This window comes from Camellia sinensis, chromosome 15 (assembly GCF_055761805.1).
Source record: "Camellia sinensis isolate YWXY chromosome 15, ASM5576180v1, whole genome shotgun sequence".
NCBI lineage: Eukaryota > Viridiplantae > Streptophyta > Magnoliopsida > Ericales > Theaceae > Camellia > Camellia sinensis.
In genome coordinates, this window is record NC_138975.1 from 935699 (window position 1) to 1007787 (window position 72089).

Consider the following 72089-nt stretch of genomic DNA (forward strand, 5'->3'; position numbering starts at 1 on the left):
TAGATACATGCAACTTAAATGCATTCTAGACACTCTTATGCTCAATGGACACGTGTGTGAGATCATAACTTGTGCTCTGATACCACCTGTCACGCCCCAAACCCGCCCCTAAAAGTTTGGTCCATGACCGGCCCGTACATAGGCCTCAAAACAGAATTTTAGAATAATATTTAATCACATACGGGGCCTTAAGCGGAAGCAATATCAATAAAAGACAACATCCATTGAGCTTGTGCATACATGATGGTTTAATTGGATTAAAGCATTTAAATACACTTCCAAATATACATATACAATCACAGAATTTATATAGATCTCACACACACTTACATAAGACTTAATAATTTATATGACTCCCAACACAAATTAAGGCCTCCACGTGGAGACATACCCCAGGTGACTTGGCAGACAGGCGAACCTCAGTACAACTCTAGTGTCAATCCCCGATAGCCCACCTACAGAAATATACATAAAACATAATGAGTAAAGCTCAGTGAATAATAGCAATGTAAGAAGGTTAATTGAATAAGCAAAACATTGGATAAAATAAATAGACAGATACCAACCATATACAAGTCTTATCCATAACTATATTTCAATACGGTCTCAGGCTCACATATAATATAGACTGGCTTCAAGCCCATGCAGAATACAAAATGGCCATAGGCTCAACAAACTATGCAGAGTGGCCTCAGGCCCCAACAGATTATATAGAACGGCCTCTGGCCTAACAGATTATACAGAACGGCCTCTGGCCTAACAGATTATACAGAATGGCCCCAGGCCCAACATATTATACAGAACGGCCTCAGGCCCAACAGATTATATAGAATGGCCTCAGGCCCAACAGATTATACAGAACGATCCCAGATGTATAAGGATACCATTACACAATAGTGCACATAGACTTCCTCATGGTTTATTACAAGTCGACATAGTTGTCTTGCAAATAATAGAACATTAGTAATAACTATTAACAGAAGGCAAATGTATCACTATAGTACTATTAATAGGGACAAAAGGGACAGAACGACCTTAGGTCCATATCAATGCCATTATTCAATCATATTCATTAATTTAATCAAAGCACAATATCAATGGAATAGGCCATTCACAAGTAACAATACATAAATCATAATCACAAGAAGTAAGTGAAACATATCGTTACACTACTATTACTCACAGTGATAGGTTTCTGACAGCAGTGGGACGATGTCCTCGTCTTGACCTACAAACACAATGCACATAGCAGAATAAGAGAATAAAACCAATCTCTTTTTTTTTTTATTCTTTAATTAATAGCCATGGTGGTTCCAAACTCATTAGTCTTCAATAAGTCATGATCCATGTCTCAGAAGATAAGAGGAATCGATGGGGAAAAGGTTCAGACAAAGGATTGGCACAAAACCGGTAGACAGAAAGTGAGCAACTCTCACTAATTTGGGAATATCTATTTCTGTACTTAGATTTGGGAGTGAGACCACCACCATTGGAAACTAGACTTCTGGGGCTTGATTTTAGGCTCAAGAATCACTCAAACTGGAGTCCGGATGCAAAAGATATGCTTATTCAAAGTTACCGAGTATATGCTAAAACAGGGATGGCCGCTCGTGCGCCAACTTTGGCCGCTCGTGCGGTGACTGGGCCGCTTGAGCGGTGGGTTAGGCAGAATGCAATGCTCTGTTTTTTTTCATGTTCCGCTTGTGCAGAGTCTGTGCAAAATCAGACAGTTCAAAAATTCATCAAAGTGTGAGTTTTCAAACTCAAATTCAAACCAAGATCTCATGTAATCTTTCTTTAAAACATGATAAACCAACATATTTCAAGGGTAATTCAAGCTCAATTGCATCAACTTGTTTTGATTCCAAAATCAAAATATCAACTTTCATGAATTCAAAGTTTTCAACATAAAGTTCATTTTCATGTAAATTGATGGTTGGATTTCCTTACTCAATTGTTTCCATGAAAAAATTTAGAGTCCATCTCATGTCCATTTCTTCATATTAAACTCAAATCAAACAAACTCAAAAGAAATAAGGTCCTATTAACTCTAGGAACCCATACCTCAAAACCCTAGCTTATTAAGGGGTTTAATCTTCATATTTCCTCTTGATTCCATGCAATAGATGAAGTATCTACAAGATTATATTTGAATTTCACATACCTTAGTTCAAATCATTGAATTTCCCCTTTAAATCTCTTCAATCTCCAAGCTTTCCTTCAACACTTCTAAAACTCTCTTCCCCTCACTTTCTCACGTGGCTTCCCCATTTCTTTAGATATTTGGTTCTAAGAGATGAGTTTAACAACTCATAAGGCATCTATTTATATAAATATACACACACACAAGCTTAACACAATAGGCAGAGCCAAACGTGGCCTTACGAATCATACGAAATCAAATTTCAATTAAACTTTTCAAATGACTCTAAAAATTACGCTGATTATACATATGTCCTCTGTTCTGGTTTCTGAAGCTTCTAAGACCTTCAATTTGTAGTACAAAGTTAACCACCCAAACGTGCATTAACGAATCAGACAAATTAGATTTCTGATTAATTTTCTCAAATAGTTCTAAAAATTTCTAATAACATACCCAAGTACTCAATTTTGATTTCTGAACCCGTAAAGGTCAGTAATTTCAATTTTAAAGCCGTAACTCAACAAATAATTCCTCAATTTGAACAGATATCATTAAATTAAAATGCATTAACCCACAAGGACATAAACGTAATTTCGAACACAGGTTTTGGGGTCGTTACACCCCGGTTCTCAAATTTGGGCACTTCGTCCGCATAGCTCTCCAAGGCGGCTTCTTGTCCAGCCAGGAACGCTTTGGAAACCTCGGAGTCGGTTTTTTCCTTCGCCTTCTTTGATTCTTCCAAGTCGGCTTCCAACTTGGCAATCACCTCCTTGGCTAGCTGGAGTGCGTCCTCACTCCCTTTTGCCCTATCCTCAGCAACCAGCCTTAACTGGTCAGAGTTCCTCGCGCTCTCGGCCTTAGAGTCCGCCCTCGCACGTTCCTCCGCTGCTTCCGAATCAGCTCTCTGAGAGGCTTCCATAGCTTTGCCCTTCTCATTTTTAACTTTGGTTTTCAGCAAGGCGATCTGTTCTATAGCGTCATTCTGACAGCGGCCTATTTCGGCTATCCTGCAAACCGTCTGCAAAATAAGAAAATAGAGTTAAATAATATTAAATATATATATATATATAGTTAGGCGGAAGACTGCATATAAAGCACATACCAATAAAGCCGACTGAGCCGCTAACGCGATCGACACCAAATCTAGCTCGGCTCGAAATACGGCTCTGTCAGCTGGTAGGGAGATCGAAGAGGCCATGCTCAAGGCCACAGCTGGGTTTTTTAAAGCCGACGCGTCAAAGGAAATCAGCATGTTCCTTATCTTTGGTTGAACAGTGAACGGAACAACCAAATCTGATTCCACAATGCGCGGCCGTTTGTCGACCTACCCTTCAGCGGACTCGGCTTCTTCCTCGGCGGGGCACTTCTTCCCCCTTTGCTCCTGGTTCGCCTGCTCTACCCACTCCGACACGGTGTAGACACCCCATTTTTGACCGACCTTAAGACTCAGACGTCACCGATTGAGCGCTTGGTGATGTTGCATATCGTGCTCGTTCAGAGGTTTTAGAGTCTCGGCTGCGAGCCTTGCCTCCGGACTTCCGGACTCTTTCATGCTTTGCCTCGGTTTTGCGAACCAGGCTCCCTTTTCTCTGTTTTCTCTTCCCGAAGGGAGAGAGAGGTCTTGTAGATCATCTGTCAGTGACCGTAGGCTACGTTTCGTGGTAGTAGGCCATTTTGCCCGTTTGGAGTCCGATTTCCGATTTTTCAGAGCCGTTGGCCGTGTGCCTCAGTTCGGGACCGCTTAACCACCTCCGTTTGCTCCGATTTTTGGCATGCATCTTATTTGCTCCCTTTTGAGGGACATTGTGGCTCGAGAGACCAACTTCGTGGTCGAACACCACTTCCGGTGCCTAACAGTCAGTTTTCGGGGCCTCGGGTTGCGCGTTTCGGCCCCCAAACCTTCATTTTGCATCGGTTTGGGTTCATTTTTGGCAGGGACCTCTGTTTCATTGTTAAGAAGGTAGTAGAAGGGTGGGAGGCTAGTAATTGTTCTGACAACCAGTTTTATTCCTCCATCGCCCTCCGTCGCCCGTTTTTCTCACTTGAAAGCCAATGTTGACCACCCTAAGGCCACTTTTTCCAGCCCTAAACCACATATTTGTGTTGTACACACCTGGGAGGCCACCAATATCACATGGCCGGCCAGTAATTGTGTGTGACTCTTTTGAACCCCTCTTAAAAATGGCCTTTTCTCTCTCCTGGTTCATACTCTCCTGTTTTTGACCACATGATTGTGTTGTGCACACATGAGAGGCCCCCTTTTTGGCATGGCCGGCCACTAATACTGCTTGACCCTTTTGACCCTTGGCCGACCGGCCATGGGGAAGGCCGACCGGCCACCTAAACCCTAGCAAACCAGTCGACCATGATCCTCTCTCCAGGTACATTACAAATATGTGTTTTGTTTCCCCCCAGATTGTGTATCCGAGGGGGCCAACTTTTGGGAGGAAACTTGAATTCCTTTCCCCCCTTTTTTCCCCCCTCTTTTGCCTATATAATAGCACCTCCAGCTCCCATCTGAAGGGTTACAAAATTTGCTTTGAGGCTCCGACATTGTATCTCTCTCTCTCTACACTCCAACCTTCAAAAGCTCCCAAACCCTACACCATTTCTACACCACCACCTAGCACCATACCACCACCATCCATTCCAACACTTGGAGCTGGTTTTCCAGAGGCAAGGAGCACCTTTTCTCAAGCTAAGAGGCTGTTGAAGTTTGGTCTACAAAGGTGAGCCATACTTTCCCTCCTTTTGAGCTTCTTTTGCATGCTTTCTAAGCCATACTTGCTTCCATTTTTAGGCTCCGACCCTAACTGAAAATAGAATTATTTTGAAGTCTTTTTCATGTTTGTTTTAGGGTCCTTCTATGTTTAAGGTCTTTAGCTACCACTTGCTTCTTTACCTCTCTGGTATGCCTCTTTCTTGTATAGTATTTTAGGCCTATTTATAAACTGTTTTGAGCTTGGTTATAGACTTTAAAGTGGCTTATTTTGAGCCCTTCTTCAACATTGTTGAAGGGCTCTTCACTGTTTGAGACTTCCTTTTGTCACTTGCCTCTTTATCCCTCTTTTGGCCTTATTTTTGCATGTTTTGTTAGCCCCTTGTGCTTGTATTTTTAGGCTCTGGTCCGAACTGTAAATAGCCTTATTTTGACCCCCTCTTCATGTTTTATCAAGGGACTTTTGATTTTTGAAGCTATTTTTTTGCTCTTTGTGTTTAAACCTCTTTTTAGGCCTTATTTTGCATAGTATTTTAAGCTTGCATGTGCACTGTTTTGGGTTTGGTCACTAACTGTAAAACACCTTGTTTTGGGTCCCTCTTCAACTTTGTTGAAGGGACCTCCTCTGTTTGAGGCCAGCAACCATCACTTGCTTCTTTGTCTCCCTTTTGGCCCATTTCTTGCACAATAGTTTAACCATACTTGTGTTTGTTTTCGTGGCTTGTTGTAAACTGTAAAGTGCTTAATTTTGAGCCCCTCTTCAACTTTATTGAAGGGATCTTGGCCATTTAGGGCCAGAAGATGCTACTTGCTTCATTATCTCTCTTTTGGGGCCATTTTTGCATGCTAGCTTAGTCCTATTTGTGTCCATTGTTTGGCCTTGCTTAAAAATGTAAATATTCTTGTTTTGGGACTGTCTTGATTCTTTATTCACACTTCATGTTTGAATAATGCATGCTTTGCATAGCCATAGGTCATTCCATGTACCTAATTTCATGTTTCGGGTCTCATTCCATGCATCGGGTGCCATGTTTCCATGTTTAGGGATCGTTTTGCATCACATTTTAGTGCTGAAACTTGCATGTTTGTATGCCATATTTCGTGCCTTGCCATGCCTTGTTAGAGTGGCATTTGTGCCTTAGGATCAGTCCTCGGTTTGCGTACATGCGTGCACGCATCTCGAGTGTCTCATTTTCATCTCATGGCCTCCTATGTGAGTGCGGCTGAGGTCCACTCATGTTGGTGTAAGCCCATATTGCATTGTGTATGCCATTTCATTTCATAGCATTGTGTATGCTAGGCCGTATGTTAGCGCATTGTGTATGCCATGTTATCTCGTGCATCGTGTATGCCATTTCCTAGCATTGTGCATGATAGGTTGTATCTTAGTTGCATTTTATGCATGTCATGCATATTGCATCGTGTTGGGGATAGGAGTTAGCCCGAGCACGAGAAACAAGGGACGTTTCGTACTTTGAGTGACGGAACGTGTCTCAATTCCCAGTCGCCGACACTCCGGATTATCCATGATGAAGTCTAGGTTTTGTTGTGTTTTCATGTGCATTCACTCCCTATTGAGTTGTGCAATTCGACTCCTCGGCCATCATGCATCGATATGCTTGATTGGTGGCACGAGGATCGAGGACTACACTCCCCGAAGAGTAGTCATGCATACATATGTGAAAATACTTTGCCATGTCCCTTTGTTGCTCTCTGTTGCAGTAAATTAGAAATCGACAGCCTTCCGGAGCTTGGCACGCATTCCAAGAACAATTGCAAACAGAGGCAAACCGGGGCATCGCGAGGGATTCTCCGCACAAGATAACCCGAGCATGCATCATTCATTATCCGGCGCAGAGTTGAGGCAGTCCCTGGCTTGCATGCCAATTTATCGCTTTCCTAGATTAATTTGTTAATTAATTAGGATTCTGTATTTATTCGGGACTGTATTATTTATTCATTTGGGACTGTATTATTTATTCGGACCCTCTGCGCGAGGGCACAACTGTAATTAGTGTGCGTGTGTGTGATGTATGTCTTCCAACCCCACGTCTTTCTCCCTTTTATTTACCTGCTTATGATGGTTAGATTAGGGCATGTTTCAATTAGCATACAGTATGATAGCATGTTTGCATTCATTCATCTGTTTTGCATGCACCGGGCTCGGCGCATCATACTAACTGCATTGTATTTTCAATTCCAAGTTGAATACATGTTAGCTGTAGCATTTCATATGCCATGTCTAGAATAGCCGAGCCTGCTATAGTTGCACTTTTGCATGTGTTGCATTAGGCATTTCTATATAATTAGGATCATGCATGGATTTCTAATTAGTTTCTGTTTTGGCTTGGAGTACTCGGTAAGTTTTATGCTTTAGCATCCTTGCATGTGTGTGAATGACTGCCATGATAGCATGCTTACCATGAGGCTAATTGCTTATGTGATACAACTGCCTGAATGCCTGTGGGTGAAGGTTGGGTTATTTGAATTGGAACAATTCATCAAATGTGTGTTTTAAAGCCCACTAGATAGTGGCAAAATCATGTTTTCTAAGCCCACCCGAGGGTGGCAAATCCACGTCTTAGCCTACTTACGGGTAGCACCATCAAACCATTTTCAAAATAAACAAACATGAAATGTTTTGTTCAAATTCAGACGATCCAGTCTATACTTGTATGCTGTGCGCATCACATAGTAAATCTAGGCTAAAAAATCGGAATAAGAACACAATGTTTTCAAAACTTGATATCATGGTTAGTAGAAGCCGATCTTTGATCGGGCGAGCAGGGGTGCTCACGAAGTGACCTTCCCCAATCGTACCCAAGTTCCCGAGCCGAGGCAACTTTGGTGATGACGGACACGTGGCCTTAGGCAACGAGTCAGGGTTTCCTAAATTTCCCAAAATAAAATATTTAGGTGGCGACTCTGTATCTGGCAAAGCAGTCCATGTTTGGCACTTCTTTCAAAATCTTTTTTCTCAAAACGATTTGCCGGATTTGGACTCTTTGGTTCAGATTACGAACCGTGACAATTTTAGAGTCCTGAACTGTAGTGAGCCCAATATCGAACGGAACGGGGGACTCGTTCCTCCCGGGGGCGTTCGGGGACGTCTACAGTTTTTGGCGACTCTGCTGGGGAGTTAGAGAACTTGACTCGAACTCATGATATCTGGTTTTGACTACACTTATTGTCACGCCCCCAAACCGCCCCTAGTAGTTTGGAGCCGTGATGGCCAGTAATCCGTAATTACCGAAGGCCAACTTACAAGAATCACACACAATCAGAGTATTTAATATGGGGCTTACAAGAGCGGAAGCAAAATACACGTATAAAACTGAGTAGTCCATGAGAGCCGTGCATATGTCCAATGGAATGTCATACATCAAGCATCTTTACAAGTCTTACAATTTAGATACAACAAGAATGAGATACCAAAATACACCCTGACCAAAAGGCTTCTCAAGCCGACGTATGTCAAAACAAACAAAAGAAAACATAAGCCGAGAAGCATAATCTTCAAGACGACGCAAAACACAAATCCAAAACATGTCGGCTATGCGCCCAAAACACATCGGCAATCATGTCTAGGCCTCAATGCCTTCTTGTTCATCACCTACATATATATAGAGAGGGTGAGCTTGGATACTCAGTGAATGATACTAGAAATAAAGGTTTTGCATGATTGATATCCGAGATTTCTTTCAAACAATACATAGCATACTTTACAATCAAGAGAAAAGTCAAGTTCATTTGCCGGCTTTCAAGTTCCTTGGATGTTAATAACATCTACTTATTTCAAGGGGTGATGACGTATCAAGACAAGAGTGCAGTTGCATTATAGTCCCCTGCAACTAAGGACTTTCAAGACAAGCTGTGCTGCGAAAGTTTATAGTCCTCTAGCACTAAGGACTGTCAAGACAAGCTGTGCTGCGAAAGTTTAGAGTCCTCTAGCACTAAGGACTGTCAAGACAAGCTGTGCTGCGAAAGTTTAGAGTCCTCTAGCACTAAGGACTGTCAAGACAAGAGTGCAGTTGCATTATAGTCCCCTGCAACTAAGGACTTTCAAGACGAGTCATCAAAACAAGATAGCATTTGATATACAAAATAGGGATAGTCATTCATGCTAGATCAAGTACTTTTCAAAACAAGGCAAGACGAGATTTATGAAAGCAAGTGTAACATAGCTTTATTAAAAATACCACTCACATAGTTTCTTCACACGTCGGGGTCGAGACAAGCCCAAGTCCTACAACACATGGCAAAGCCTATTGAATGCGCTTTCAAACAAGTCTCTCATGTACACAAATGTTTTCGGAAAACATGCTGGGCACCAACCAGGTCTAGGCCGAGGTTCCACACCTCCTTGCCGAGGTGTGTTCCCGAGGGCCACATGCAAGGAAAAGAGGTCGGGAAACTCTGGGTTTCCCTCTGCTGATGAACATGGAGAACATGAGTGTGAAAACATGAAAAAATACGAATGTTTAATCATAATCTGCCATCACAAATCTGGGATTTTCGTGCTATGAGTTTGAAAACATGGACCTGGGTACCCGTAGTTGAAAATCATGCAAGAACAAACACAAAACTTGAGTCTAGGCGAAAAGCTTTCGGATCAAAACAAGACTTTCTTGAAGAACACATGAATGTCATTTTCTCTTTCTAGAATCGAGCTTCAAAACGATGCATGGCTTACAAATCATTTTCAATCATGCAATGCAATAACATAAACATAAAGAACATCATGAGCAGATCGAGAATCTAACCTTAGAACACGGATCTAACGGTTCGATCTCTAGGAATCGAGCTTGAAGATCTACTTCTCTCTCAAGAACTCTTCTCCCTCTTCTAGAGCTTCTCTCTCTCTACAAGGCAAGTTTATGATACCAAATGATAGTTTTCTATACCCGGTTCTGGGGTTAACCCTCTGCTGAGACACGTGGCGGCGACTGGTTGGGTTCATCCTGAAAAGGTGGCTGACAGGCCAGACAAAGCATGGTGGAAGGGTGTTCAACAAGCAAAGCGGTATGGGCTTTCTGACAGACCATGACATCGGCTAACAACAAGGCATATCTAACACGCTACACGGAATGGCACTCCGGCAAGGGATGTCGTCGGCTAACAAAAGGACTTCGGCAACTAAGGCGACAATGACCTCGGCTAGGAAGGACAACACTTGACTAAGCTGTGCCACATCTTGGCCTAGATGCGCCACACCTCGGCCTAGGTCGTACCACTCCAGGGCGAGATCGCTTGGGTGCAAGGTAACATCTCGGCTAATGTGGTCAAGGCAAGGACTGAGGTCGACAAGGGGTTCCAAGATACTATTACTAGACTAAGGATGACCTCGGCTAGGAATAACATCGGCTAGTATAACTCCGGCAAGGCGTGACCTAAGTTTCACATCAAAGAAGGGACAAGACAAGCATACTACACTTAGACAAATCACAAGGCTTCAAGACAAGGCATGGATCACATTAACTCAAACGAAACAAATCGCAACACACACATGCAAACTTAACAAATCATAATCACACAGATGCTCATGAACATGATGAGAACATGAAATGTGGGTCACTACACTTATGTGTTTCTTTGCATTGCATTTGCATTGGTGCGCCTAGGACACCGTGTTTGCCATCTGCTATTCCTGAACGATTTTCCGGAGGCTTGTCTTGTCAAGGCATGACCATAAGGCTGACCGGTTGTGCGCTCTGCCAGTATGGGAACACAAACCCCAGTTTTACCGAGGCACCCTTTTGACCATTCGACCTAGTGCATATTCGGAATCCATAGTGACCATTCCAAGCTAGGACAGGTTGCTTACCCGATTTAGGTTGTTTGAAACCGTTGCGTGCGTAGTGAAACCCTAGCTCCTGACAAAATAGGACAGGGAAACCCTACCCCAACATAGGGGTGCTTTGGCTCTCACTTATCTGTTATGTGCTGTAAGAGTGCGTCTCTACAGGGGAAATGCATGTATCAGTTTATGAGTTTGGGCACCAGGCCTGCGGGCATCAGTCAGTGTTTGAGAATCAGTTATCTGCGGGTATCAGAGATTCAGTTTTCAAGGACAGTGATTCAGGGATAATGATCAGTGATTGAGGACAGTGTGTGTTCAGCTTATCGACCATGTGTTGTTATGCCCAGTTGTGTGTTGTGTATTTACTTTAAGCTGTTATGTTGTCCGTTTATCTGTTTATTTATTTCCTTATTGCCAGTTGTGTGTTGTGTATTTACTTTAAGCTGTTATGTTGTCTGTTTATTTGTTTATTTATTTCTTTATTGCTTTATTTACCTTTTTACTAGGGCAGCTTTAGCACAATTGCTTCTGACCCAGTAGATATTCCCCAAGCACTTTGGATAAGAGGTCGTCGGCTCAATCGATCCGAGGATCTGGTTGACGGACAGCCAATGTTTCATTCTCTACCCCCAGTTGTTAGAAGAAAGCCAAGAAGATGCAGTGTGTCTGAGCAGAGGTTACCAGAACAGTGGTTTACCCTAGCAGTGAACAATTGGGCTGAGGTTTTAGTTTTTGCCATAGAAATACACATACCAGTCAGTCAGCAGGATCAGCAGAGTGTAGCTGGAATGGAGGAAATGATGCGTCAGCTCCAAGAGAGCATGAAGAAAATGCAGGAGGACGGTGTTCGCCAAGTGGAATTCTCTAAGCAACAGGCCGCAATCATGGCCCAACAGGCGGAGATAATTACCCGGCTCCAGCAACAAGCCGGAGCATCAACCTCACATCCAGTTCCTTCCCCGCCAGGGATCCCGTCACCAGAGCAGACACCAACTGTCCAGAATGTCCTGCCAAACACCCAGAACACCTTACCCAATGTCCAGAACATCCAAGAGGACACAGACCTTCCAACGGGGCCAGCTCCACCCCCGCTTCCGCCTCAACTGTCCAAGACCCATACACCCAACCACCCGGACTGTCCCTTCGAGTTCGAAATAGACCATACAGCTCTGAAACTGAGCAAGCTCGAGAAGCTTTTCAAGAAATCACAAGGAGTAAAGGCTATTCCGGATATCGAGGACGGATATACCGATGTGGCCGTAACGTTGCCAGATAGATTCAAGATCCCGCAGATTGATCGTTTCGACGGATCCAGGGATCCTATGGTCCACCTTCGGTTATTCTCAGATATACTGCGGCCAATGGGCCTAACCCGGCCACAAAAACTTTCGCTGTTCGACCGAACCCTGTCGAGTGTTGCCGCTATTTGGTACGCGAAGTTGGAAGATAAGGTGAAAAGAAGCTGGGATAAAATGGCCAAGGCCTTTGTCGCACAGTACTCGTACAATACCCAGATCGAGATTACAACTCGTGATCTCGAAACAACAAGGTAGGAGCCCAAAGAGATTTTCTCAGATTTCGTAACTCGGTGGAGGGCGAAGGCATCGATGATGACTTTGAGGCCCACTGATAAGGACCAAATCAGGATGATTGTGCGCAACCTCCAACCAAAATTGATGCAGAAGATGATTGTACTCCCCTTCCCCACCTTTTCGGATCTACATGAGATGGGGGTACAAATCGAGGATGTGATGAAACAAGGTCTGATTGACTAGGACAGGGAGCAACCCCGGAGAACATTTAACCGCAACAACAATGCAGGCCTGAGTGGTGCTGCAACCGCAAGAGCTTCGGAGGTCAGCATGGTCGTCACCATTCCCCCTCCCCTTCCAAGGCCCAAGGCAGCCACACCCTTCTCTAGTGCATCCGGAAGTAATACCCAAACCACTAAATACCAGCCCAGAGGCCAAAGAACCTTCACCCCACTGTACATGCCTTTGTCTAAGGCTCTGAGGGTTTTAATCAGAAAGGGGCACCTAAAACCCCTAGAGCCGAGGCCATTACCAAATCCACTTCCACCCTCTCATAACCCAGCCAAGTACTGTGCATATCACCAGCAGCACGATCATGATACTGACCAATGTTTCAGGCTGCGTCACGAGATTCAAGACCTCGTTGACAAAAATGTGATTCTACCTCCAGAGAAACCTAATGTCACAACCAATCCACTCCCTACACACAACCAATCTCCACCTCCCAAAAGAGTCAATCTTATCCAGACTGGGGTCGTGTCTTACGATCCTAGCATCTATATTACTCCTACCCATCTACCTAAGCCGGAGGTGCTCCTTCCCGACTGTACTGACTTCTTGTGCATATTGGACATCTCTACAACCCAACCTGAGCCAGTGGTGGTGACTGTGGAAGACAGCGCAACAGAGGTTGCAGAGGAGGATGGAATAGTTGAGACAGAGTTTGAACAATCTGGAAACTTTGCTGGGGAAACCTACGACCCAAGTGAGTACATCCTGTCAGTGGGCCAATCTAAGCTAAGTGTAGGGCTGCCAGAAAAAGCAGAAATATGTGTGATTCATGGGGACAGATTTGAACAAGGAACGGACAATCTGACGGCTGTAGAAGAGGTCCTTGCCAACCTCCAGTTCTTCAGTGACCAAGAATCAGGGGATGCAGCAGTCAACTAGTTAGATGATCAACCAGATGTTATAGAATTTCAACCAGAACAAGGCCAAGCAGGGGCGAGAGTACCAGTGATGGCTGGAAGGGCCGAAAGTCAGAGTGCATTGCCGGAGAGCGCCAGTACAAAGAATTTCGCTCAGGACAGAAGCATTGTGAATGCAGGGAAAGTTGAACAACAAACTGCACTAACGCAGGTAGAACAACAGGGTTCTAAGAGAACCAAGAAAGCCAAAATCCATGAGGGGATCGGAAGTGCTGTGGGCACAAGAATAGAGGATGCTGTGAGCATGCAGGCTGAAAGTGCCGTGAGTACGAACATGCCCGAGCCAGACAGGTGCCTTTTGAATGCCAACGGAATGTGGTGGGAAGACGATGACTTATGTCTTGCCCACACAGACGAAGACTGGGGAAGCAATCAACCAGACGACACCTGGTACCTCGATGAGGTTGATCACATGACAAGAAGCGGGCGGTACTTCAAGCCCCCGCACCTGGACCAGCCAGAGACATCTGGGAAGGATAAAGAAGCTGAGAAACAGAAGGAGAAACAGATCGAAGAGGAAGCTGTACTGAAACAGCTGAAAAAGATACAAGCAGACATCTCCATCTGGGGACTGCTTATGGCGTCATGAGTACACAGACAGGTTGTCTTATCTACCATGGACAAGGCCAAACTCTCTATAGATACTACACCAGAACAGCTGGTTGGGCTGGTTTTTCTGGGAGGAGGTGCCCCGGCATTAACCTTTTCAGACAAAGAACTACCACCTGAGGGCACAAATCACAACAAACCCCTCTACGTTTCCGTGGAATGTAGAGACAAGTGGATACCGGGGGTACTTGTTGATACCGGGTCCGCCATCAATGTCTGCCCAACCAGAACAGCGTATGCAATCGGGTTTAAGCCCGCGGACTTCGTGCCAATTGCTCAAGTGATCAGAGCATATGATAATACTAGCAGGGAAGTGATGGGGACTGTCAAAATTCAGACCTAGGTTGGTCCCGAACAACACAACATTGAATTCCATGTCTTGGACATTCCCGTAACCTTCAATCTACTCTTGGGGCGGCCGTGGTTGCACCAAGTAAAGGCAGTCTCTTCCACTTTACATCAGATGTTGAAGTACCCTCACGGGAAGGGGGTGGCTATTGTCTTCGGGAATTCATCAATCCATCCGCCGCCGGAAGTGTCCACACCAGTCTTGGAAATCGAGCATGGCACTGAGGATGTGTTCTTATCAGGGTTCACTTTGGCTGAGGCTCGAGTGGTGCAGAATATTATGGCTGTGAATGAAGGGGTGTACGTCAGTGCTCAATCCGTCTACCTCATGAACAAGTTACAACACATCCCCGGGATGGGATTAGGAAGGAGCGGCCGGAAGGGCGTCGCAGCATTGGCCGAAGTGCCGCACAACCCTCATACCTTTGGCTTGGGTTATATGCTCACCAAAGAGGACTGGGTAAGGAAGGGTAAAGAGATGGCTGGGAGAGCTAGAGCAAAGAAGGCGGGGAAGCCTTTTGAGTTGATGCATAGGCCCATTCAGGGTACCCTAAACGGACGCTTCGTCCGGGAGGGGGAGGACTTTCCGTTTTGCGGCTTCCCAGAGCCGTGGCTGAACGCGGAGAGGAAGCGCGTGCCTGGTTTCGAGATCTTCTTCGACCTGCAACTACCCGGGGATGATATTGCCAAAGAGCAGACAGACCCATCAGCTGAGATTGGGCAGTGTAAGGCAGTGGATTCCGAAGGCACCGAACTTGAGATGGGGGTAGCGCTGGCATGTCTACTTTCAGATCCTTCGATCGACCAAAAGTGCTTGGGGGATAACTTCTCGGTTTTCATGATTGGGGATGAAACGGCTGCGGGCCTTCCAGTGACTATTTTGAATGCATCTATCGCACCCTCTCTCACTTGGCAGTACGAGGATGGGTTTTTGTCCAGCAGCGCCGGGTCAGGTAGTGAGCCGGAATCTGATTCCACCGAATCTTGTGAGTCGGAATCAGGTTCCAGCTCGACTGAGTCTAAGTCTGGTAATCCTGGGGATGATAACCAAGATGCCACAGTTATGTCCAGGTCGTCTTTTCCTTTCTCGTTTGAGTCTGTTGTAACTGAGAATTCGGACGATTTGGATGTGCTTAATGAGAATCAAGTAACTGTGGTTTCTGAATACTTTTTTGTGCCCTTAATTTATTGCATAAACTCAGACTTTCAAAATTTTGATAAAAACAACGAGGAAGAAATTCCTCCGGTTTTGTAACATTTAATTGAGCAGGAGCAGGAGAGATTTGTCAAACCCTTAACGGATGAAATCATTACTGTGAATATTGGTACTGAGGAGGACCTGCGGCTGGTCCAGATTGGGTCTACGTTGTCTTCAGAGGAACGCGAGCGCTTAGTCGCTTTATTAAAAGATTTCAAAGATGTTTTCGCATGGTCCTACGAAGACATGCCTGGGATCGATCCTGAGATTGTACAGCACCGGATCCTCCTTGACCCCGAGGCCCGACCTGTCAAACAGAAACTCAGAAGGATCCGCCCGGACTGGGCTCTCAAGATTAAAGAAGAGGTCACCAAGCAAATCGATGCAGGCTTCCTGCTGGTATCCGAATACCCGACTTGGTTGGCCAACATCGTTCCAGTGCCGAAGAAGGATGGCAGGATCCGGGTGTGCGTGGATTTCAGGGATTTAAATAGAGCTAGTCCGAAGGACGACTTTCCCTTGCCGCATATTGATGAGTTGGTGGATTTCATAGCGGGACATGCTTTGCTTTCGGTCATGGATGGCTTCTCAGGGTACAATCAGATAGTAATGGCACCTGAAGATCGGGAAAAGACTGCATTCACCACCCCGTGGGGGACATACTGCTACAGAGTAATGCCGTTTGGGTTGAAGAATGCCGGAGCTACTTATCAATGGGCCGCAACCACAATATTGCACGACATGATCCACAAAGAGGTTGAGGTGTACGTGGACGACATGATTGTCAAGTCCAAAGAAAGAGAGGGCCACTACACCGCCTTGCAAAAGTTCTTCCAAAGGATCAGGGAATTCCGGTTGCGGCTGAATCCTCAGAAGTGTACGTTCGGTGTTACAGCGGGAAAAATGCTGGGATATCTGAATACCCAAAGGGGCATCGAGGTCGACCCTTCAAAATCAAGGCCATCTTAGAAATGCCACCACCAAGGACTGAAAAGGAGATGCGAGGCTTTCTGGGTAAAGTGTAATTCATAAGACGGTTTATCTCGAAATTAACCTTGACTTGTGAACCACTTTTTGGTCTCCTGAAGAAAGGTAAGAAATTCCAATGGGACGGCTGGTGCCAAGCTGCTTTCGAACAGATCAAGGAGTATTTACAGAACCCGTCCGTGTTGTCACCGCCAGAGCCGGGGAAACCGTTGATATTACACCTTTCAGTGACCGAGACCACAATGGGCTGTATGCTCGCGCAAGAGTCAGAGGACAAGGTGGAGAGAGCCATCTACTATCTGAGCAAGAAGATGCTAGAGTATGAGACTCGCTACACGCCATTGGAGAAGGCTTGCTTAGCTTTGGTATGGGCTACCAGGAAGTTGCGACACTACCTGTTAGCTCACTCCGTAATGTTGGTTTCACGACTCGATCCCATCAAATATCTTTTCGAGAAACCGGCTCTTACAGGTAGGCTAGCTCATTGGTTGTTGTTGCTCTCCGAATTCGATCTGAAATATGTAACATGCAAGTCAGTCAAGGGGAGAGCAGTAGCAGAGTTCTTAGACAATCATCCAGTGGAAGGGGGCGAAGCAGTCGAGTACTCATTCCCAGATGAGGCCATTTTGCACATCGACGACGAATATTGGACGATGTACTTTGACGGAGCGTCAAATCAATACGGGTATGGGATAGGAGTGTTGCTGATAGCACCCAACAATTCCCGTATCCCTCTAGCCTTCAAACTCCGGTTCAAAGTCTCGAACAACGAAGCAGAATATGAGGCATGCATTGCCGGTCTAGAAGCAGCCCTGAAATTAGGAGCAAGACGATTGGACGTCATCGGGGATTCAAACCTTGTTGTGTCTCAAGCAAAAGGAGACTGGAAAGTCAAAGAAGAAAAGATGGTGATGTATCACCAGACCTTGGACTTGTTAATTCCTAGGTTCGAGAAGCTAAACTTTGCTCATCTTCCAAGAGAGAACAACAGGTTCGCAGATTCTTTAACAACTCTATCTTCCATGATAGACATCCCGTTTGGAATCCGGATGCGTCCAGTCGTCATTGACCAGAAATTTGCGCCAGCCTATGAGTCGATCGCTGCTATAGATGAGGTTCAAGATGAAAACCCCTGGTATTATGACATTTGGAATTTCTTAGAGAAGGAAGCATACCCACTAGGGGTAAATGCCAAGGATAAAAGGGCAATCAGAAGAATGGTCGTTCAGTTCATCATCTGTGGGGGTAAGCTGTATAAGAGAGGTCATCTAGAAATGCATAAGCTGTGTGTTGAAGCCGAGGAATCGAAGCGCCAGATGGAAGCCATCCATGGAGGAGAATGCGGTGCACATATGAACAGAGTAATGCTAGCACGGAAGATCCTCAGACAGGGTTACTACTGGTCCACCATGGAGGAAGATTGTATCGGTTTTGTCCGGCGATGCCACAAATGTTAGATTCACGCAAATCGCATGAATATCCCGCCCTCGAAGCTGTACAACATGACTTCGCCATAGCCGTTTTCAGTTTGGGGAATTGATGTGATCGGGGCTGTCACTCAAAAAGGGTCGAATGGGCATGAGTTCATCCTGGTCGCGATAGATTATTTCACGAAGTGGGTTGAGGCCCAGTCTTATGCGGTGTTGAAGGCGTCACACGTTGCAAAGTTTATCAGAAATAACATCATCTGCCGCTACGGGGTTCCAAACGAGGTCATTTCAGATAATGGTTCCCACTTTAAGAAGGAAGTGATTGACTTCTTGGAAAAATACAATGTGGTTTTCCATAAGTCATCCACATACCGGCCGCAAACCAACAGAGCGGTCGAGGCCGCCAACAAGAATATCAAACACATACTGCAGAAGATGGTGGAAACCTACCGGGATTGGCCAGATAAGCTACCCTTTGCTCTGTGGGGCTACCGGACGTCAATCAGAACTTCTACCAGAGCGACTCCGTATTCATTGGTTTATGGGATGGAGGCCGTTCTACCTATCGAGATTGAGGTTCCGTCATTGCGAGTATTGGCTGAGTGTCAAATAGCCGAAGCAGATTGGCAGCAGAGCAGGTTTGAGGAACTCATGCTTTTTGATGAGAGGAGACTGAAAGCACTGTACCATGTTCAAGGTTATCAGCGCAGAATTGCCCGGGCTTTCAACAAGAAAGTTAAGTCCAGGAATCTAAAGGAAGGAGATTTGGTGCTCAAGGACAACCGAGCTCTCATCCACGACCCAAGGGGCAAGTTCAGACCTAATTGGACTGGTCCCTATATCATCAAAGCTATCTGGTCCGATGGAGCTGTGGTTCTGATGGACCTAGATGGCCTGGAATTTTCCCAACAGATCAACATGGACAAGTTGAAGAAATATTACCCCTGAGAGGCTCGCTAGGCCGAAAATCCGAAAGGGCGACCTAGGCAAAATTTAGAGCACAAAAAAATTGGAAAATATAAAAGCTGAGCTCGCAAGGTTGAAAACCCGCAAAGGGCGACCTTGGCAAAAGTTAGAGCGTAAAAGGAGAGTGAAAATACTCGAGTGCACCTAAGCCTGAACTATGTAAGGCTTGATTCCCATCTTTAGGATACGTAGGCAACTTCATCCTGAAGTTCAGCCATAAACTTTTCTCTGATCAACTTTGTCCATTTTGACCATCTCAGTCATCTTTATCCATCAGCATTTATCGCAATCTCCGGTGCAGTGCTATTCAGACTAGGGGCAACTTTCCGTTGCCACGCGGTGTTGCGGTACTATTCAGACTAGGGGCAACTTTCCAGTTGCTAGGATCCGGGGTTATGCATCTCAGTGACAGATCTTAGGCGTGTCTAGTTCTGATCCATATCGAAAATGGTTTTGAAAAGTTTTAATAAAAGTTGACTTTGTTCAAATTAATCCCTTTACAACTAAGACCATTTTGGGACCAAAGCGGAAAATTTTCAGTACCACAACCTTCAATTTCATTGATTTCAAAACAGAGTTCTCCTACTCTTGCATACAATCGAAGTTGCTTTTTATTACATTCATAAAGAAAACTTGAAAGTACTAATAAAGCAATAAATCCGGGGCATAGTCAAGTCGAGTATCCCTGCGCCCCTTCCCAGAGCTAGTCGAAGCCTCTGATGCCATGCTGGGCCCGATCTGTGCCTCCTTATTGAGCCAATCCAAGCACTCGTCAGACAAAGTGCAACTGAAAGTGGGAGCAGGGGCCAGGAGCTCTCTAGTCCTCCATGCTGTGGCATATCGGGCAAGCTGTGCACCTCTGACCGAGAAAGCAGCCGGGTACTCAATCCCCTCCGGCGGGCAAATCTGATCATGACCGAACTGGCACAGGAACCGGAACGGAAAGTAGAACACATAGTGGGTCAGACCAATCAACTGGATCCCGATCAGCCGGGACATGCTATAGCTCATTGCCGGGAGATTGAGCCAAGAACAACGCCAAGCAATGCGACCTGCAGACAAATTGCACATCCAGTCAAACCACCACCCTTCATCAGGGGCATCGACTAGGCGCTGTCGAAAGAAATAGCCTCGAGCTGAGTAGGCTGGGCAAGAGTCCACAACCCGCAATTTGTCCATCAACCATACCTGGGGAGGGATGAAAAATGAGAGAATAAAGAATAGAGAGATGTACGGTGAGAGAAAAGTGAGAAAAGGGTTTTTGTGAGAAAAATCGAGCCTGAGGGCCGAGTGATGTGAGCAAATACATATGTAAGATTGGGTGGGAAACATTACCTGCAGCAGCAGTGAACTCCCAGCAAATCTAGTCGTCTCCCGGCAATAGATAGCATCCAAGCCCATCAGTGTCTCGGCCAAGGTCATGGCGATGCAGCTCTTTCCTTCTTTCAAGCCTTGAGCAACTTCAATCAGACGAATGCTAAATCCGCCAAAGCCCGGGGAAAGCAGAAAGTGAGACAGGAGGCACAAGCAAAGGACGTGTTGCCGGAAACCTTGCCAATAATGGTTGCCGCGGTCACCAGCGTCAGAAAAGCGATGAATCAAACCGAGGATATCCAGTTCCCCATTACAGATCAGAGACCGAGCGTCATGCGCAGTGAGCCCATACATCCGCCCTAAAGCTTGGGCGTGGCCAAAGCGGAACTGGGGCAAGATCTCTTCATGACATTCAGATTCCATCAAAACTTGAAAATCTTCAAAAGTTGGACATACCTCTTACCCGCCAAAGCTAAAGACATGCGTCGCCGGGTTCCAAAACCTCGCCGCGGCATGGAGGAAAGGAAGGTGCAGCGGAGTGCGACTCAGCGCGAACAGTGCATTCAAGCCGAAACCCCAGAAGTTCAACTTTTCCGAACCATCTAGAGAAGCGATCCAAGCTGTGAGATTTTCAACAAGAAACGCCTCCATTTTTGTGCAAAACTAAGATGAATTGAATGAACCACGGAGCTAAGGCTTTTAAAGAAGAAAAGACACTATTCAGGGGACAAGTATCAGAAATTTGATGGTTGCTGAGCTGAGTGGCCGGCCGGCCACCTTTTCTGGCAGGCCGGCCATTTCTTTTTTCAAAACCTGGCCGGTGGCCTCCCCCTTGCAATAAATCTGGCCGCCCGGCTCCCAAAAGTAGCCGGCCATGCTCCAATGTGTGTCTTTAGCCCTGTTTTAGCCTCCAACAGAAAGTTTCAAGAATTTCCATGCAACGGGTGTGTCGAAGGCCTCTATTTCCCTCTGTTTCGGATGCGTTCCATTGCCCAGATCGTCCGAAGTACACTTTGTTTTGTTAAGTTTTGTTTATTGAGTTGTTGTTTTGTTTATCGAGTTGTCGTTTTGCTTATCGAGTTGTTTGTCGAGCTGTCGTGTTTCGTGTTTTTGAGTTGTTACTCTTTGTTTAAGCAATTTTTGTTTGAGTCTTGTTTGTTAAGTTGTCAACACTATTGTGTTTTGCTTATCAAGTTGTAAACTTGCTAAGGTTTTGTTATATCTTAGAAAGTTAAGTTGTTGCGTCGGTTCACTACCTGGCTGGGCAAAATGCACAATGCACATTTCCATTCAATCTCATTTTGGTGATGCGATATGATGCTAAGAGTTTAAAATACAACACTTTTTTCAAAAGTTGTTTCATTCCATCATGCCTCACTTGTTGCAACATTTTACAGACTAAGGCACAAGTTTTACAAAGAATAAAACTGCCCGATAACGTACAATGTGCTACAACTACTAGTAAAAAAGATAAATAAAACAGGAAACAGCCGCATCTGTGCTCTCAAGAGCAGGAATAAGAGGCCCTCTTCGCCCTCTTCTGCGAAATAGACTCTCCGCCACCATCGCCATCATCATCATCTGAATCGGAGTCGTCATCCTCGGGATCCCCCTCAACCTCGCCTCCACTCCCGGAACCAAGACCGGAGCCGTCCTCTCTGTCAGCAGATGTCTCCGATTGACGGTCTGCAGCCTCCTCCTCCTCATCCTCACCAGGCTCCTCCTCTACAATGCGTGCTCTGCGTCTACGAGACGACCCCCCTTCAGCTCCACGAAAAGGCCTGGATAGCCCAGCTCCTCGAAAAGGCCCAGATGGCCCAGCTCCTCGAAAAGGCCCGGATGGTCCACCTCCCCGAGGAGGCCCAGGTGGCCCGGCCTGTGGCTGAGCATATACCGGGGGCATCTGAGAATAAAGAGTTCAATTTAAATACATCAGTCCAAATATGTACATCAGGTGCAGATACAAGAAAACTACATGAAGTGGGTACATGTAAACACAATGTATAAGAGAGGTGTGTGTCAGATGTGCTCTACACAAGTAGCCTATCAATGCAGTAGAAATCAGCATATCATCAGAAGTATGATAAATGCCAGAAAACTAAAGGGTACCTGGAAGCCCATGATGGACAACTGCGCCTCCCTCCGCAGGACCATCCCCTCAAGTGAGGCTACCATCTCGAGCACCTGATCCATGCACTTAACAGGGGGCTGCAGATGCAAAGGCAAGGATATCAGTAAAGGAATGAACGTCCAAGTATCTGAGTAATGAATCAAAGCCGTAAAACATACCGGTGGTGAGTCGGGGTCTCTGACATATCAATGGCCGGGCATCGGAGGCTCTATCGGGATCGGAATCGGAGAGGTAGTCCCATATTGCCACCCCATCAACTCGGTCGGCATGTCTGGCCATCCAGGATGAGGATAAGTCGGAGGAATCGGGGGAACCAATCCATCCCCACCTCTAGATGTACCAGCCCTGCTGGTGGAAGGGGCGTCTGCAGCCCGAGCCCGGGCCTGGCTCGAAGATGGCATGCCAGCAGGCCTCATCATCGGAGTACGAACTCCCATCAATGGAGGCATCAGGTATATGTGACGGTAAGTAGCATAATCCCCCTCCTCAAGATGTAGCAGAGTATCAGTACCCAGCATAGCACTAACAACATCCTGAGAAGAGAGCCTATCAGCAATCCGCATATCGACTGGGGGTGCTGAGGGAGGGTCCTGAGAAGTGTACCCCCAAACCTGACGCAAGAAGCGGTCCCCCAAAAACCAGGCCCTACCAACTGGCCCTTCGAACAGGATCTTGTACCGGGAGGCACCCTGCCCTCCGGCAAACTGGAATCAGAGACCTTCACCTAAAGGCGCCCATGGCTGCCATGTAATCTACGGATAACAGACGCATAAACCAAGCAGAAATCGAAAATGTACAGGACAATTCAAAGATGAAAACAGAAAGAACTGAGAGTTTTGAAATACCTCCGTCGACCGCACCGTGTCGAAATACTGCCGCAGATAAAGGAGAGACTCCCGAGGTCTTGGCCGGTGCTGGCCTTCAAATACAAGTGAGTACGGGGTCACGAGAGGTCCCTCTACCACCAACTCCGGGGCCAATATCGGGAAATACACATAGACCCACAACTGTGGAAAACAAAGCAGAATACGAAGTGCTGAGGGCAAAGTGCACGATACAGAGTATAAAGTGCGCCGTGTGTGCAAAGTGCAAGTAATGAGGAGCAGAAATGTAAATTAAGAGGGCAGAAAGTACCTCCCAGGCTCTCCAATAGCCGCCAAGTAAGTCCCCCCGTCCACGGGAGGTCGCGCTCATGTAGCAATAAAGGGTAGCCAAGCCGGCGCCACCCCAGTCATACCGTCTGACCTGTGACAGATCCACCAAAGCACTCAACAGATAAAGCCCAACAGTGTTCCCCCTGTCGGCAAACAAAGTGGTCCCGAAGAGGAACATCAGAAAGCCGCGGGCATACTGTGCTGCCTCCTCAGGAGTCCCGGGCTCCATCTCCACTCGCCGGAAATGAGAAGAGAACCAGGTGTATCGGACTCTCCCCCGAAGGTCTATCAACAGGCGGGCGAACCCCCAGCAAATATATCCAAGCAGCCTCCCATTGGCCCATGTCCTCGTCGTAAGGGATGGGCCAACCTCCCACGTCAAGGCCAGTCAGTACAGCAAAGTCAAACGGGGTCATAGTCAAGTCCCCCGTGGCAGAAAAATGGAAGGAGTTGGTGGTGTCCCACCACCTCTCCACAAAGGCGGCCATCAACGTCCTCCTGGCAGGACAACGAGATAGCCCAGTACAGAAGGGCCCAAACCCCGCCAAGTCAACCAAATCCTGAACAGCCTCCGGGAGCTCGGCATACCAATCTCTCGTCGCAGTAGAGCCATATCCCCGCACAGTGCGAGAAGTCACCTGCATTCAAAATGAATACATGTTTCAGCATAGAATGAATAAGCTGCGTGCAAATAAAATGAATAGGCTGCGTGCAAAGTAAAGTAAGTGAGCCGCGTGTTCAACTCTCAGTCAGCGTGTGCTGTGTGTTCACCTTCAGTTTGGGCTGTGTGTTCAGAAAATCAATGTTTGGGCTGCGTGTTCAACTCTCAATCAGTGTGTGCTGTGTGTTCACTTTCAATTTGGGCTGTGTGTTCAGAAAATCAGTGTTTTGGGCTACGTGTTCAACTCTCAATCAGTGTGTGCTGCGTGTTCACCTTCAATTTGGGCTGTGTGTTCAGAAAATCAATGTTTGGGTTGCGTGTTCAACTCTCAATCAGTGTGTGTTGCGTGTTCACCTTCAATTTGGGCTATGTGTTCAGAAAATCAGTGTTTGGGCTGCGTGTTCAACTCTCAATCAGTGTGTGCTGCGTGTTCACCTTCAATTTGGGCTGTGTGTTCAGAAAATCAGTGTTTGGGCTGCGTGTTCAACTCTCAATCAGTGTGTGCTGCGTGTTCACCTTCAATTTGGGCTGTGTATTCAGAAAATCAGTGTTTTGGGCTGCGTGTTCAACTCTCAATCAGTGTGTGCTGCGTGTTCACCTTCAATTTGGGCTATGTGTTCAGAAAATCAATGTTTGGGCTGCGTGTTCAACTCTCAATCAGTGCATGCTGCGTGTTCACCTTCAATTTGGGCTGTGTGTTCAGAAAATCAGTGTTTTGGGCTGCGTGTTCAACTCTCAATCAATGTGTGTTGCGTGTTCACCTTCAATTTGGGCTGTGTGTTCAGAAAATCAATGTTTGGGCTGCGTGTTCAACTCTCAATCAGTGTGAGCTGCATGTTCACCTCCAATTTGGGTTGTGTGTTCAGAAAATCAGTGTTTTGGGCTGCGTGTTCAACTCCCAATCAGTGTGTGCTGCGTGTTCACCTTCAATTTGGGCTGTGAGTTCAGAAAGTCAGTGTGTGGGCTGCGTGTTCAACCCTCAACTGGTGTGCGCAGTGTGTTCACAATCAATTTATGGGCTAAGTGTTCAGGAATTCAAGTGATTGAACCGTGTGTTCAGAATGCGAACAGAATGCATGAAAAATTCATAACATGTTACAGAAAAGGTAAGAACGAAGTAAATACCTCTCGTGCCTCATGGGAGAGGTGATACTCTGGCTCCCGCAGAAGGAGATCCCCGGGTGCTCGCTCGTCGAAATCGGTGAAGTGATAGAAAACAGCCCGTGGAAGAATATGTGCCGGTGGGTCGTTCCTCTCGGGTACGAAAGGTCGAACCCCCGGAGGCAGAGCCATGATATCGGGATCACCTCCGGCGTCCGAAGGACCTCCACCGTGGGGGAAATGACCAGCCATTTCGAAAAATCTGCAAAAGGGGCAAAAATGAGCAAAAATGAGCAAAAATTGGGAAAAGTCAACAAAAGTCAACTCCCGAGAAAATCTTCCAAATATTGAGACAAACTCACCTCAAGTGGCGAAAATGAGAAAAGAAGCCCCAAAATCAAAATTAAATCGGTTCAAAGTGCTTAAAACTGAAAGATTTCGAGAAAACAACTTGCGTGGGACGTTGGAAAACGCGTATAGAGCACAGATCTGAGGGAGAAAATGGTTTGGGAAGCAAGAGGAGATGTTTTTGGAGCTGCACTTGTGAGCACGAAGTGTTTGGATGAGTGTATTTAAAGAAAAGAGGCTGAAAAGATGAAATTGCCCCGAATTTGGGCTAGGTGGTCGACCGGCCACCTTTTCTGGAAGGCCGGCCATTTCCTTTTCAAAAACTGGCCGGTGGCCTCCCTCTCCCAATAAAGATGGCCGGTGGTGTTCCCCACATGCCCCCCAAGGTCCCTGCAAATTTTGGGGAGGATTGGAGTTCCCAGAACTTGAAAAAGTACAAGAGAAGTGCACTTTCTGTCGCGAAATCGCTCCGCCGGAACCTCAGCTTCAACTTCCGATGCGTGTCTCATCATTACTCATCAAAAGTGAGATATATCCTTTTGAACATGTTGTAACCTCTCCGGGAGGTGAACCGGAGGCCGCGATCGAGTCGCCCTCGTCGAAACGCGCATTTCCTTGCTCATTGTTTTGTGACAAACATACATCCCGGTTTACGCTTGTTCTGCATTATCATGCGCATAACTTGCATTCTCATACACATACTTGCATTGTTATGCACGTCTCTTTGATATCACCGAGCCTCCGTGCTTAAACTCGCGTTGTCACACGCGTTTCTTCCCGCATTGCGATGCACTTTTTCATCGACACCGTAATTGTCTACATTCGATATCACATTGAACATATGTTGTTAGATATGTTGTGCTTGTTGAGTTTCTTTCTTTTGCAGGCACGATATTGTATGTACGGTTCAGTTGAAGCTGGTGCAACCAGACGAATCGCACAGGTATCGTATCTTCTCCCTGTGAGACGCGACGAGAATTGAATAATTCTCTGCATTCCTAACTGCATGAAATGTAGTTGTTGCTTTGCATTCTTGCTTAAAACTGTTGCATCTATTTGCGAATACTTGCCTCATTACAGCTTGCTGCATTTGCATGATCATGAGCTACATTCGACTTTGTGTATACCATTTTGCATTTTGCCCCTCGCCTGCGGGCACGCCTGCGAGCACATCTCTGTTTATCTCACCTGTTTGTCTAAGTCTTCGGCCTTGTCAAAAATAGGTCGTCTCTGGGCTTTGACATTCACTCCCGTCACTTATGACTTTCGAGTTCTGTCAAAGAGGGGCAACTGTAGACACCCCATTTTTGACAGACCTTAAGACTCAGACGTCACCGATTGAGCGCTTGGTGATATTGCATATCATGCTCGTTCAGAGGTTTCAGAGTCTCGGCTGCGAGCCTTACCTCCGGACTTCCGGACTCTTTCATGCTTTGCCTCGGTTTTGTGAACCAAGCTCCCTTTTCTCTGTTTTCTCTTCCCGAAGGGAGAGAGAGGTCTTGTAGATCATCTCTCAGTGGCCGTAGGCTACGTTTCGTGGTCGTAGGCCATTTTGCCCGTTTGGAGTCCAGTTTTCGGTTTTTTAGAGCCGTTAGCCGTGTGCCTCGGTTCGGGACCGCTTAACCACCTCCGTTTGCTCCGGTTTTTGGCATGCATCTTATTTGCTCCCTTTTGAGGGACACTGTGGCTCAAGAGACCAACTTCGTGGTCGAACACCACTTCCGGTGCCTAACAGTCAGTTTTCGGGGCCTCGGGCTGCGCGTTTCGGCCCCTGAACCTTCATTTTGTATCGGTTTGGGTTCATTTTTGGCAGGGACCTCTGTTTCATTGTTAAGAAGGTCGTAGAAGGGTGGGAGGCCAGTAATTGTTTTGACAACCAGTTTTATTCCTCCATCGCCCTCCCTCGCCCGTTTTTCTCACTTGAAAGCCAATGTTGACCACCCTAAGGCCACTTTTTCCAGCCCTAAACCACATATTTGTGTTGTACACACCTGGGAGGCCACCAATATCACATGGCTGGCCAGTAATTGTGTGTGACCCTTTTGAACCCCTCCTAAAAGTGGCCTTTTCTCTCTCCTGGTTCATATTCTCCAGTTTTTGACCACATGATTGTGTTGTGCACACATGAGAGGCCCCCTTTTTGGCATGGCCGGCCACTAATACTGCTTGACCCTTTTGACCCTTGGCCGACCGGCCATGGGGAAGGCCGACTGGCCACCTAAACCCTAGCAAACCAGCCGGCCATGATCCTCTCTCCAGGTACATTACAAATATGTATTTTGTTTCCCCCCAGATTGTGTATCCGGGGGGGGCCAACTTTTGGGGGGAAACTTGAATTCCTTTCCCCCCCCTTTTTTCTCCTCTCTTTTGCCTATATAACAGCACCTCCAGCTCCCATCTGAAGGGTTACAAAATTTGCTTTGAGGCTTCCACATTGTATCTCTCTCTCTCTACACTGCAACCCTCAAAACCTCCCAAACCCTACACCAATTCTACACCACCACCTAGCACCATACCACCACCATCCATTCCAACACTTGGAGCTGGTTTTCCAGAGGCAAGGAGCACCTTTTCTCAAGCCAAGAGACTGTTGAAGTTTGGTCTACAAGGGTGAGCCATACTTTCCCTCTTTTTGAGCTTCTTTTGCATGTTTTCTAAGCCATACTTGCTTCCATTTTTGGGCTCCGACCCTAACTGAAAATAGAATTATTTTGAAGTCTTTTTCATGTTTGTTTTAGGGTTCTTCTATGTTTAAGGTCTTTAGCTACCACTTGCTTCTTTACCTCTCTTGTATGCCTCTTTCTTGCATAGTATTTTAGGCCTATTTGTAAACTGTTTTGAGCTTGGTTATAAACTGTAAAGTAGATTATTTTGAGCCCTTATTCAACATTGTTGAAGGGCTCTTCACTTTTTGAGGCTTCCTTTTGTCACTTGCCTCTTTATCCCTCTTTTGGCCTTATTTTTGCATGTTTTGTTAGCCCATTGTGCTTGTATTTTTAGGCTCTGGTCCGAACTGTAAATAGCCTTATTTTGACCCCCTCTTCATGTTTTATCAAGGGATGTTTACTTTTTGAAGCTCCCTTTTTGCTCTTTGTGTTTAAACCTCTTTTTAGGCCTTATTTTGCATAGTATTTTAAGCTTGCATGTGCACTGTTTTTGGTTTGGTCACTAACTGTAAAACACTTTGTTTTGGGCCCCTCTTAAACTTTTTTGAAGGGCCCTTCCCTGTTTGAGGCCAGAAACCATCACTTGTTTCTTTGTCTCCCTTTTGGCCCATTTCTTGCACAATAGTTTAGCCATACTTGTGTTTGTTTTCGTGGCTTGTTGTAAACTGTAAAGTGCTTCATTTTGAGCCTCTCTTCAACTTTGTTGAAGGGATCTTGGCCATTTAGGGCCAGAAGATGCTACTTGCTTCATTATCTCTCTTTTGGGGCCATTTTTGCATGCTAGCTTAGTCCTATTTGTGTCCATTGTTTGGCCTTGCTTAAAACTGTAAATATTCTTGTTTTAGGACTGTCTTGATTCTGTCTTCACACTTCATGTTTGAATAATGCATGCTTTGCATAGCCATAGGTCATTCCATGTACCTAATTTCATGTTTCGGGTCTCATTCCATGCATCGGGTGCCATGTTTCCATGTTTAGGGATCATTTTGCATCACATTTCAGTGCTGAAACTTACATGTTTGTATGCCATATTTCGTGCCTTGTCGTGCCTTGTTAGAGTGGCATTTGTGCCTTAGGATCAGTCCTCGGTTTGCGTACATGCGTGCACGCATCTCAAGTGTCTCATTTTCATCTCATGGCCTCCTATGTGAGTGCGGCTGAGGTCCACTCACGTTGGTGTAAGCCCATATTGCATTGTGTATGCCATTTCATTTCATAGCATTGTGTATGCTAGGCCGTATGTTAGCGCATTGTGTATGCCATGTTATCTCGTGCATCGTGTATGCCATTTCCTAGCATTGTGCATGATAGGTTGTATCTTAGTTGCATTTTATGCATGTCATGCATATTGCATCGTGTTGGGGATAGAAGTTAGCCCGAGCACGGGAAACGAGGGACGTTTCGTACTTTGAGTGACGGAACGTGTCTCAATTCCTAGTCGCCGACACTCCGGATTATCCATGATGGAGTCTAGGTTTTGTTGTGTTTTCATGTGCATTCACTCCCTATTGAGTTGTGCAATTCGACTCCTCGGCCATCATGCATTGATATGCGTGATTGGTGACACGAGGATCGAGGACTACACTCCCCGAAGAGTAGTCATGCATACATATGTGAAAATACTTTGCCATGCCCCTTTGTTGCTCTCTGTTGCAGTAAATCAGAAATCGACAGCCTTCCGGAGCTCGGCACGCATTCCAAAAATAATTGCAAACAGAGGCAAACAGGAGCATCGCGAGGGATTCTCCGCACAAGGCAACCTGAGCATGCATCATTCATCATCCGGAGCAGAGTTGAGGCAGTCTCTGGCTTGCATGCCAATTTATCGCTTTCCTAGATTAATTTGTTAATTAATTAGGATTCTGTATTTATTCAGGACTGTATTATTTATTCATTTGGGACTGTATTATTTATTCGGACCCTCTGCGCGAGGGCACAACTATAATAAGTGTGCGTGTATGTGATGTCTGTCTTCCAACCCCACGTCTTTCTCCCTTTTATTTACCTGCTTATGATGGTTAGATTAGGGCGTGTTTCAATTAGCATACAGTATGATAGCATGTTTGCATTCATTCATCTGTTTTGCATGCACCGGGCTTGGCGCATCATACTAACTGCATTGTATTTTCAATTCCAAGTTGAATACATGTTAGCTGTAGCATTTCATATGCCATGTCTAGAATAGCCGAGCCTGCTATAGTTGCACTTTAGCATGTGTTGCATTAGGCATTTCTGTATAATTAGGATCATGCATGGATTTCTAATTAGTTTCTGTTTTGGCTTGGAGTACTCGGTAAGTTTTATACTTTAGCATCCTTGCATGTGTGTGAGTGACTGCCATGATAGCATGCTTACCATGAGGCTAATTGCTTATGTGATATAACTGCCTGAATGCCTGTGGGTGAAGGTTGGGTTATTTGAATTGGAACAATTCATCAAATGTGTGTTTTAAATCCCACTAGATAGTGGCAAAATCATGTTTTCTAAGCCCACCCGAGGGTGGCAAATCCACGTCTTAGCCTACTTACGGGTAGCACCATCAAACCATTTTCAAAATAAATAAACATGAAATGTTTTGTTCCAATTTAGACGATCCAGTCTATACTTGTATGCTGTGTGCATCACATAGTAAATCTAGGCTAAAAAATCAGAATAAGAACACACAATGTTTTCAAAACTTGATATCATGGTTAGTAGAGGCCGATCTTTGATCGGGCGAGCGGGGGTGCTCACGAAGTGACCTTCCTCAATCGTACCCAAGTTCCCGAGTCGAGGCAACTTTGGTGATGACGGACACGTGGCCTTAGGCAACGAGTCAGGGTTTCCTAAATTTCCCAAAATAAAATATTTAGGTGGCGATTCTGTATCTGGCAAAGCAGTCCATGTTTGGCACTTCTTTCAAAATCTGTTTTCTCAAAACGATTTTTTGGATTTCGACTCTTTGGTTCAGATTACGAACCGTGACAATTTTAGAGTCCTGAACTGTAGTGAGCCCAATATCGAACGGAACGGGGGACTCGTTCCTCCCGGGTACGTTCGGGGAGGTCTACACACGGCCATTTGGGTTTGAGCCGTCTCCCTCCAGACAATAGGCAGAGAGGACTCAGCATTGGCAGCGGGTGGAATTTCTGATCAAATGGCCTTTGCTGTCCGTCGAGTGGCCATTCTTTCGGCGTTTTTCTTCCTGGCAAGTTGTGTGAATGACAACCCGGCCATATCCTCAGGGTACGTGCCGGGAAGATCTTCTAAACCTGTAAAGATGTCATCGAAGGGAACGTCCCCTTGGCCTGAGGTGGACGGAGGTTTGGATGAATTGAGGCCGGCTTCCTCAAAGGCCAACTTCAAAGCCTCATCTACTTCGGCTTCAGACTAGTTTGGCAACTCAATGACCTCCTCAGCTACCTCCGCCTGCTCCGAATCGGATCCATCCAAACCAACTTGCCTGAAGTTTTTTAAGTTGGATAAGATAAGGGCCGTAAGAAACTCTTCGCCCCTCGGAACTGAGATGTTTTCTGCCGCCGGAAACGTCATATACGTCGGCTCGTATCGAAGAAGAATGTGGTCCACCCTCCCTTGTTTCTGAAGGCTTGGATGACCAAAGTATTGGAGCTCGACTTTAATTTCCGCAAGAACGGCGTCGTCGGTTGAAACCAAAACTTTCTTCAAATCGTTTCCTGCACAAATAAAACCATGAGATCGCAAAGATAAAGCCGAGTAAATATAAGAAAAATAAACGCAAAGGGGTTGTGGCCACCTGATTCGCCTCTCCGTCTAGGAATAGGATCTAGGCTGTCCTCGCCTTCGCCGAATTCCCAGTTACCTCAGACAATGATATCATTGACTCACTTTCTAGAGCTGGAAAGCATAGTCACTAACCGATGGTCGGTGTCCTTGGCCCTAAGGAAATAGCGCCCATGCCGGCCAGAAGACTTGGCCAAGGCATAACAATGCTGAATAGCAGGTACGCCGAGATTAATCCTAAGGCGATGGCTTAACTCTATAATTCCCATTATGATTCGAAAAAAATTTACATTAGGTTGGAAGGGATTAGACCCCAATGGGGAAGGACAGCTCTAAGGAATGGGTGAAGGGGGAAACGGACTCCGCTCTCTGCAATTGATAAGAGAGGGAAGACGATTGTGCTTTCATCAGCCCTCTCCATATCAAGGGTGTTGTCTGTCGCAAGTGACAGACGGACATCATCAGGGATGAAAAAATGACGTCGAAAGCCGGAGACTCAATCCGTAGAAAGGAGGTCTTTTAAATGCTTTGCCATTTTCGTTAGTCTATGGAGTTCGATAAACTAAAAACAAACCATGAAAAGGGATTCGAGGTAGAGAGGAAGAGAACTTACAAGAGGCGGAGAAGACAATGAGAGATAAAAGGAGGTTGCAGAAGTGAATCGGAAGGCACACCAAGAGCTTCAAGTGTTCAAAAATGTGTATGCATTCGAAAAGACAACAAAATTTTAAATTATAATAAATGGAAGAAGCGTACGAAGGGGCGGGAAGTTGTAATGATAACCGAAATGCGTGTGAGCTCTGACATTCGCGTTGGAATGAGGTTAGCCGCCGAATTTTGGCTCTGACTTTTCGAGTTCGAAACCAAACACACCAGCTAACTGTTGTTAGTGGAGTGTTTAGAGGGCAATTGTGGGGGCCGAATATTAGGGGATGCAAAGAGGCCGAATAACTGAACTTGGAGAGTTGAGATATATATATTGTATTCGGCCCCGTCTTATATAAACCCAGAAGTATCCTAATCGGCCGCACAACCAGTTGAGCGAGGAGCCGAATAAAGAGCAATTTGCAACAAAAGGAGCCGAGTGAATAGTTACACGGCAGATAAAAGGTAGGCCCAACCCTAAGACCCAAGGAGAGATATAAATAGAAGAACATCAACCAAAGAGAGGTATGTGAGAACTAGTATGCTTAACTTAAAACCCAAGCAACCAAGAGAGTATATATACAGACTTGTCCGTCGGAGTGCTAATTCCAGCACCCCCGACCGGAGTGTTCATTCCTTTTCAAGTGGCTGGCTGAGGATCACGAGCGTCCCACAGGATCCAAAGAGTATTTCCGAACTATTTTCCCACAATTATAAAATAAAATTTCAAATTATATGATTACAATTAGAATGAGATCAATATTCACATGTATCATAATGATGTGTCATAATATTATTTGTCTAAATATAATTTGTTTTAAATACATGTGTTCAAATTATTAATTGCTATTTTTTTATTTTTTTTGTTTTAAATTTTATAAAAAAAAATTATATCCTTCTAAATTATAAGGACTTGAACAATAATATTTTTTAATATAAGTTTTTTTTTTTAAACAAAAAAATAAAACATAACTTTTTTAGTACTTACCAAACATGGTGAATTTCGTTAATTTTTTTTAATCTTAATTGTCAATTTGAAAAAGTTGAATAAAGAATAAAAATATCTTTGACTCAAATTGTTAAAAAGTTAGACATGGGAGAAAATATTGAAAATACTAATGAGCCCAAAGCTCTTAGGGATTTATTTTCACCCATAACCATGAATCTTCCTTGCATAGTGCTGCCAGCAACGAATGCAATCGGGCTAAAACCACACATAATCCAACTCCTTCCTACTTTTTTAGGTAAATTATCAATAGGTCTTAATAGTTGGACTTAAATCTCGTCAAGTTTTATTGAAAATAAGTTTTGGTAAAATTATTGTTAAAAATAATTTTTGTGACAATTTTTTATATATGTCGCTAAAAATTGACAATTAATGACTTTTTTTGTCATTATTTTTATAAAATTTTGCTAAAACTTACAATTACTAATTTTTTTTTTATGACAAATTTTTTCTATAAAACTTATTAGACAATAAATTCACTTATTAAAATTTAGACGTAAGTACCTTTACTTTTTATGGGTAGAGAAAGAAGATCCTTACACACATGGGTCTATCACTTCATGGGAGCTTCTTGTCACGAAATTTGTTTCTAAATTTTTTTCAATGTCCAAAACTAATGCATTAAGAAGAGAAATTTATGATTTTATCAGGAAGAACATGAGAAATTTTATGAGAGTTGGGAAAGATTAAAAGACATTATTTTAAAGTGTCCCCACACTATTATAAAAATACTTAAAGATCACTTTTTGATAAAAAAAAATATCTCACTTTTATTGAAAGTGTGATAAAAAAAAATTAAATTGATATTTTAAACACACTTAATTTAATTGAGTGTGATAATATTTATTTTTTTGTCACTTTTTAATTAAGTGTGATTATATATATATATATATATATATATATATATATTTAATCACACATTCTAATTAAAATGTGATTATATATACACTACTACTTTTTAATCATACTTTTTAAATAATTATGATTATATATATATTTTTTAATCACACATTCTAATTAAAGTATGATTATTTATATATTTTTTAATCACACCTTCTAATTAAAGTGTGATTATATATATACTACTATTTTTTAATCACACTTTTTAAATAAGTATGATTATATATATAATTTTTAATCACACATTCTAATTAAAATGTGATTATTTATATTTTTTTAATCACAGCTTCTAATTAAAGTGTGATTATATATACACTACTACTTTTTAATCACCCTTTTTAAATACTTGTGATTATATATATATATATATATATATATTTTTTAATCACACATTCTAATTAAAGTGTGATTATTTATATATTTTTTAATCACTCCTAATTAAAGTGTGATTATATATATACTACTACTTTTTAATCACACTTTTTAAATAAGTGTGATTATATATATATTTTTTAATCACACTTTCTAATTAAAGTATGATTATATATACACTACTACTTTTTAATCACACTTTTTAAATGAGTGTGATTATATATATATATATATATATATATATATGTATGTATATATTTTAATCACACATTCTAATTAAAGTGTGATTATTTATATATTTTTTAATCACACCTTCTAATTAAAGTTTGATTATGTATACATTACTACTTTTTAATCATACATATAATCGCACTCCCTAAATAGGTGTGATTGTATAAAGGGAGATTTTTTTTAAGGTCCCTGATATTAAGAATTTATAGTATAAAGGACACTCAATATTTTCATAATGTCTAAGGTCCTTCAACATCAATCCAGAGAAAATTCGATCCAGAGAAAATTCGGTCCAGAGAATTTCTCTGGACTTTCCAGAGAAATTCTCTCCAGACATCCAGAGAAATTCTCTTTATCCAGAGAAAATTCAGATAGTCCAGAGAAAATTTAGACATCCAGAGAAAATTCAGATAGTTCAGAGAAAATTCACACAATCCAGGAAACTCTGCATCATCGTGCATTTTATATGTTCTCTTACAAATATCTTTTCATGAAGGGTTACTATCAAAATTCTGTTTGCTAATCCTAGTGCTCTTTGTAGATCAAGTTCAACAAGATGAGGTGGTTGACAGTAAGATTTTGCCATACCTTAGCATAGATAAGAAAGAGAAGAAGTCATTCCCTAGACTTCCAGAGAAAATTCAACTTCAAAGAGAAAATTGGTCCAGAGAAATTCTGGGAAGAATTTCTCTGGACTTTCCAATTTCTCTAACATTCCCTAGAATTCCCACTGTAAATTTCTCTGGCCTTCCATTCTCTCCAAAGAAATTTCCCTTCTCTCTAGAGAAATTGTAATGTGCTTCATCTTGTTTGAATATGCTATATTGTTGATATTGATTCAGAATTTCTACAATTTGTTTGGGAAATTCCTATCATTTTCTTTGAATGAATTCAATAAATTTTTGTTGTACTTATCTACAAATTTTTCAGGGTATATCTATCCTTACCTAATTCTAATGGAGAGTGGGAAATATACAGAAGGCCAGAGAAAAAAATTTCTCTGGAGAGAAGGGAAGACCAGAGAAATTTGCAATGGAAAGTCTAGGGAAGGTAAGTCCCTGCACCAATTTTCTCTGTGAAGTCGAATTTAGCAAAATCAACAATTATTACCAACTCTACAACCTGAATTCTGTAGAATCAAATATCAAATTTCACAGAGAATTCTCTGTGAACTTCATAGAGAATTCTGGTTCACAGAGAATTTCTCTGGTGACTTCACAGAGAAATTTTCAAATTTCTCTGACTAAATCACATACTCATCTCTGTGATTTTCTCTGGCCATCTAGAGAAAATTTCTCTGGCCTTCCCTTCTCTCCAGAGAAATTTCTCTTCTCCAAACCCAAAGAAATTCACTTAAACCAAATAAATTTTCCAAACCCAGAGAAATTCGCAAAGAGATGGAAAAGTCAGTGTATACGCAAAGTGCTTTCAATTTTCAGAGCTTTCAGGGTTTTTAAAGTAAGAACTCCTCAGATTCACACTCTCAATTTGTCCCTTTCTTGTTTATAGGAAATGAGTTTGCTAAAAATGAGGCCAAGGGTCTAAAATTGGCATGGGTTTGTATATAGAGACTCTGTCTTGTTCTTGGTTTGTCTCTAAAATGTTTTTCAATCTCGTTTACAGTGGTGGAGGAGTGAGAGATTCGTAGATTCGAAGAATGAGGTTCGGTGGATGATGGACTTATGGGACGCCATACTGGAGTTGGACAGAGTCGATACATGTGGGGGAGAATATGTCTGATAACAATAGAAGATTTCTTCGATGATCTGATCCGAGAGGCTGCCAAGAAGACAGAAGGCTTCTCAGGTCGAGAGATAGCGAAACTAATGGCCAGTGTTCAAGCAATCGTGTATGGACGCCTGGCAGCGGCAGTAGGTTCATTGATGATACGCATCACATTGAGTCCAGCAATAACACCATCATCCTTTGTTGCCTGACGTTGAGAATCATTGAAGTAGGCAGCCTCCATGTCTGTTCAACAGCTCTGCAATGCAACTATGGCGCTCTCTCTCTCTAGATTCTCTCTCTAAAATGAGGTTCGGTGGATGATGGACTTCTGGGACGCCATACTGGAGTTGGGCAAAGTCAATACATGTGGGGGTGAATATCTCTGATAACAATCGAAGATTTCTTCGATAATCTGATCCGAGAGGCTGCCAAGAAGGAGCGGCAGTGGGTTCATTGATGATACGCATTACATTGAGTCCAGCAATTACACCATCATCGTTTGCTGCCTCACGTTGAGAATCAATGAAGTAGGCAGCCTCCATGTCTGTTCAACAGATCTGCAATGCAACTATGGCGCTCTCTCTCTCTAGATTCTCTCTCTAGAATGGAGAGACAAATCATCGAATTGGTTTATGGAGGTTTGAAGGGTGAGGGATATGAAATTTCTCTGTAGGGACCTTAGACATCATAATATAATTTTGTGGACCTCTTCAATTACGAAAAGTGGGAGAGGGACCCTAGACCGATTTTCCCTTGTATAAAATATTCCAATTTGATTTTTATATAAAATATACAATTCCCAAATTTTTTTTTTAAAAAAAACCCCAACACCAAAACACAAATTAAAAAAAAAAATTCAAAATACGTTTAACTCTTTTAGACTTATTTAGGTATATTTATAATTAAAAAAAAAAACTAACTTTAAAACTAGTCTAAAAAATTACTAAAAAAACTACGCACACAAATATTAACTATTTTTTAATTTTATTTTAAAAAAAACTTATTTTTAATTAATAAATTTTAACATTAACTTTATTTCACTTTTTGTTTGTTTTGTTTTGTTTTGTATTTTTTTTGTTTTTTGTTTTTGTAAATTACTATCTACTACTTGCTCAACAACACAGATATTATCGGTGGATCTCTCTCCATCATCATTTTCATCTTGTATCAACCTAGGGTTTCTTTCTCTCTCTACATACATCTCGATCCCTCCTCTTCCTTCGATCTGATCATCTCATCTCTCTCTCTCTCTCTCTCTCTCTCTCTTCAATCGAGTTCTTTGATTCATCGAGTCAATGGACGCGATCGACGAATTGGCTCAGCTCGCCGATTCGATATGCCAAGCATCTGCTTTGCTTGCCAACGAAGATGTCAACGAAAACTCATCGTCCTCGCGCCGACTTTCCACTTTTCTCAATGTCGTTGCTCTCGGCAATACTGTGAGTTGATTGATTTCAGAATCAACGATATATTGTATCGATGTTGAAATTTGCTGCTTTTGTTTATTGATTAGATCTCTGGATCTAGCTGCATTTTTTGTCTTGATTTTGATTTGAATAGGTGCATCTGAGTTAGATGTAGAGAGAATTGTGTATCGATTTTTGGTAAACAAGTAGTTAGGAGAGAACCGAGTCAAATCGGGCATTTTTTTGTTGTGTTGATTGTGTAATTGCTTATTGGATATCTTATGATCTTTGGTTATTATTGCTCTCTCATCATTTTGGTAGTAGTGCCTCAAGTATTGTTGATTCGATGAATTGAGTAGCATTATGAATGTAATTTGGTATACTAGCTAATGGTGCTGTTCACTTTGTTGCTAGATTGAGTGAATTGTACTGTCCTTGTGTGAATTGTAATTGACATTTTTTTTAATCTTTAATTTTAATTTTTATCTTGTGCTTTATGAGCTCAGATTTCTATTTTACTGTTTTATTAAAATGTAACATGTATGTGTGTAAGTCAATTTTGTAATGAGTTTAACTAGTGTCTATGAAATATCTGGTGATTCTGGTTTGTTGATACCACTCTTTTGTTTTATTGCTCTAGCTTACACATGCCACTTACACGTTTGAATATAACCTTTCAAGGATTTTGTAGAAGCCATTACAGTGTAAAGCTATATAGACTTTGATTGGACTACAATGGGCAGGAGTATAGTAGCAGTTCATCTAGAAGATTTTAGAGGCTTAGGGTGTATATAATATTAACACAATACATTCATTACACAATCGAACTATGAAACTCTGTTGTGTCTTTAGGGGCTTATGTGTACAAGTTGCCCTTGATGCTTATTAATGATAGCTTATATATATGTATATAAATTCTACAAATATTGTTAAGAGCTTTTTAACCTAGGCCTTAATTGAGCCCCGTAGGTCTTTAATGCACATCATCATCTTTCTTGATTTAATGTGTCTCATTCCTTACTGTTGCTCTCCCTTTGCACCAAGTTTCTTGTAACTATAGTTATCATCTTGTACATGGTGGAACTAAAACAACTTAATATTGACAATAATTTGTTGTCTATATATCATCTCCGTGTATAAAGAAACAGCTGGGTTGACGGTCAATGATCCTGTTTTACGAACACACAAGGTAATCTTGTTATGTTTGTTACAATATTATTGTTAGAATTTTTGAGTAGTTATAGATCAAACATTAAATGCACTAACATTTATCTTGTCCATTGACATTACAGCCTCTGTCGGTGGAGTTGTGTCCTGGAATCTTGGGGAATATATTTGATGGTATTCAGGTTTGTGAAATATATGCTTCTTCATATTGCCCAACTTGAATGTTGTCTAAACAAAAACTTTTTGCAACTGGGTCTTTTATTATTAGCCTGGCTTAAGGAGGACATTTATCCACTGACAATCCATTTATTGTTTAAAATTATGTTTAACTATTTTATTTGTTTCTTACTAATTTTTCTTTCTTTCAGAACTACAATGGGACCAACGATATGCTTGGAAAGTGTGAACAGGTTTTTGTTTTGGTTTGATGATGGAGGGAAGGGAAGTGCAAAAATCCTGTATAGGTATTGATAACAAATTTTGTGCTTGATGAACATTTCAATTTTTCTTGGACTTGATGAATGTCCTGCGAGTGGAGTCCAAATTATGAGTATTTGCGTTCAGAATTACTCTTTCCAGTCAGGTATATTGATTTGGGACTTTATTTTTGTGTGTATTATCTGAGAACAAATGCTATTATTATTTCTAGCTGTTTGTGCTTATATTATAGCTTTGAACTTGTTCAGGTGAATGACTTAAGATGTAACTTGAACACAATTAATGCTGCTGCTAGAGAGGTACTTCCTTTTATTTAGGGTTTGAAGTTAGAACTAGTGAGAAATCATTTTTAGTACCTTAATATCATACCCGTTATTATAGGTAAAAGAATCTGCAAAATTGCGTCAAGTAATGCAGACGATTCTTACTATAGGAAATGCATTGAATCAAGGTACTGCTTGAGGTATTATTCTGTATCAAAGCTGAAGGACTTCACTGGAAGGGAGAAGCCTCCAGTTATCACATAAATCTGAGTGTCTGATGTTAATCTCACACAATGAGGCTTCACTAGTAACAATGTGAAAGCAGGTTGGGCATTCCATCTTTTCTCCTGCATGTTTCTCATATTTATATATTTTTTCGTTTGGTGTTGATCGCACAATATGCAGTCGCTCACAGGATGACATTGGAATATTTGTTTTCTTGGCAAGTGGATCCCCAAGATATTGTTATGGTATGTGGATATATTTAGATACTCTGAACCAACTACAAATCATAAAACACAAAATGAATTATATAATTATACTGTTCTGAAAATTTTGTCATGTAGGATTAAATTTTTTATCCTTTGATCTGTGATAAACTCTAAAATTTCAAAGAATTTACAGAATTCCTTGGAAGAGTGTGGTAGAAGTAGTTTTTTATTTTTTATTTTTTTGAAGATCTTAATTTGTTGCAGGAACGAATTGTTTTTTGTGGTTTAAGAAATGGAGCAATTGGTTTTCTACATGTTCATGTCTTGGAATAATTATCAATTTTTAAATGGAGATGACAACTCTCTTCTTGCTATTAATTTGTTTTCTGCATGTTCATGTCTGATGATGAGTTAACTGCTGAAATCTTTTAACACGTGAGTTTTCCTATATTCAAGGGCACGGATAAAATGTTTGCATAACCCTGTTCCTTCTCCTGATCATTTTGCCCTGTAGTCATAGTTCATATTCAGCTATCTTAAGATATTTGGTCCATTTTTTCCATGAGAATTGATTATTCAATCAAAGTGGTAATTCTTTTTCTATTGAAGAAGGAGATGAAGAGTCAGTGTGATGAGAAAAAGTCCGACTGTATCTTTTGTAAGACTAGAATAGTCTCTATAAATAGTTAGTTTATTCATATGTTCCTGCAGTTTCTGAATTAATTTGTGTTTTCATTTTTCAGGTCAGAAATTTCTTAGAGAGATGCAAAATATGGTCAAAGAATTAAAGAACTTAGTTTTTTTAAAGTTTTTTCATTTTTTAATATATGTAAACACAGTTAAATTTTTTTTATTTAATTCCTTTGTATATACTTTTGAACATTTAATTTTCATTTATGAAATATATGACGTTATTTCATTCAATATGTAGTTATGATTCAAAGTATAGTATATAGTGTGTATTACATTCTTCAAATGTGCATACAAAAATAATATTGATTATTTTTCAAATATGTCGAATCTTTTTTTTATCACAGATTTTATTAGTTATTAATCACACTTAAAAGATGTAATCTAAATATTTTTAATCACTTAAAAGGTGTGATCTAAATATTATTAATCACTTTTAAAAGATGTGATCAAATGATCCCTTTTAATAATACTCCCAAAGATCACACTTTAATAAAATTTAAAATGTGTGATTAAATAACATATATCACACAAAGGGTGGTATTTATTTGTTTTTGTAGTAGTGCCACCCTGGTTTTGAGACATGGAGACTTGTGCAATATTTTTATAACGGATTGACTCAGTCACACCGTAACATGATTGAGTCCATGAATGGTGGTAGTTTCTTAAGTCTTAGGGGTGATGTAGGTTATGAGTTTCTTGATAAATTATCTGAGAGCTCCCGGCAATGGGATTTTACTTTTCATAGAGAAAAATTAACTTCATCTAAGAGAGGAGGGTTGTATGAAGTAAAAGACGATTCTGAGATAAAAATAAAATTAGATAGCCTTACCCGAAAAGTGGAGGCACTAGTTTTGAATAAGACCATGGAATCCGCCAATCGAGTTCATAGTAATGTGTGTTCTATATGTGCTAGTCCTATGCATACCACAGAGATGTGTCCATCTGTGGTTGGTTATTCAGGCTATTATTTTGAGCAAGCAAACGCGTTGAATAACTATGGAAAACCAATCCTACAAAATGGACGGTTTGGATCACAAAAATAAGGTCATAATACACCTCAAATGGAGGCACTACAGTCACTGCTGTACTTCACGCACAGCAGTGACCCCTTATCCTTGATGGATCCCTTTTCAGAGACATACAACCCCAATTGGCGAAACCATTCAAATTTCTCTTGGAAACAGAATCAACCTCCCCTGAATGTAGGTGGACAACCTTTACAATCGAATAATCAATTTCCACCAGGTTTTTGTCCTCCTACCCAATCGTTTCTTAATCAACCTTATCCTAATCCACTTACTGCCCCTCAAGCTAATTTTCAGTTTGCTGCACCACAACAACAAAATTCATCTTTAGAAGACACTCTAAAGACATTCATGCAAGTGACTGGTCAATCCATAGTACAAATTAATAACTCCACTCACTTGAACACGCAAGCTATCGCCAAATTAGAAAATCAAGTTTTTTAGTTGCCAAATAGTTAGTTTTGGCTACTAAAATTATTTAGTCATCGAATAAAAAATAAAAAAAAATACTTTTATCTTTTACTCGCCAAAAATCTATTTTCAGCAACTAAAAAAATGTTAGTCGCCAAATAGTTAGTTTTGGCTACCAAAATTATTTAGTCACCAAATGAAAAAAAAAAATTACTTTTTATCTTTGGCGACTAATTGTATACTTTATCATTACTTATTCTTGTGTCCTTATATTTTCTGTATTAATTTCATTTGGTTTAACTTATTAAAAAAGCCCTCAATATAATTGTGTTAAATTTGTAGATTTTTTTTTTTAATATCAAAAAGATCAGTATAATTTATTCTTTATTTTGTTTCACTTGTTTTCTTTTATATAGGAGTTTCTATTTTAAGATAATTTTATTAGGTAGATTGACATTATAAGAGTTCATTTCCCCATTCTTGTGTTTTTCTCCTAATTCAACTCTCTTTAGGGAGAATTGAACTTATGATCTCTCCTTAGGATTAAACCTTTAGAAGAGTCATGCTTATATAAAGCCCATTTGGAAAACAAGTTTTTTTAGTAACTTTTTGACTAAAATGTGAGGTAAAAAAAATAACAGTAATGATACGCACACAAGGAACCAGATACAGAACCAAACACATAAACTGTTCATCCGAACGATCGGCCGAACAGTTGGCCGGATGACAAGGTGGTTGACCACGGCTATCATCTTGTCAATCACGGTTGTCTTCTCATCGACCACGACTATCATCTTGTCGACCGAGGTTATCATCTTGTCATCTGGTCTAGTGCTTGGTCATCCGGCCGGTCATTCAAATGAGCAATTTATGTATTTGGTTTTGTGCTTAGTCCTATGCATGCGTAACATTATTGAAAACATCATTCAAATGAACAATTTCTGTATTTGGTTTTGTGCTTAGTCCTATGCATGCGTAACATTATTGAAAACATCATTCAAATGAACAATTTCTGTATTTGGTTTTGTGCTTGGTCCTATGCATGCGTAACATTATTGAAAACATAAATAAGTTTGAAAATGACTTTTTAACTTTTTAGTAAAAAAATTGTATAAAATAGAGTGAATGGAAAAAAAAAATTGACTTCTTTATGAGTTAATTTTTTTTAACTTTCTAGTATTTTTTTTAACTTTTCCACTGAAATCAACACTTCCAAGCGTGGCTTTCTATTAGGGGGTTCAATTGATACATTTTTGTAATTAAGGAGTTTATTTGTACATTTTCATAGTTTACATATAGCATTATTGTATATATAGATATTTTCCCTTATCTTATAAATAATTTATTTATTTATTTAATTTTATTTTTTTAACAACTCTTATCCTACACAGCAAAAAAAACAAAAAAAAAAACTCTTTATCATCTTGATGCCCTCTTTTTTTAACCGTTGGTCATTTGGTTGATTTTTTTTTCCTGTACTACAAATTGAGTTTTTTTTTTCATTATATATATATATATATATTTTTTTTTTGTTTTTTAGTGAATTTTATGAATATTTATTTTTTAGATATACTTTATCTAGATATACTTAAAAAATATAATATCAGTGAAACTTTTTTTGAAAAAGGTTCAACAAATACAAAGAATATTAAAAAAATAAATTTTATACTTTTTAGTATATCAAGATTAAATGGATCTAAAAAGTTTTAAAAAAAAAACTTGATTAAAATATTTTTAAAAATTACTAAAAATATAAAAATACAAATTGAAAACTCAAAAAATTATTTTGAAAAATTCCAAACAGTAACTAGTTCATCTCCCGCTTATTGTACTTTGCACCTCTTAAATATTTTTTAAAATTCCAAAAATAAAAAATTACTTTTTATCTTTGGTGACTAAAAATTTGGCTGTGTTTGGTTGTGTTCTCAAATCATGATTCTGCACCTTGATTTAAGAATGATGTTTGGTAGGAGTTTTGGAATCACGTTTCGAAAACTCTACAGCGCGCTCTGTCTCAGCCACACTTTTCAGACTTTTTTTTTTGAAAATTTTGCCTAACTGGTCGTCCGACCGGTTGACCGGAATAGTGATTTTTTTTTTTTTTTTTTTTTGCAATTGATATGTTAATTTTTATATAATCGAAAAAAACATTTTCTGAAATTTTTAAAATTTTTTATGTGCTTTAAAATAATTTTGAGTTGTATGTTTAGTTATGAGTTATAAATTTTTGTATCAAATATCAAATGTCACATCAACAATTCCCCACTCAAATCAAAACTCTGTTCAAAACTCTTTACCAAACAAATTTTCTACACTCAAATCATAATTCCAAACCCCACAAACTCAAAATACAACTCATACTCTCAAATCATAATTACAAAACTCTACCAAACGCAACCTTAGTCGCCAAAAATCTATTTTCAGCAACTAAAAAAATTTGTTGCCAAATAGTTAGTTTTGACTACTAAAATTATTTAGTCGCCAAATGAAAAATAAAAAATTAATGTTTATCTTTGACGACTAAAAATTTAGTCGCAAAAATCTATTTTCAGCGACTAAATAAAATTTTATTCACCAAATAGTGAGTTTTGACTATTAAAATTATTTAGTCGCCGAGTGAAAAATAAAAAATTAATTTTTATCTTTGGCCATTAAAAATTTAATCGACAAATGTGTTCAAAATTTTAGTGGGAAATATTTCATATTGGTGCCTAAATTTTTGCCCAAATCTGTTAGTATTCACACGGTTCTCTCTCTCTCTCTCTCTCTCTCTCTCTCACACACACACACACACACACAGAGACAAAATCAATCACCACCGCCTCTCATCTCAGCATCGCACATGACCACAGTGTCTGTTAATCTTCCACCGTCGAACATCACCACTACAGCTCACCATTGCCTCGCCTCTCATCGACATTCAGATTATTCTCTGTCCTTTTCTGTCACGACCTAAACCCGCCCCTATGGGTTTAGCACCGTAACCGGCCAGTAATCCGTGATTACCGAAGGCCTGTTTAACAATAATAACAGTAATACAGAGTACAGAGGCTGGCGGAAGCCAAAACAATAAATGAAAGATGTCCAATGAACTGTGACAGTCTGTATGCAAAAAGACTTTTCATAGCATGCTCACATTCAAAACAAAAACAGTATGAACATACATCATATACAGATATTCAGGTTAGGAACCAAATCCCTACCATAACAGTACAGTACAGGTACAGTCGGTCTATACAGTTTATACAAAACAGAAACAGAAAGGGGGAATCTAAAACACCCCTAAGCAGCCTTAGCTTGAACAGATCTGGAACCTCGCAGTAAGGCACAAAGGTTGGCTTGACAAAACAAGAGCTTAGCTTGACGCTCTTAGCAACGGTCCGGTGCCTGTACACCTACATATATATATATATATATATATATATATATATATGAGCAGTGAGCTAAAGCCCAGTGAATAACATATGCGTAAAGAGGTTAGGAATGAATGTCCTTTCAGTATGTAAAACAGTCATTTGAACAGTATATCAGTTATTCGATCATAGCAGTCATAAGTGGTACATCCAATAGCAAAATAGTATAGTAGGTCTTGACAGACCGAACAGTTAATTGATGGCTATCATATCAGTAAACAGTAGTGGTTCCAACGTGGGAACCGACAGAGATCTCTGTGACAGTAGCAGTACAGTACAGTAACAGTAAATTACTATGGATGCCACGAATACAGTTCGCAAATAGGACAAACATTCATTCAGTAAGAAATATCATTTCAGAAAGCAGTACAGTTGATCATTCAGAAAATATTCATGGTTGAATATATCTTTACAACATTGTTACTCACAGAGTTCTGGGCTACAGATAGGCTAGTGAGCGTCCTTGGATGCCAACCCTACACAGTTACAGGATGAACACACACTAAGTTGCACGTTTGGGAAACAATAACTTAGTCCCTATCTTGACTCGGTGTGGTTCTACATCAATATCCTCTTTAAGATGCCTTAAACATTGTCACACCCCAAATCCGGGCATGACCGGCCGTGGCCCACAGGGACTTAGCCCAAGGCACACGTAAGCCTAAACACGAATCCAATCACATTGAACAACTGAACAATAGTCCAATAATAAATAACCAAAACTCAATCCAGACATGCCACAATTATAAACGGCAAAATCAACCGTAATCAAAAGCCATCCAAACTTATGGGATATAAACAACCCACAAAATAAAATAATTCTAAATAAAACCCAATCACAAAGTATGCACAAAACTCGACAAAGCAACCTAAAAGAAAATTAAATAAATGCCCTAGAGGTCCATGCAATTGAGTCTCCGCTACGCCATGAGTCCACTCTAAGTCCATCTAACACCTGGAAATGGTAAACAACTAAGTCAGCTGATAGCTCAGTGAGTAGCAACATGGATAGTAAATACAGTTTTGAAAACAGGGTTCAATTCCAAAATAAGATATATATCACAGAAACTAGATTGACATACAGTTTGGTAAATACAATCTGTTTCAAAAAGAAGGTTCCACAGTTCAACACTTAAAATACTCATGTCTCGCAAGAACATGATAAACGACATTTTTCACTTAAAACAGATTATAACATGAACACCAATACTTTTCTGGGTACCAATAAAAACAAATAATCTGCCACACATTTCTCAGGCTATAAGCCCCGTTGGATCCAATACCGAACTAAGAGTCATCCTCAGGGTGGCACCTGGGCCTTTTCTCAAAGACGATCCGATTGAAGGTCACCTAGTTGTTTTTAAAGGTTTGTTCCTTACAATCGTTGAGCACTAGAGTCATCACGGCCCAACCCGGATCTGTTCCCTAGTGGCCAGAGTCACCACACACAGTGGAATAATTTCCCTGGACTAAATACACACATGGTCCCAATAATCAATACACATCAGTTTTCGCAAAACATGGTGGTTCATCATTATAAACATGAGACCAAAACAAATAGTTTACAGTATGCTAAGTTCACACGTGTTTTAGAAATAATTTGATTCAATTAATAATATAATAATTTATCAAAACAGTTTAATCATGAAACAACAATTTAATTTTTCCAACAGTTCAGGGTAAGGGAACATTTATAAAAATACGTAGCATGAAACTACTCACCTGAAACGAAATGATATAATCCTTGAATCGAATAGAGTGTAAAAGTCCAACTAGTGCCCTGAACGAAGTATATAAAAAAAAACTACACGTCACAACTAATTTAAAATACTACAAAATAGGAACTAAGTAACCTCAACTAAAGCGCACTAACACGGCTCAACCCAACTCACCGTTACTCTTAAATATTAGCTAAGTTCATGTTCTTCAACGTTTAAAATCACCCAAGACATGGGTTCCGGTCAAAACTTAATTAATTGTGACTTTAAGATAAAACAGAATTTCAAACAAGCCTTCCCAACCTATTCGCTAACTTTGAAAATTACAAAAACCCACTCCACGCTATTCAAAAAATTCCAATAACCTCCAGATATGATCTAATGTATCCTAAGTTTCAAACCCAAATGGTTTCACTTGATTTGCTTATCAAAATAATTATCTACAATTTATTATATCCAAACAGGTTGTTTTCTGCAGCACTTTAAAGAAATTGACGGTTCTCTTAATATACACGAGCAATCAATGCAAGGCCAAAAATGTACGAAACTAGACTCGTAACCGGTTCTAATGACACTAATTTGATAATTTTTGGATTTACTTTTCTCTCAAACTTCTTCCTCCCCGTGGCTGTTGTGGCTGCTACTATAGAATGTATTAGGAACCTAGGGTTTTTCTTTTCTTTTCTTTGTTATACATTACATAAATGACTCTAGACAAAAATGTCCTTTGTTTTATTTTATTTTATTTTATCTCTCCATTAATTTAAATAAAATACAACTACTATTAGATCAAAATATGCTTACTAATTTGACACTTAATTTTATTTTATTTATTTATTTATTTAAATAATAAATCTTGCCTTTAAATTGAAGACTTTCACTATAAATTTATTTTAAGTTTTAAAATTAATTAAAAGACCCTCCAAATATTTAATTTGCACTTTAGAATTCACCATCAAAATATTTGAGATTGTAATATTATTATTATTATTATTTAATTATTTACTTAATTTTTTTATATTTGGGTCTTCATATTCCCCCCCACTAAAAGAAAAGTTTCGTCCTCGAAACTAACCTGAGTAAATCATGTGAATAGATGTGGGTACTTCTCGCTCATCTCGTCCTCGCGCTCCCAAGTCGCCTCTTCAACTAGATGATTACGCCACAATACCTTAACCAATTTAATGACCTTTGTACGCAACCTTTTCTCTTTCAAATCCAAAATCTGAACCGGTATCTCCTCATATGAAAAATCCTCTCTAATCTGAAGCGGCTCATAATCTATTACATGCGACGGACTGTGCACATATTTCCTCAGCATAGACACGTGAAACACATTATGCACTCTTGCCAACCTAGGGGGTAGAGCAACACGGTACGCAACCTCACCAACTTTCTCCAATACCTCAAATGGACCAATGTATCTAGGACTCAACTTTCCTTTCTTTCCAAACCTGATCACTCCTTTCCATGGTGATACTTTCAAGAATACCATATCCCCCTCATGAAACTCTAAGTCTCTCCTACGATGGTCAGCATAACTTTTTTGTCTACTCTGGGCAGTCAATAATCTCTCTCTGATGGTGATAATTTTCTGTGTAGCATCCTCTACCAAATCAGGTCCCAACATTTGCCTTTCACCAACCTCATACCAACACAAAGGAGACCTACACTTCCTCCCATACAAAGCCTCATAAGGAGCTACTCCCAAACTAGAATGATAACTATTATTATAGGCAAACTCCATGAGCGGCAAATAATCATCCCAATTACCTCTCCACTCCAAGGCACAAGCCCTCAACATATCCTCAAGGGTTTGAATAGTTCTCTCTGATTGCCATCTGTCTGAGGGTGATAAGCTGAACTAAAATTTAACTGAGTACCCATAGCTGATTGTAACGCACCCCAAAACTTAGACACAAAACGAGGGTCCCGATCTGACACTATTGACACTGGTGCACCATGCAATCTAACAATCTCCTTCACATACAACTGTGCAAATCGAGCTAGAGAATAGGTCATCTGTACTGCAATAAAATGTGCTGACTTGGTTAATCTATCAACAACTACCCAAACTGCATCGTGATTACTACTAGTACGAGGTAATCCACACACGAAGTCCATGGTAACATGATTCCACTTCCACTCCGGTATAGGTAAGGGTTGTAGTTTCCCCGCAGGTTTCTGATGTTCTACTTTAACCTGTTGACACACCAAACACTGAGCCACAAATTCTGCAATATCTCCCTTTATACCATTCCACCAAAAATGTTCATAAAGATCCCGATACATCTTAGTACTTCCAGGATGAATGCTATAACTATAACTAGAACTATGTGCCTCCGTCATAATCTCCTTCCTCAAATCACCACCAACAGGAACAAAAATTCGGCCACAAAATCTAAGCAGCCCACCATCACTAACCACAAAGTCTACATGCTTACCCTCTACCATCTCTCATTTAATACGCTCACACTGGGGGTCAATCTCTTGAGCTAAACGAATCCGTTCTCTCAAGGTCAGTTGAACTATCAATTGACTATAATAAGCCCTATCACCAGGCATAACAACCTCAAGCCTCAAACGTCTAATGTCTTCCACCAAACAACTCTCAATAGACAAAGCAGCTACATCTCCAACTGCTACTTTCCTACTCAAGGAATCTACCACCACATTCGGCTTTCCCGGATGATACAAAATATTCACATCGTATCTTTTAGCAACTCATGCCATCTTTTTTTTTTTTTTTTTTTTTTTTTGCCTCAAATTTAGTTCCTTCTGTGTGAAAATATATTTCAAACTCTTATGATCAGTGTAAATCTCACACGACTCTCCATACAAATAATGTCGCCAGCTCTTAAGAGCGAAAATCACTATTGCTAACTCCAAGTCGTGCGTAGGATAATTTCTCTCATGTACTTTCAACTGTTGTGATGTATAAGTAATCTTCTTCCTATGCTGCATGGGCACACATCCTAAACCCTATCGTGAAGCATCGCTATAAATCACAAAACCACCACCATCAGTAGATAAGGCAAGGATTGGAGCTGATGTCAACCTCTGATTAAACTCTTGGAAGCTACACTCACAATCATCATTCCACTAAAACTTGACCCCTTTCCTAGTGAGATTGGTAAGTGGCAAAGCAATACGGGAGAATCCTTCCACAAACCATCTATAATAACCAGCAAGCCCTAGAAGCTATGTACCTCCATCACCGAAGTAGGTCGTGGCCAATCAACAATTGCTACTACCTTTGTGCTATCCACAAATACCCCATCTTTACTCCCACATGACCCAAAAAGAATACACTGCTCAACTAGAATTCACACTTCTTAAATTTTGCATACAGTCTCTTCTCTCTAAGGATCTAAAATACTACCCTCAAGTATTGCTCACGCACTGCTTTACTCCTCGAATAAATTAGGATATCATCAATAAACACCACCAAAAATTTATCCAGTTGCGGTTTAAATGCTCTGTTCATCAAATCCATGAATGTGACGGGTGCATTTGTGAGACCAAAAGGTATCACCAGGAACTCAAAATGCCTATAACGGGTTCTAAAAGCGGTCTTGGGAATATCTTCATCCCTTACTTTCAACTAGTGATAGCCTAACCTCAAGTTAATCTTAGAGAATACCTAAGCTCCCTGAAATCGGTCCAACAAATCATCAATGCGTGGCAAAGGATACCTATTCTTCACTGTGACTTTGTTCAGTTCTCTATAATCAATACACAATCTCATAGACCCATCCTTCTTCTTCACAAACAACACAAGTGCTCTCCAAGGTGAAACACTAGGCCTAATAAAACCTTTGTCTAACAACTCCTATAACTGAGTTTGTAACTCCTTCAACTCCAACGGCGCCATTCTATAGGGCACTTTAGAAATAAGTGTCGTGTCAGGGACCAAGTTAATGGAAAATTCTACCTCACGATCTAGAGGAAGTCTAGGTAGATCCTTTAGAAAAACATCAACACATCACTTACTACAGGCAACTCCTCTAACTTCTACTCTGGTTGTTCGATACTCACCACACAAGCTAAATAATCATGACACCGTTTACTTAACATTCGATTAGCCTAAAGGAAAGAAGTAAAATAGATAGAAGACCCTTTCCTATCCCCCTGAAAGAAAAACTCAAGTTGCCTTGGCATAGCAAAAAATAACCTCTTTCTAAACCAATCAACAGAGGCGTGATGCTTCATCAACAAATCCATACTCAAAATCACATCAAAATCCTTCACCTCTAAGGAAATCAAATCCACCAGAACAATCCTACCATCCAAGTTTACCTCACAAGATCTACATACATCTCCTAACACTACTATTTCTCCTAATGGAGTACACATGGTAATACAAACATCTAAACGACCACAAGGAAAAGGCAATCCAAATAGATATCTAGGTACTAACTCTTAACCTCCAAAAGTAAATCAAGAAAGATTCAACACAAGTTTAAACAAAACTAACTTAACCAAACACTACTAAGGACTATAGGGACTCGGACCTCGTCTAAATGATGAAATGCAAGATATGTAACTCGATAAACCTGGCTCTGATACCACAATTGTCACACCCCAAATCCGGGCATGACCGGCCGTGGCCCACAGGGACTTAGCCCAAGGCACACGTAAGCCTAAACACGAATCCAATCACATTGAACAACTGAACAATAGTCCAATAATAAATAACCAAAACTCAATCCAGACATGCCACAATTATAAACGGCAAAATCAACCGTAATCAAAAGCCATCCAAACTTATGGGATATAAACAACCCACAAAATAAAATAATTCTAAATAAAACCCAATCACAAAGTATGCACAAAACTCGACAAAGCAACCTAAAAGAAAATTAAATAAATGCCCTAGAGGTCCATGCAATTGAGTCCCCGCTACACCATGAGTCCACTCTAAGTCCATCTAACACCTGGAAATGGTAAACAACTAAGTCAGCTGATAGCTCAGTGAGTAGCAACATGGATAGTAAATACAGTTTTGAAAACAGGGTTCAATTCCAAAATAAGATATATATCACAGAAACTAGATTGACATACAGTTTGGTAAATACAATCTGTTTCAAAAAGAAGGTTCTACAGTTCAACACTTAAAATACTCATGTCTCGCAAGAACATGATAAACGACATTTTTCACTTAAAACAGATTATAACATGAACACCAATACTTTTCTGGGTACCAATAAAAACAAATAATCTGCCACACATTTCTCAGGCTATAAGCCCCGTTGGATCCAATACCGAACTAAGAGTCATCCTCAGGGTGGCACCTGGGCCTTTTCTCAAAGACGATCCGATTGAAGGTCACCTAGTTGTTTTTAAAGGTTTGTTCCTTACAATCGTTGAGCACTAGAGTCATCACGGCCCAACCCGGATCTGTTCCCTAGTGGCCAGAGTCACCACACACAGTGGAATAATTTCCCTGGACTAAATACACACATGGTCCCAATAATCAATACACATCAGTTTTCGCAAAACATGGTGGTTCATCATTATAAACATGAGACCAAAACAAATAGTTTACAGTATGCCAAGTTCACACGTGTTTTAGAAATAATTTGATTCAATTGATAATATAATAATTTATCAAAACAGTTTAATCATGAAACAACAATTTAATTTTTCCAACAGTTCAGGGTAAGGGAACATTTATACAAATACGTAGCATGAAACTACTCACCTGAAACGAAATGATATAATCCTTGAATCGAATAGAGTGTAAAAGTCCAACTAGTGCCCTGAACGAAGTATATAAAAAAAAACTACACGTCACAACTAATTTAAAATACTACAAAATAGGAACTAAGTAACCTCAACTAAAGCGCACTAACACGGCTCAACCCAACTCACCGTTACTCTTAAATATTAGCTAAGTTCATGTTCTTCAACGTTTAAAATCACCCAAGACATGGGTTCCGGTCAAAACTTAATTAATTGTGACTTTAAGATAAAACAAAATTTCAAACAAGCCTTCCCAACCTATTCGCTAACTTTGAAAATTACAAAAACCCACTCCACGCTATTCAAAAAATTCCAATAACCTCCAGATATGATCTAATGTATCCTGAGTTTCAAACCCAAATGGTTTCACTTGATTTGCTTATCAAAATAATTATCTACAATTTATTATATCCAAACAGGTTGTTTTCTGCAGCACTGTAAAGAAATTGACGGTTCTCTTAATATACACGAGCAATCAATGCAAGGCCAAAAATGTACGAAACTAGACTCGTAACCGGTTCTAATGACACTAATTTGATAATTTTTGGATTTACTTTTCTCTCAAACTTCTTCCTCCCCGTGGCTGTTGTGGCTGCTACTATAGAATGCATTAGGAACCTAGGGTTTTTCTTTTCTTTTCTTTTTTATACATAACATAAATGACTCTAAACAAAAATGTCCTTTGTTTTATTTTATTTTATTTTATCTCTCCATTAATTTAAATAAAATACAACTACTATTAGATCAAAATATGCTTACTAATTTGACACTTAATTTTATTTATTTATTTATTTATTTATTTATTTATTTATTTAATAAATCTTGCCTTTAAATTGAAGACTTTCACCATAAATTTATTTTAGGTTTTAAAATTAATTAAAAGACCCTCCAAATATTTAATTTGCACTTTAGAATTCACCATCAAAATATTTGAGATTGTAATATTATTATTATTATTTAATTATTTACTTAATTTTTTTATATTTGGGTCTTCACAAACATGCCCTAGGAATGCCTAGGATGGAAAGAGGATGCAAAGATGCACTTTTAAACACTTTTCAAAATTTGCTGAAATAGGGGTCCACGCTCGAGCGTGGCTTTCTACGCTCGAGTGGACATGCAGACAAAGGAGCTCCACTCGAGCGTGACTTCCTCGCTCGAGCGGACTGCAAAAGTACTGGATGCATGAAATTCACGCTCGATGGGCGCTCGACCTCGCTCGATCGTGAGACACAAGTCCTCGCTCGAGCGTGCATTCCCCCGCTCGAGCGGACTGTAAACACATGCAAAGTACTAGATACACGCATTCCCCGATCGAGCGTCACTTTCCCCGCTCGAGCGGACTGCATGAACCCATAGTGTACGCTCAAGCGTGGAGTTCCCCGCTCGAGCGTGAGTCCAAAATCTGGAATTTCCAGATTTGAACCTCAAGCTCAAAACTCAACTTTAAAGCATCTAATTTGATCCTCTTAGGCTAATTTTCTGGAAAACTCTTGTAAACTCATAGTATAACATGTTTTGAAGATCAATTTGAGGAATCAAAGCCCAAAGGTAGTTCAATTAAACACCATTTTCAAATAAACTTCAAGAACACAAAGTGTATGTAACATGCATGTGTTCAACCAAATTCAAAGCTTCAAATACATGATCAAATGAGTCAATTCTTTCAAAAACATGATGAATTCATGAACTATAATGAAGATATGAACATGCACGTAACAATTTTCATGAAAACAACCTCAAAACTCACAAATGTGTACATGCAAGCATGATTCAAGCTTCAATTCAACAATTTAAAACCAATTTATGACCTTAGGCTTCTATCTACCATGAAACATGCAAGAACAAACTTGAATTCACAAACAAGAAGGTAAATGTCCCACCTTAGGTCTTGAATGCAAGATATATAAGCTCAATTTGCACAATTAACCTTCAATTCTTCTAGTTTCCAAGCCAATTCTCAAATGAAGCTAAGTCTCTCCTCTCTCACTCTTTCTCTCGGTTTTGGTCTCTCAAGGATGAACAAGAATGAGATGCAAGACTAAGCTTTCAACAATATTGGTGAAGTGGCCCACTAGATGGCATTTTAGTAATTAGGGTAACTAATGTAATATAGCTTTATTTAATCTAGTTTAATTATGCCAAATCAAATTTAAATTAAATCTACCATAAATTCACATAAATTCTAATTAACATAAAACACTAATCAATTTCAGATTCAGTCGCCGATAAGGCCTTCAATTTGCAATTTAAAACATAAAACATGAACATATCAATTAACAGTCAAATAGATAGAAATGCATTTAAACTAATATACTCAATCAATCAGTCAGAATTTCAGTTAATCAGTCACTTAATATGCTTAATCATAGATTAACACTAATCAGTAGTGAGGGTTGTCACATTTTCCGATTGAAGTTTTTGATTGATTTCGATACATGTAGATATAGTTATGTATATATATATATATATCATAATCTTCGTTCAATTTTCTGTAGATTTCTTCATCATTGTGCTTGTTTTCTTTACCGATTGAAGTTTTTGACTGATTTCGATTCATATAGTTATGTATCTACCATTTTTAAGTTTTGATTTTGACCAATCCATCTACAAAATTGTATTATCCATCCAACCCGTCGATATATTTGAACATCACAAAGGTACTCTCTCTCTCTCTCTCCCCTCTCCCTCCCAGATAATTCTTCCTTATGTAAAAAAGGACTGAATGGTTGTCACGGACGAAAAATGGCGTTCCGGAGGCAAAATTCAAAATAACCCCCGAACCACCATATGGCTGTCACAGACAGCTTCTCCATGACAAATACGACTTGTGACAACAAATAGAATGTAAATAGCACGCGTATGTTAGGAGTTTGAGCCGAAAACGGCTTAAACTTAGTCGAAAAATGGCATTCTAGGAGCGAAAATTCAAAACAGCCCCCCGAACCATCGTGTGGCTATCACAGACAGCATCCTCGAAACAAATACGACCTGTGACAACAGACAGAATATAAACAACACTCGTAGGTTAGGAGTTAGAGTCAAAAATGTCTTAAACTTAGTCGAAAAATGACGTTCTGGAGGCGAAAATTCAAAACAGCCCCCGAACCACCTTGTGGGTTATCAGGGACAGCTTCCCCATGACAAATGTGACCTGTGACAATAGATGGAATGTAATTCAAACCTGTAGATTAGGATTTAGAGTAGAAAACGCCTTAAACTTAGTTAAAAAATGGCGTTCAGGGGGTGGAAATTCAAAACAACCCCCAAACCATCGTGTGGTTGTCACGGACAGCTTCCCCGTGACAAATATGAAATTTCAGCTGTAACGCCCTCAAAAAAATAATATAAATCAACCATTCATAAGATCTATAAACAAAATAGAAATGTTATAGTTTCATTCATCAGAGTTTATATTACAAACGATATTACATGCATAACACTTTCATAAACGTTCGTTTTGAAACTATAGCATGTAATTCTAATTTAGGAATAACAAAATAAATGCCCTACGGGCTTACATCTTTCCAAGAGATAACTTGGTTATAACAAAAAAAAGTTCTAAACTCTATACATATAAAGCCCTCGGCTTGAAGTAAACATTTAGTACAAAGCAAAATAACAAAATAAAGTCTTCAACCCCTAGACCTCCCAAGCTATGTCCTTGGAGGCGGCATGTCACATGTACCTGAAAATGGTTTTCCAAGTAGGGTGAGCCAAAGCCTAATAAAGATATGCTAAAACAATAAATGAGATTTAACTAAAGCATAAGCATCAGATAAGTGTGCAATACTCTAAACCAACATTTATTCTCTGCAAGACCATTCAATATAAATAACCATATTATCGATTCGTTTCCAATCATCCATTTTGGGTAAATCAATTAACTAAGTTCATTATCATCTAATCAACCAAAATGAGTTTTCAACTCAGTGGTTCACAATTTACTACATTCATCAATTCAACACTTCTTATTTTCTTGCCATTTTGCGGGATTCACATCCGAGGGAACCGGCACCCATATACACATAAGATTTCAGGATTTTCACCCTGGACACTCCGGCCAACTGAATTTTCAATGGAGTCCATCCCCTATCTCCTCTCACACAATGGAGTACATCCCCTATCTCCTCCCAAACAAAAATACATATACAATGTATTTAAAAGCGTCGTCATATACAATGATTAACCAAATCACATATTCAATGGTTTAGTCAAACCATCATATTCAATGACATAACTCAAAAGATTAATTTCAATTTACCTAATCCTTATGCAGTTTCTACAACAATCATCGCTATCCTTCACCGATAGCCCAAAATAGATATTTCTAAACAGATATACTATTTATCAACAGATAAATTATCAAATTTTCCATAGGTGTGTGATTTATCAAATCTAACTACACCATTCAATCACATATCGTCCCAATTTCATAATTTCCATATCAATTTCATTATCTGTACAAAATAATTATTTAACATAAATAAGGGCAAATTTCCCTTTTTTTCTTAGATATCAAATCCAAAGCCAAATTTCCCATTTTACTACAAGAGAGCCACATATTTAAAGTCCCATAGTCATTTTACAAACCCACATGGAAAAGTCTCTCATTTGATTTGTACCCAAAGCCCTAGTTTACTCAAATCACTCCCAAACCCCACCATTTATACATAACCTCAAATAGCTAGGTTAAAAACCATATTAAAGCATAGAATACCCCTTCCTCAAGTGTAGAAGCTCAAAGGAGAGAATGAGGAACTTTGAAGATGCCCAAAACTCAAACTTTCTTGGATCAAATGGAAGTCCACAAGTTGCTCTACCTTTTTCTCAAAAGGAGTAGGGTAATGGTGCTTGAATCAAAGAGTATTTGTAGAGAGAGAGAGAGAGAGAGAGTTTTAGAGAGGGAAGGTGCCGAATTAGGGTTTTTAGGAGAAAGGGATTCAAAAAGTGATGTAAAATATCTCTGCCGCGAACTGATATACGCGGTCTTCGCTCAAGCGAAGAAGTCGTCGCTCGAGTGACCAGACACAACAAGTGACCTCACTTGAGCGCAAGAAGCTTCGCTCAAGCGTAGAATGCAAAGCTTCAGGTCTGCCACAGACGCACACACTCGCTCGAGCGCAAGAATCCTCGCTCGAGCGAAGGAACAAATAACACAAGGCTCGCTCGAGCGCAAGAAGTCTCGCTCAAGCGAAGGACTTCATCCTCCCCAAAAATGCTGTGTCTGTGAGGAAACTCGAGAACTTATTATTCTCGCTCGAGCGCAAGAAACCTCGCTCGAGCGAAGAAGCAAATTACAAAAAAGCTCGCTCGAGCGCAAGAAGCCTCGCTTGAGTGAATAGGCCAAAATCTGGGCAATAACAATCTAACTCAATTAACAACCCACCTATTCCAAACGCGCCCAACAAGTTCCAAAACTTAAATGCAAAGAGTCAAAAGGGAAAAACAAGACACAGATACAATATTTAACCACGGAACCCAAGTCCGGGACACAAGGAAGGTCGGGGCAAAACCGGGATTTCTATATCAGCTATAATAAAGCAAATACAAAAAGTAGAGATGGTGTATATCTCCTTAATAGAACAATTGGATAATAAGAAAATCTTGGGAATATTATTTCTCTCTTTTTTTCATGGGCACATTTTGACGTAAATACTTGTTTATTTTGATGGGCAAATTACCTACACCCCTTGAGGTTTAGCTAAATTACATATTCCCCCTTGACGTTTCAAAAATAACATCCTGTCCCACCGTTGGGTTGGCACTAATGGCGCTCTCTGATAAAAGGACTACCAATGTGACTTCCTTGCTAACATGGGCTTCTCCCATTTGCTGTCATTATTAAGCTTATGTAATTTAGGCCTTAATTTAAATGCACTTGTATTTCTTGAATTTTATTTAATGTTTGGCATGACCAATATAATGGTTATAAACTGTAAGTAAAATTTTAAATTATTAACTTAAAATAAGTTGTAAATTTATTTGGTGCATTGTAACTTTTGATAATCTATATAACATTTTTATTGTGTAAATAGACATATACATAATGCCTCAAAAGTTATTACTAAGACGAAAGATATGAGACTCTTATATTCATATATATTTAAGGGTTTCAAATAAGTTTTTTTATAAATAAAAAAAAAAGAAGTTACAAATTGTAATTTAAAAAAATATATATATCAAATAAATTATAATGTAAAATTACAACCAAATAAAATTAGTCACACAATAAAATATAATAAGTATAGCATTATTCAAGAAAAAATGCACCAACTATAAAATCTAAAAATTAAAAGTAAACTTTATAAAAATTTTGAAATATGAAATCATGGAAATTACAAAACATAAGTGCATAAGTAATATTATAATTATATGCATCCTCTAGAAGAAGAAGAAACTTATAATGAAAATTTGTTGCTAGTTATGTTGCGAATAAACATGCACATTTTCTCAATAGCCTCTTTCATCCATATTTATGCACTTGATAAATATAGATTTTAAACCACTGAACCTGGATCGAAGAGATTAGAGATTTATTTTTATAAAAATACACTTAGATTAAATAAACATGCAATACATTTTTAGAAATTAACATAATTATTAAATGTATAATAGAAATAAGGATGTGGGAGACTAAAGATTAGAAATTTATTTTTATAAAAAAAAAAAACTAATAGTGAAAAAATTTATCAATTGAATTCTTCACAATTGCTCAATCACTAATAGTTACAATACTTGATGAATACCGACTCTAATTTGACTTGAATCCAATGAGTGCAAGAGAGAAGATTTATGGGCTATGTGAATTATTTCTCATAATTTGTGATACACAATTTTAAATTTTTAAAATTGATTTAGTGTTCTTTCTTTTTAAAAGTCATAAATTTTGAGAAAATTATTTAATGGTTATATGGCACACTTTTGAGTTTTGAGAAAGTGTTACCCAATAGATTTTTTTTTTTTTAATTATTTAAGAGTTAGTTACTTAAAAGTCCTATTTATAAATGTTATGGTAGTTCAGATCATATTTAAGATTTTTTGAACCAATAAGTCTTACTGAGTAAAATTGAGAATATTATCCGTTTTTCTCAAATTTTAAAACTAAGAATATTATCAATTTTGCATAGTAATATTCCAGATAATTGTTTCATTAACTGATAAAAAAAATAGAGTATGAGATTAAACATTTTTGTCTTTCTACTTATTGGTGTGATTCAACTATCTAATAAAATAGAGAATATTATCAGTTTTTTTCAGTTTTAAAACTGAGAATATTATCATTTTTTTCATTTTTTAATTTTTTTTCTTCTAGTTTTGCACATCAATATTCCATTATCATGCTTCTTTACATACACAAAATTTTCAATTTTGTACAAAAAAATAATTCAATTTTTTCAATTTTTTTTATAAAAAATATTACTTTTTTTTTTGGCACATAATTTTTTTTTAATTTCTTTTTTCAATTTAAAATTTGATGTTTTAAAGTTTTGAAAATTAAAATAAATGTCAAATTACCATGTTCCTTTATAGATAATCATAAATGATAAACAAGCATTGTTTAAAGGGCAATTGTGACTATCAAAATTTTAATGGGACTTGAGAGTCCAAAAATCTTAATTAAGACTTAATGAAGTATAAGTTCATAACTTGTGTGTAAATACTTCATTTTTAAATAATAAATAAAAATTAATGAAGAAACTCAGTATGTGAGTTTAGAAATAAATAAAAATAAAAATAATTTTATTTTTTTAAATGTAATTTTGAAAGCTTACTATATTGAATTTTGAAAGGAGCACTATTATACATTTTGAAAAAGATTCTTATGTTAGTTATAGCATAGATAATGTCACCATTTGAAAGGTTTTTTTTTTTTTTTTAATAAATTTTAGATTTTGTTGAATTGTTTGCATATTTAATGTCACATAATTTTAAATTTTGAAATAGAAAAATATACATATGTTTTAAAACATCATAAATTATGGAATAATTAGAGTTTTTTTTTTATGACTATAATTCGATTTTACTGAATTGCTTTCATATTAATTCAAATTTTAAAATAATTGAGCATATTTTCTTTTTAAAAGTCAGAATTTATGGAATAATTATAATTTAATTGTTATGGTTAAATTAGAGTTAACTAATAGAATTTTTTTAAAATAAAAAATAATTAGATTTTAGTGAATTGCTTCTATATATAGTGGCACACAAATTTAAATTTTAAAATAGTTCAGCGTACTTTCCTTTTAAAAATTATAATTTATAGAATAATTAGAGTTTTATTGTTATGATTAAATGAGAGTTTAACCAATAGAATGTGGGTCAGACATTTGGTAGAACTTTTGGTAGAACTTTTGGGATCTCTAGCATTACTCTATTTAAAAATCAAAAAATCATAAAATTTAATTTGAAGGTTTAGAACTCTCACAAGTCTTGTTATTAGAAAGATTCTTTCCCTTATATAATATATATATATTTAAGGGACTTGAGAGTCCAAAAATCTCAAAAATCTTAATTAAAACTTAATACAGTATAAGTTGATAAATTTTCAATTTTGTACAAAAAACAATTCAATTTTTTCAAAAAAAATATTACTTTTTTTTTTGGCACATAATTTTTTTAATTTTTTTTTTCAATTTAAAAGTTAATGTTTTAAAGTTTTGAAAATCAAAATAAATGTCAAATTATCATATTCTTTTATAGACAATTATAAATGATAAACAATCATTGTTTGAAGGACAATTCTGACTATCAAAATTTTAATGGGACTTGAGAGTCCAAAACTCTTAATTAAGACTTAATGGACTATAAGTTCATGACTTGTGTGTAAATACTTCATTTTTAAATAATAAATAAAAAGTAATGAAGAAACTTAGAATGTGAGTTTGGAAATAAATAAAAATAAAAATAATTTTATTTTTTTAAATGGAATTTTGAAAGGAGCGTTATTATTCATTTTGAAAAAGATTCCTATGGTAGTTATAGCATAGATAATGTGACCATTTGAAAGGTTTTTTTTAATTTTTTTATTTATTTTTATGAATTTTAGAATTTGTTGAATCGTTTAGCAAATTTAATGACACATAATTTTAAATCTTGAAATAGAAACATATACATATATTTTTAAAAATCATAAATTATAGAATAATTAGAGTTTTTTTATGATTATAATTAGATTTTATTGAATTGCTTTCATATTAATTCAAATTTTAAAACAATTGAGCATACATTCTTTTTAAAAGTCATAATTTATGGAATAATTATAATTTAATTGTTATGGTTAAATTAGAGTTAACTAATAGACATTTTTAAAAATAAAAAATAATTAGATTTTAGTGAATTGCTTCTATATATAGTGACACACAAATTTAAATTTTAAAATAGTTGAGCATACTTTCCTTTTAAAAATTATAATTTATGGAATAATTAGAGTTTTATTGTAATGATTAAATGAGAGTTTAACCAATAGAATGTTTTTTTATTATTAAAAAATCATACAATCATAAAATTTAATTCGAAGGTTTAGAACTCTCACAAGTCTTGTTATTAGAAAGATTCTTTCTCTTATATAATACTAGCGGTAACCCGTGCGATGCACGAAAAAATAAACTATATATATTTTGTGTGATATATAAATTATTCTAATCTTGAATTATATTTTAATAGCAGCAAGCCATGATGTTAGGCCATCTTGGTTGATGTTAATAATAATTAATCTACAAAATTTCACAATAAAAATTTGATATACATAAAAGATTGTTAATTATAAAGATTGTTAGGATAATAGTATTACAATCACTTGCTAACATAAATAATTTGTATCAGACTATAGTGTCAAGCAAAAAAAAAAAAAAAAAAAAAAAAAAACAACGCATTAAAAGAAATAAATTGTATAAGTTATCATAAATTTACTTATTTTAAATCAATGATTTATATTATTATTGTGGGACCAAATTATGAATAAATCTCAACTTTTAATTATAATTTGTAAGTAATCATTCTCCATAACTTGAATAATACTTGCATAGTTTCTACAACATTTAAAAAAAAAAAAAAATCAAGATAAGAATTTCGTAGGATTATAAAAATTATATAAGAAAATAGTTTAATCCATTTTATTTATTAAAAAAAAAATGATGACAAATTATTTGAATTGTATTTGAAGAAATATAACAAATGATAGCTTTAATCATTATATACCCAAAAAAAATAAAATTATATAGGTTACTCAACAACAAAATGGTCGAATATAACTAAAGTCATGGACATTGAATTAAATCATATGGGCTCTAATAATATAATCTAATAAATCAACTAATAATAAAAGAGTGATATCAACTAATATGTAGTATTTCTCTACCATCTTTGTATTGTATTCATTAATTTTATATATCATATGAAAGTTTTACTTGTCTCAATCTTTCAATAAAATAAGCACCAAGAAAACAAATTTGATAAGAAATTAGTTCTAAACTTTATTATTAAAAAAATAGAAATTTCAAAGAGAAAATTTAGAGATGGGATTGAAAAAATACTATAACAAATGACAATCTTATAAAAAAAATAAAAAGAAAGAAAAAGAAAAAACACATAGCAATGATCTAATGTAAACTATTTTTAAAAATTAAAAGAAAGAATATCAAATTATTACCTTGGATAAATATAGTGACGGAAAATAATTTTGTGAGATTTTTGTATTGCCTTCCCTCATTCAGCTTTCATTATTTAATTATTAATACACTTCTTATTCATAGCCAACCATTCTTTTTTTATATATATCTTTATCACTTGGTAGATAATAACAAATAATAAAAATTATGAGTAGTAGGTTAAGAGGAGATAAGAAGTTATAGAAAAGAGTATTTCACAAGATAAAAAATTCAAAATAAAAAAAGATAATATGTGATAAACCAAAATAAAGATTTAGATAGATATGTTTTTGATAGATATGGATTAACAAATCATATATTTATCTAAATTTTATTATTTTAATTTTTTTTTGTAAATCAATTAGTTAATCTTTATCTTTATCTGTAGACCATGGAATTAATTTTTATAAATTATTTATTAATTCTTATATGTTTATTTATCTATAAGTCATGAAATTATTATTTTTCAAATAATTAAAATTTTTTTTTATCTTTATCTAAATGTCATGAAATAAATTTCCATAAATTATTTATGATTTTTTTATATGTTTATTTATAATGAAATTAATTAAAGTACAAAATGAAGGGCAAAAAACATGAGTACTTTTTTTTAAAATCAATTTTTTAACCTTTATTTTTATCAATAGGCCATGAAATTAATTTTTATAAATTATTTATCAATTTTTATATGCTTATTTATGGGAAGAAATTTTAAATTATCTATAAGTTATGAAATTAAGTATTTAATTTTTATCTTTATCTGTATACCATGAAATTAATTTTCATAAATTATTTATCAGTTTTTATATGTTTATCTATATGGAGGAATTTTGAAATTCAAATCTTTATCCATAAGCCATGAAATTAATTTTCATTTTAATTAATCAAACAAATAGAAAATGGAGGAAAATAGAAAACATGAAAGACAATCAAAAAGGATTGCCACGTAGGAAAAAGATAATTTTAAAATTATGAGAATTTAGGAATGAATATTTATAGATTTTTGACAAAACCACTACATTTGATTATATATATAGTATAGATATATAGATATTTAATGGGACTTGAGAGTTCAAAAATCTTAATTAAGACTTAATAGAGTATAAGTTCATAAATTAAGACTTGTGTGTAAATACTTTATTTTTAAATAATAAATAAAAATTAATCAAGAAATTTAGTATGCGAGTTTTGAAATAAATAAAAATAAAAAAATTTTATTTTTTTAAATGTAATTTTGAAAGCTTACTATATTGAGTTTTGAAAGAAGCGTTCTTATACATTTTGAAAAAGATTACTATGTTAGTTATAGCATAGATAATGTGACCATTTGAAAGGGGTTTTTATTATATATATAAAATTTAGATTTTGTTGAATTGTTTAGCATATTTAATGACACATAATTTTAAATTTTGAAATAGAAAAATATACATATATTTTTAAAAATCATAAATTATAGAATAATTAGAGTTTTTTTTATAATTATAATTAGATTTTACTGAATTGCTTTCATATTAATTCAAATTTTAAAATAAATTAGCAGACTTTCTTTTTAAAATTCATAATTTATGGAATAATTAGAATTTAATTGTTATGATTAAATTAGAGTTAACTAATAAATTTTTTTAAAAATAAAAAATAATTAGATTTTAGTGAATTGCTTCTATATATAGTGAATTTTAAAATAGTTGAGCATACTTTCCTTTTAAAAATTATAATTTATGAAATAATAAGAGTTTTATTGTTATGATTAAATGAGAGCTTAATCAACATAATATTTTTTATTATTTAAAAATCAAAAAATTTAATTTGAAAGTTTACATTTTTATTTTTTTTAAAGAAAGTTCATTTTCATGAAGAAAATGTCATTCATTTTTTGAAAGAAAATTTTGATGAAGTTAGATGGCTACGATTATTGAGTTAATCATATTTTTTTCTTCTTCACGGATGGTCAATACACAGAGATGCGACTCTATCAATCAAGTAGAATTCGTGGTGAACACAACAACACCGATTGGACTTGACTATATCCAACTAGAGAGAAGTCAATCCCTAATTATAATGCTTTATACCACACCAGTCACCTAACCCATTCCATCCATGATAGCGATCATATAAAACATACAAAACAGTAATACTAGGGACTTTAACAAATACATTAATAAATAAGTTTTTTTCCCGTGCTATGCACGATTTCTATTTTTGAAATTTTAAATATAATACTTTCTGTTTTTAAATATAATATTATTAAATAATAAATTTTGAATGTATGCTTAAATGGTTATACAGTGAAAGTAAAACAGTAATATCATTTAAAAAAAAAGAAAAATAATGTGTCAAAGAATAAAAAATTATAAAAATAATTTAAAATATATTTTTTATATCTCAGATGAAAGTTAAGAAAAAATAAGAGGAGCCGTACAAATTTAAATAAATAGTTTGAATTATTAGTATCCTTGTCTTTTTTTTGGGGGGGAGGGGGGTGTGCGCTCGCAAATTACCTTAGAAATTAGACGTCAAACATAATTCAATTGAGTTCGAAAAAATTGTATAGCTAGTGAATGAAAAATAAACAAAGAAATAAAAAAATAAAAAAATTCAAAAAACGGTTCACTAAAGACGAAAATAAGTCAACAAATCAAATAGTTTAAAAAAAACTTATTTCATTTTCTATGACAACACTTAAAGTATAATTATTTTTTAATTATTTTTTTTTTTATTTTTTTGATCGATCTAGTCGAATAGATCCTAGAAATGCAAAACCTTTTAAAAAAAATACATTGAAGACAAAAAAATAAAAATAAAAATAACAAAAGAATCATTAAAAAAATTTTAGTGGAACCTACCCTTACAAAAACCCTTATTAAAAGAATACAAGAATACTTACAAAAAAAAAAAAAAATTGTGCATTTGAAAACACGACAAACAAAATATAAAACACTCAATAGCTTATTATTTTAGAAGAAAGGTCTTTGAGTTGAATACAATTTTAAAATCCGGAGACAATAAGACTCTTTAAGCTGGCCTGGCATGTCAAGTTGTTTGCGCAGTTGGCAATAAAGACACCTTCCTTACTAAGTGAGTGTTTGGGATTTACATTTATAATAATTTTTTTGTTGATTTTTTTTATTTTAATTTTAGTGAATTTATTTTTAATTTTTTTTATAAAAAAAATCATTTCTATGATTTATTAGACTAGACGGATCAAAAGTGTAATAAAAAATTCAAAGAAATCTAAAAACACATAAAATAAGTTTTTTTTTAGGAGTTTTTTTCATCTTTAGAGATATATATAAATATATTTTATTTTTTAGGTTCTTCTAGACTAGATTGGCCTTCAAAGTCAAAAAACATAACACAAATTAAAAAAAAAAAAATCACTAAAAATAAAAAAAAAAATCTAAAAAAATATATCTTATTTAATTAGTTTCCAAACAACCTCTAAAGTAGGAATCTCTTTTGTTTCTAAAGTAGCAGTCCGATTTTGTTCACACACTTGACAAAGTGTATAAACAAAACATGTACTATGATTGGTTTAAAAGTGTAGACCTCACAAAAACACTTTTGAATATGAATTCACAAATTTAGATCAATCACAATAGTTATATTGTTCATATTGTGTGTATAAATTCATTCTCCAAAAGTAGAAATCTCTTTTAGAAAAGAGATTATTGCTTTTGACCGTTTTTCCAAAACAGTAATTTTATCATCTCAGAAATCTCTTTTACCAGATTTTTTCCCAAGAACCAATTGGCATCCCATGTCACAAGTGGACCCACCTATATATTACTAACTAAAACCAAACCCACACAATGGATTGTGATCGTTTTCATTACATAATTGTAATACACGATTTTTGTGAGATCCAAAAGAATCCCTCACATGGACTGTTATTGAGATTCAACGAAGATAATCCCATGAACCTACAAGAGATAAGTATGGTTGATGCCCCCAACCTGGGTTACCTGCTGGGGACACTCCGATGATGAAGTTAGAATCCATGAATGAAGAGTATAGATCAAGACTAGTCAAGAGTGCTGTGTGTGGAGTGTAGGGGAAAAGACATACATCTCATGTACAAGGTGTCCTCCTTTTATAGGGCATAGAAGATATTTGTTTGGGCTGGGCCCATTATAGGCCTTGTTTGGGTTAGCCCCAATAAGCTGGTATATATATTTTTCTAGTTCCCACAATAGCCCCAAAACTTTCGCTTTCTTCGACAAAAGAAGTGGAAGTTTTTTGCTTTGAGTTCGTGGCATAAACAGATGCTAGATCTTTGATGGATAACACGCAGTTGATGTAGGTCTTACTCCCAGACCACATTACCTGGTGATGTTGCTTAAATAAATATTAGATCCGTTAGAAAAAAGCATTTTTGATACATATATATGTGATCAAAACAAATGAACAAATGCACGTATGATTGCGTATATGAATGTATGTATGTGTGAATGTATGATTGCTCCAAAACTGTCGCTTGCTTGGAGCTGTGTGAAAAGGAACGGGAATTTGTAACTCAAGTAATTCTTTGTAATGTTTGTACTAAGTTGGCAGAGTATGCATGCATAGCAAAGGTGCTGAGATGATGATCGGTTGAGATGCTCCCATTGGAAAGCGAAAAATTGATTAAGATATCCCGATCGGCAATAAATGGCCAAGGTAACGAAATGAATGATGGGGGAAGGCAAAGGATTATTTCCTAGCCCCACAATCTTTTAGCTGAAATTGCGTGTCGATCGGATATGATTTGACCATTTAGCAATCTTGTAACTCCTGAACTTTTCAGGTCGTTGATCCCAATATTAGGCTCAGAATTTGTAGAATTAGACTCCAAAAACGGATTGTACTACATTATCTAAGTCACGTTATCGGTGGGATTTCGAATTTGTAATGGATTCTAATAGATTTTGTGGGATTCTGGAATTTTTGTTGATATTCGGCTATGAACTAAGCTTGAGTGTTCTAAATGACTTTCGGTCGGTTGTCGCTGGATGAATTTAGGGCCGAGTAGAGCGAAGTAGTGAACCACGACTGTATGAGCATGTTCGCGAAGCCTTTACCGAGTATGTAACATCTACAACGACCGTTATGTTGGTTCGAATTGTGTTGTTCAGCAATGGTATGTTGAACCAAATAGGGTTGATTTATCTCAGTCTTGACCCATTACCTGCCAACAACATTTATTTATTTGGAAGAAATTTGGAATTTGCCGATGAGTTGAAATTTAAGTGTGGGTTTGGCTCTGTTGACGTGCCATGTAAAACAGTTGGCATATACTAGGTGTAATGAAGTTGCCGAATCCATAAACAAAAGCGTAAGTGTTTCCGAGATAATGGCGTCATAAAGTTCGATTGAGATAATAGGTTGCCAAGAACAGTAGTGACCCGGTTGCAGGTGTATGAGTGGCGTATAGGTTTTGAGCGATGTCGTGGAAGACAATGTTGCTAGCCATGAGAATTTTGATGCTGCTGAACTGAGATTGAAATGCCAAGTTGCTGAATTGAAAGCGTCGAGTGAGTGTAAGAGTTTTGTTCAATGAGTTCAGCGATGAGCTTTAAGCTGATTAAATTATATCATCACCATATTGAACTGTCATGGAATTAGTTGCAAAATTTCCTCGGTTTTGCTTCCATTGCCAAAAAGGTAAAGGCCATGAACATGGATCAAGCACCAAGTGAAGTTCTGAAGGTTGGCGACCATACAATGGGTGCTAAGATGTACTTGGTAACCTTCAAGACTCGGCGAGAAAGTGCAACATTGAGGCGAGAATGCTTTTCCGTACTTGGTCTACAAGTGTATGTCGGCATAATTATGATAAGAGCTCGCCCATGTATTTATTCATCTTTGCTTGTGTATTTGTTTCACCGAGGAGAGGACAGTATGGCAGAGCAACTATTGCTGTGTCGATTGGAATATAAGTGAGCTCCAAAGATTGTGTAATTGAGACATAATTGCCGGGTAAGGTAAACGACCTTGCATGGGTGAAGTTGTCATTGAACGGCGGTGACATCGGAATAGATGGAAGTTCCAATGGCCGGTCCACGGGGAATAGTTGCCAAGTAATGCAAAGGTCCATGCGTAGACGTGCCGAGCAACCATTGTCAATTGACAATTTTACTGGTGCTGAGGAAAATGGATGAGATCATTTTCTTGGTAAGGTGGTAGCTAGCAAGTGCGAATGTGGTTCCTTCATTAAGCGTTATTGATGTGATTCAACCCTTGAATGTTGCGGAGTGAGAGTAGATGTGGTAACCGAATCTTGAATTTGTGAGCTTATCATCATAAGGATTTTGTTGATGACTTGGCAAGCTTGTTATGAGTGCCAATCAATTTCTTTATGGAATGTAAGAGCTTTTTGATGTATCGAAACTCTAGGTCGACAACTTCTCCGAGGTTCACGGTGTGCCGAAACATTTGGTTGGCATCTCTTTGTGTTTGGCTTGGTTAAGAATTGGTTGGCAAGACTTCTTTATGCATGCAACACGGCTTTGATCTTAAGTTTTGCTGAGATTTTGGTGGGCACCAATATGAGCCATTCATGACAATTAATGTTGCTTTGGGATCAACAATAACATGTTTGTTCTTTTCTTCATATGAATGAATGACTGTATGTACAAATATATGTGTATAAGGGACATCAGGGACCTTTGTAACAATGGGCCATGGTATTATATCCCCCGGGCAAGGGTGTAGGCATGCGGTATTATATCCCCCAGGCAAGGGTCGTAGGCCACGGTATTGTATCCCCTGGGCAAGGGTGTAGGCATGCGGTATTATATCCCCCGGGTAAGGGTGTAGGCCTGCAATATTATATCCCTCGGGCAAAGGTCATAGGCCGCAGTATTGTATCCCTCGGGCGAGGGTTGTACTAAGGATGCCATAATTACTATATGTATGTTTTGCTCCGAATTCAAAGGCTTTTACTGATGGCGCTTCGTACCGAATGCGAAGATTGCGCCATAGTCGGAGACTTTTGCTGATTTTAAGTGGCGATCAATTGCCAACGTTGTAAGGATTTTGAATAATGCATCCCATGTCATTGATGGCCTGTACCAAATGAGGTAAACTTGTTAATCACAAATAAGTGGAAAGTGGAAAAAAGTACACCAATGGTAGAGCATTAAAACATAGTATTCCTTCGTTGTAAGGAGTTGCCAATTTATTTAAGTTGCGTTTTTGTTTCTTTTTGTTGTGCTTTTGTCCAATGTATAGTTGCCCCATTTCTTTTGAATGACAGTTGTTATGCGGAAGGAATTTAGATTGGACAGTGACCAACATTGCTGAGGAGTAAATCGAGAGGCCAATATTGCCGAGAAGTAAGCCAAGAACAAATTGTTGAAGCAAATTCCTTGCCCCATTGCTTTTGAATGAACTTTGTTATTCGGAAGGAATTCATAATGATATTGGCAGTTATATAGTTAGGAAATCGCCAAATATTTTTTAGTTGTGGAAGTCGGCATCGATCAAACTCCATGTTTGGCAGCAAAAATATTGTTTGAGCTGCGATGAATATTTTCTAGTTGTTGAATTTGCAAAATCAGACCGGACGGATGTGCTCAGAAGGCTCCAAATAGTTGGAAACGATTATTGGATCGTTGGAATTGGACTCTGGATGGTGCAATTGTATCCAAAATGAATCTAATGGCTCAGATCGGTTGAGAATTGTGAGTGGTTGAAATATGCAAATTTGGGGTATGGAATTTGCAAAATCAGACCATATGGATGTGTCCAAAATGCCTCAAATAACTGGAAACAACTATTGGATCGTTGTGGTTGGACCGCGAACAGTGCAGAT

General features: G+C 38.3%; 1 protein-coding gene and 1 long non-coding RNA gene across 14 annotated transcripts; one reads left to right on the forward strand and one right to left on the reverse strand.

Annotated features, from left to right (window-relative positions):
* Positions 1–37979: 37979 nt before the first annotated feature.
* Positions 37980–41567, forward strand: LOC114308314 (uncharacterized). 13 transcript variants are annotated; one of them, XR_014357335.1, is made up of 9 exons: positions 37980–38377; positions 39487–39533; positions 39637–39693; positions 39880–40094; positions 40198–40248; positions 40331–40537; positions 40618–40682; positions 41256–41301; positions 41387–41567. XR_014357335.1 is itself a non-coding variant. In XM_082910247.1 (9 exons), the coding sequence occupies exons 1-4, from the start codon at positions 38275–38277 to the stop codon at positions 39937–39939; spliced, it is 261 nt and encodes an 86-aa protein (XP_082766373.1). In that variant the 5' UTR covers positions 37999–38274; the 3' UTR covers positions 39940–40094; positions 40198–40248; positions 40331–40537; positions 40618–40682; positions 41256–41301; positions 41387–41567. The 13 variants fall into 13 exon arrangements, 10 of the variants coding, with proteins under 10 accessions (XP_082766373.1, XP_082766378.1, XP_082766371.1 ...); XM_082910247.1 differs by having other exon boundaries at positions 37999–38377; positions 39493–39533; XM_082910252.1 differs by having other exon boundaries at positions 37999–38377; positions 39493–39533; positions 40383–40537.
* Positions 41568–46867: 5300 nt separating this feature from the next.
* On the reverse strand, positions 46868–48489 carry LOC145813529 (uncharacterized). Its single transcript, XR_014356665.1, has 2 exons — positions 47908–48489; positions 46868–47140 (listed from the first exon to the last, which is right to left on the reverse strand). It is a non-coding gene; the product is annotated as an uncharacterized LOC145813529 (long non-coding RNA).
* Positions 48490–72089: the final 23600 nt, after the last annotated feature.

Coding starts and splice junctions, on each gene's coding strand:
- LOC114308314 (XM_082910244.1), top strand. CDS start 38,275: ATGCCAAGCATCTGCTTTGCTTGCCAACGAAGATGTCAACGAAAACTC. Junction 38,378..39,492: donor TCGTTGCTCTCGGCAATACT/GTGAGTTGATTG, acceptor ATAAAGAAACAG/CTGGGTTGACGGTCAATGAT. Junction 39,694..39,879: donor ATATATTTGATGGTATTCAG/GTTTGTGAAATA, acceptor TCTTTCTTTCAG/AACTACAATGGGACCAACGA.